This window comes from Pinus tabuliformis, chromosome J, assembly GCF_031772625.1.
Source record: "Pinus tabuliformis cultivar Carrire ecotype Pingquan chromosome J, CPIR1, whole genome shotgun sequence".
NCBI classification, from domain to species: Eukaryota; Viridiplantae; Streptophyta; class Pinopsida; order Pinales; family Pinaceae; genus Pinus; species Pinus tabuliformis.
The window spans coordinates 1,467,857,657-1,467,929,745 of record NC_142295.1 but is presented as its reverse complement, the minus strand read 5'-3'; the positions used below and the strand labels follow the sequence as shown (position 1 = coordinate 1,467,929,745).

The following is a 72,089-nucleotide window of genomic DNA, read 5'->3' as shown; positions in this document are numbered from 1 at the left end:
TACTACAAATTTTCTTATTTCAAAGAAAAATCTGCATAAAAACATCTTGACAATTTTCAATAAAAGCAATGCTTATGAAAGCAATAAAAAGTTCGGGGACTCCCCCATTCAGCTAATTTAATGATCAATCATTAATACTGCTCCAAAACTTAAAAGAAAACTAGGACAATGAGCTCAAAATTTGATTTGCTAGAGGTGTGAAAAACTTTATGAAAATATACAAAACAGAGTTTTATATCAGTAAAAAATAAAAACAATATTGAAACCAAAAGTAAAAATATAGAAATGAATGAAAGTGTGCATATGAAACTTATCATTGGAAAAGTTTTTTTGATCTTTTCTTGGAGATATCATTTTCTCCAACAATAGTATCCTCTTATTTTAATTATAATTAAAAGCATGAAGATGTTTATTTCAATGTAGTTTTCATTGGCTCAAAATCATAATTTATTCAATAAAAATTAAAGCAAGAAGTACTAGAAGAAAATAATGATTCATATTTAAGGAATCAGAAGTGGACCAAATCCATCAGAAATGAGAATGATGATGCATTTCTCCATGAATTACAGTAGTAATTTTTCTCTTCATTTTTTCAAATTTCATATCTGCTCCATGATTTTCATAAATTCTGAAAAATCAAGACCAAGTCCTAAACGGTGTAATGCATATGTGTAGATGGAGAGGTCTTGAAATTTTGCATGCTAAATATAGAGTGATATATTGGAACTCAAGTATAAGAGAAAACAAGCATGGTTTAACCATGACCCATTACCTTTATCTACTCCAAATTCCTTACCAATGGTTGCATTACCATAGTGGCTACTCAAGAGTTCCTTGAAAAGCAAATGAAGATGCACACTAAATGATGATTGAGATAATGAAATGGGCATCAAATAGTGGGATAAAGACAGAAACATAAACGAACCACAAGTGATAAAATTTCATTAGCCTAGAAGATTGCTGAGAAGAGTGAAAAGAGGCCCATGTGCACACACCTTGAAGAATGTATATTCGGAAACTCACGAAGTCATCTTAAGAAATAAAATCTTGGGGTTTGATAAAATTGTAATTATAAATATATTCAATCTCTCAAACATAATTCTAACCTGCTAAGTCGAACTATATAGTAATGGGTGAATTGATGAAAGGCCAACAAGATTATAAAATCCGATATCTTAGTAATCCAAAAAATTAAAAGTCTAAAAGAGAAATGGAATCTCAGAAGAATAAATAAGAGAGGATCAGAATTCCAAGATTTACCAGTTAGAGGCTCTCACTCGTTTTAGAGGAAAGGAACGTGACTAAAGTGGATGCAATATATACAAGTTTAGTGCGAAGGGTCAACTTGACTTGGAAAATATGAGATTCGGAAGGGTAAAAGGTAAAGTCGTGGATAAGATCGTTTGCTGAACGATTTTTTCAATTTCCTTTGCTGGAGAAGAAAGAGCCTAACATTCAATTTCAATTGCATTAATGATTATTGGCTCATCTTGTGTATTTTTGATAGAAAGGAAATAAGAAAAGAACAAACAATACATAATACAATATTTTGATAAAAAACAAATACTTCCCTTAACATGTCAATGATCTAGAACAGGTTCACTGCTTGCTTTACTATAAAGTTAAAAAATCAAGTCTCTAAATAAAGCCAATAAAGACCTGCAAAAGAAGCCGAAACATAAATAAGAAGTAAACCATGAAAAGAGAAAACTAACAAAAGATGAAGATGAACATATGGACGCATACCTGAAAGAATTTTGATTGTAATTTTACCTCATGAATCTTCAAGTTCTCCCATCCATTTCTCAAAATTTGCATATATTCAAACATCATCTATTTATTCAATCTAAAATGCTAAGTAATGAGCTATTAATTTTCATCCACTTCATATTGAGGAATAAAAGTGATGAAAGTAATCATATAGCAATGCTTATGAATTGGAAATTGAATTTTCAAGGACACTAGATTGTAAAGATTCTTTGGAACTTCACCCTTCCTGATTTCTTTGCAAATTTCAACAATGTGATGGAGTTTATTCCAAGAAGAATAAGTGGGCGCGCCATACGCATAATTTGTGCAATAATACTTTTTGAACACTTTTTTTTGGAGAATGGAGAAAATGCAAGGGAGTGTCATGGGCTCATTATATGTTTATTAAAAAAATCTGCAATAATGAAATAAATACAAACCTAAAAAGAATCTAATATAAATTAATCTATTCCTATTTCTAATTGAATGAAATGAAACATGAGTAGATATAGTCATACTTCCAATGTAACCATTAAAATACTTCATTTCCTACATGTATGTAGAATACAAACATCATTAACAAAACCAAAAATATAATTAGATTAACAGAACTAATTCTGAATGCACAATGTACATTTATTGCTAACATATTTACAAGAAACAGCTTATTTACAATCACCCTCTCTAAAAATGTCCTATCTAGCTAAATTTCAATTGGATCATAGAAATCTGGATAGATTTTTATTAATGATTGGAAGAGGTTGAAAAGAGAAGATAACAAGTAAAATTATGGAAATGCATTTTTAGATACAATGGCCTACATGACATTGTAAGTATTATGTGCATATGTTATATTATTAGCAATATTTTGTGTAGGAAAAATTCCCAAATGTATTTCAAATGGGTCGATGAAATATGGATGGAAGTCAGATACATTCAATATAGTATCATTAATTGAATTAGATCACTGGTAATATAGTGAAGATACACTCTCTTACTGGCACTGCTTTTGAGAGGGAAGAGACAAGTGATAAGAGATGAACATCAATTGGAATTGGAAGAGTAATAGCTCTTGACGTTCATAATTATGATTTGAAACTTCATTTTTCCATTCAAGAAACACATCAATTGAATATTCAATATTGAACTTCACAATATGCGACCATAAGATATCTGAAAATAAAAAAATGAAAATAGAAAACAAATATGAAATCAAGAAAAATAAGTGAAGGAAAAAATAAAAATTCAAATCATTATTTATAGTAGTATTGCAATTATTGTTTCAACAAAACTGGGACTAGTTTGAAGTAATTTCCTCCTCACAAGAATTCGCTAGAATAATGAAATTAGAATGGTTTCGAACACCAACTTGTGAACTAGAGATAGGATTTGGACTATGAATAGGAATAAGAGGTTGACCATCATAAGAATGATAGATTGGCCTGGGTTCTTGAATGCTGAAATCATGAGTATGATTAAATGTTTGAAAATGACAGTAAATTGGAAAAAATTTGTATTGAGATTCTCTTCATTTTCAAGTATAGTTTGATTTGGAACATGAGAATTTAATAGGGAAGGAAACAAATCAATGTCCTCAATGTTAAGGCAGTCATCATAAATGACTTCACAACACTCACTAGCATTCTCTTTATTCTCACCCAATGTATCAAAACAAAAAGGCATATGGAGCACATGTTCATCAATGTCAAAAGAATGACCAATAATTGCCTCTCTATCTTACTAAAAACTAATAGGAAATTAAATAATATCAACCTCTCTATTTTATGGAATAACAGTAATGGAAAGGGGAGATAAATTGCTATCAGCAAAAATATCAGGATAGAGGTAAAAATGAGAATTGAAAACAATGAATTTGAAAATATATCTATTCGTAGATGCTTGTAAATTTTCCCCATTGAAAATTTTAGATTTCATATCATTTACTTGGCTAATTGTGATTTCTTGAAGAACCTTCTCTTACTACCCTGAATTTAATATTTGATCAACATGAAATAATTCAGAAATTCCTGCAGCAGATTGCATATTATTGAAAACTTCAATTTCTGCCTATACTTGTTGATTTATAATCTAATTTTCTGAATTTAATTCATAGTGATTTTTAGATTTCGTGGCAGATGGTCCTTCAAGTTTGTTACTATTTTCTTCTTGTAATTGTTTATCAAATTCTTGAAAGATTTGTGGTAATGATTCATTAGCATGATCATCATTAATATTGTAAAAGGTGTGTACCATATTTAAGAATTTAGCATACATGGTTGAGGCCACTTCATCATGTTTAATATACACCTCTATATCATAATTTTTTATAATGTTACTAGAAGTTGAAGGAGAGTCATCAAAACTTGCAATTGTTAAATATAGATTTGAAATAGGAGGAAGAGAACAAACATATTGAAACCAATCCATCAATTCAAGGTCTGAAGGTTTATCTTCAACTTTGAATTTCAAGGAAATTAGTTGAAATCTAATAATAAAATCTAGGACAGATTCATTTTCAAATCTATGTAAATCTTCAAATTCATCACATACATGTTCATAATCATAACCGTCAAATTTATAAAGGAATTTTGTGATGAAATTATCCCAATTGTGAATAGAGACAACTGGAAGAGATTGAAACCAATTTCTCATTTTTCTTGAAAATATAAGAGTAAGAATCTTGCATAAAATGCCTTCATCAGTTTCATGCAGAATCATTCATCTTACCGTTAAATTTTACCTTTGACAAGTGTCTTACTATTTCTAGTGGAGTATTAACAGATGCACATTCACAGATATAACTCCAAATTGGAAGTTTGTGAGGAGCCATTATGATTAGAATAAAACTTTGAAATATAAAATCTCCAAAAGAAAACAAGTTTTGAGGCCCTCCTTCTAGTGCCAAAATTGTTGTTGGCTCAAAATGTCTGCCTGGAAGGCCACCCAATCAGGATGTTAGAGCAGCTCATTTTCCATTTGAAATGGTTGTTCCAACTAGTTAAACTAGGTCCAGTTACCTTCTCTCTATCTCTACTGGCTTAAAGTATGTCTTTTTCTTACCAATAGAGAAAAGTCATTAGATCATCTCTCTTACTGAGTTCATGCAAGAAAATGATCCTTAAGCTGATCTAGGGCTCAACCAAGCCATAACTAAAGTTTGTCTCTTTGATAAGAGGACTTCTAGAAATGTAATGATTAATTTAAATGAAAATGTATCCTAAAATGTAAGAAAAAATAAATAAATCCTAAGCGTTTCTTGTTTAGGGTTCTAACCCAGCCGCGAGCAAGATATTTACATAATTGGGATTTTAGCATGTCTGCCTTAAGATGAATATATGGCTAATGAAATAGTTCAGTTAACTAATATTATAATCACCAAATATGTTGTTAGGATATATATTAAAAATGAATGATGAAACAATACAATCAGGAAGTAGTTCACATAATGCCAATGGAAATTAAATCAGAATTAGATGAAAAAATTATGAGTAAATAGTTACTTAGAAATCTTGTTTTAATATATCAGAGCAAAGGATACAATTGACATCGGTTTGACAGTAATGCACAATATAAATTTAATTAACATAATTTTCACTATCAAGAATGAAATTTACATTGAAAATAATAATGTTTTTAAAATAAAATTATTTGAACATGTTCTCCAACTATGTTCTTTAAATACGATCTCCTACATTCTCCTCCAAAGCATAAACTCTGTTGCTAAAAGAAATAGCTTCAATAGTGTAAGCTCTGTCTCTCATACACAATGTAGAATGAAAAGAGAGAAATCCAAATAATTCATAGATCTGAGACTGATCCTCTATACCTACAACATGAAACTTCTATTACAATAGTGCTTTAATAATTCCAGAATTGCAGAGAAGGAAGCCCCTTCTCCATACCACAAACCTCTATTTATAATTACAAAAATGAATTCCAAATACGAGAGTTGTTGAAAAACAAATCTTCTCCAACAATTTTCATTGGTCAAAATTATTTTTCTTCTCTTACTGGACCATTTTCATTGATTAAAATATTCTCTTCCTCATCTCCTCAACTTTTATCCTACCAAAAACCTATCAAAGTTAAATTAAAATGCAAAATTAAAATAAAAAATATCAAATCTCCAAAAGAAAACATCTCCAATAAAAAATTAGTTACATAAATAAATAAATAAAAGAAAATGTGTGCTTTCCATTGATGCTTCTAAAGATCTTATTGGTCAAAAAGAACATAGTTGAATAGATCTGCACTCAACAGAAGCTATGAGCAAATGAAAATGTAAAAATTTAGACTCAAAAAATTAGTTTTAATTACAAATTCAGAGATTAATTTTCTGAAAAGTTTTAGACTCATTTCGTGACCAAATCTAATCATGCAACCACTTCCGAAATATTTTCCACGAATTTGTCTATTTAACCAGCCATCTTGTGCCTAATTTGACCAAGTAAAATTCAACTTATGAGCTTCCAAAGTTGAAGTGTCAAAATCGCGAGAATTCTGGAAAAATTGATAAGTGAAACAAAACAAATTTTTTAAATTAAATATAATATTAAATTAAATTAACAAGTATTACTTAATTAATATTAATTTAATTACAATTACAAAATTAAATTAATTTATATACAATTAAAAACCATTTTAATTAAAATTTTAAATAAATTAAAAATTAAATAAAATATATTAAAATTACAATTTAAAATATATTATATAAATTAAAAACCACTTAAAAAAGCATTTATAGCATCTTTGGATTCATAAATAGATCAAAAATTAAATGGAGGATACAGAGGCTTTTAAATAGAGACCACCATTAAAATAAAACGACCTGTCGTGGATCCGTCGTATGATATAGGATATCGTAGATTGACCGATATCGATGTTTTTAAATTTGAACATTTCGACACCAAAAGAAAATTGTGATGTCCAACATTCATATTGAGATTTTTGTTATCGAAATTTTTTTATATATTGGAATTTTTAAAATATCAGGATTTTATTTTATCAGGATTATTTTATTAGAAAGTTTTTATCAATATTTTTGTATCTGGATTTTTTATCGAGATTTTTATATTGGAGGTTTTTTATCGCTTCTTTGGTAAACGAGTAAGAGAGGAGGTGATGTGAAGTGGAGCTCACTTGGACTGGGATTCGTCCATTATAAACTACAACCACTTGGTAATAAAAAAAATCTGAAAAAATGAACTACAACCGCTTTACAATTTCGAGATTTTTGGTCTTGTATCTTTTTTTTTAAAATTGGGCATTGGAATAAATTATTGTGTCCTTAAAACATGTAATTTTAATTTTTTTACAATTTGGATGTGGTAAATTTGTAGGGTCGGTAGTGAAAACGAATTAATTAGTAAAAACTTAACTATGAAATAATATTTACAATTAATTACTAATTTATTTGCAAAAATTAAAATAATATACATTTTGTATCTTTTTAACTCAAGCGATAAAAATTATCAAACTTTGGATGAGCACCATTTACAAACCAGGTAACCAAATGAGATGAAACAAGTACCAATGGAAATTTAGCAAAAAATCAAATTCAATGAAGTAATTAAAATAGAAACTTGATGAAAAAGAAAATTGAGAAAAATTGTAGGACACTTAACTAAAAGAAAATATTAAGAAAGTGATTTACCCAAAAATTTAGGGAAATGATTCCCATTATTTGAATTAACTAAATAAAAAATGGGGGGTTGAATTTTCACTACAAGGTTTACAATATCAATCCCTTGTGTTTATTAATTTAAGGGTTCATATTCCTAGGGTTTAATACTATTCCCTTAGGTTTATAATCACTTGGGTATTTAGTGTTAATCCCTAGGGTTTATAATTCTCTTGGGTTTATAAATGAATTAAAAACTAATTTTCTTCCTTTATCTAGTATAGAAAACATAGAAGACTTCTATCATAATTTCGCTACAACCCTCTCATATTCTATTAACAAGTTCTCAATTGAAGTTTTAAGTAATAAAAGGAATAGAAAAATCAATCCATGGTATGACAAAGATTGTAAAAGTGCAAGGAGAGAAATTAAGGAAGCTTTTGATGAATCTCTTAATATTGGCAAGATAAAAATATACAAAGCCCTAACTAAAAGGGAAAAAAGGAAGTATATTCGTAAAAGACAAGAGAATCTCTTACACCTCTCTAAGGTAGCTCCTAAGAAATTGTGGAGGTAGATTATAACTAGGAAAACTAAAGATAATAATAAAATTGCTTTACACAATTGGAGTTCCTATCTTAAAAAGTTTTATGAATCTCCAAATGTCATGGATAACTTTTAAACCCTGGTCAAAACAAAATAAGTTTTCTCATTAGAGGACATTAACTTTGGGGTTAAACACCTGACAAATGGAAAAGCTAAGGACATTGAAGGTTACAAGGTGGAAATATTAAAAATCAGAGGTGCTATCCTCATCCCCACATCCACAATCTTTTCAATCAAACGGTCAAGGAAGGGTTCCCTAAACCATGGCATCAGAGCCTCATTATCCCTATTTTTAAAAGTGGGGATACAAATAACCCCTCTAATTATCGGACAATTATGATAAGCCCTCTCTTAGCCAAGTTATATGGTATTATTTTGGAAAGGAAGTTGATTATATGGCTTGAAAGTGAAGGTAAGTGGGCTAAAGGTTAAACAAATTTTAGAGGGAAACACTCAACAATAGACAACCTCGTTATGCTTAGGATCATTGTGGAGGAATGCCGCAATGATAAATCCAATCTCTTTTGTTGCTTCGTGGACTTTAGAAAGGCTTTTGACAAGGTTCCAAGAAACAACTTACGAAATAGATTAGAAGAGCTAAAGGTTCCTTTCAAGTTGGGAGTTGCTGCTATAAGGTTATACGAGAATGTAATTGCCAAGTTAAAGAGAAATGAGGGGTGTTCGAAAGATATTAAATGTAATATCGGAGTTAAAGAAGGTTGCCCCCTCTCCCCTACCCTATCTGGCACTTACATCGACGAGCTAGAAGTTTCTTTAGAGGAAGCAAGCTGTGTTGGCACAATCTTAGCCGGGATAGTCTTCATCCTTCTTCTCTATTTTGACGATATTGTTCTTCTCGCAAGGCGCCCATCTGATCTTAATAAGCAACTTAGACTTCTTAAAGATTTATGCTCTACCATGGGTATGACTATAAACACTGAGAAAAAAACAGTTATGATTATCAAATCCAAGAAGGACACTTACGCTAATTTTATGTATGACAATAGTAACTTGGAGGAAGTGTCTTCTTACAAGTACCTAAGAATTGACATTCGTCACAAGCTCAACTGGAACTATAGCATTGAGAAAATGATTAATGGGAGGGTGGAAAGTTTATTTTTGTCTTGAGAATAATTGTAAAACGAAAAAACTCGTAATGTGGGATAGAAAGAAGTTCCTCTTTGAAACTTTAGTCACTCCTATTCTCTTATATGGATGTCAGGTTTGGCATTGCAGCATCTCTAGAGAATCCTGGAGAAAAATTGAGCAAATACAAAAGTGTTTTATAAGTTTATAACCTCAAAATTAAAAGCAATACACGCTATCCTATTCTCCTTATAGAAGTGGGTCTTTCCCTTATCGAGAGCCTAGCTATGACTAGGCTTCTATTGTACAAGCACAAACTCAATAACATAGGAAACCATAGACTTCCTAAGATAGCTTTAAATTCTAGCCAAAACCACCTAAAGCTCAGATGAGGTTGGTATAAAGACACCAGGGCTTGGTTAAAGCATTGGGAGATCGACGAGAATGTTGCATTGCAAAACATTAATATCATTAAAAATATTGTTACTTCTAAGTTCAAAGAAAAAATGTGGCATGAGAAAGATTTAGCATCTAAAACAAAATTAAGATATTATAAGGAGGTCATCAACCCCACCCTCAAAGATGAAAAGTATCTCTCTATTTTAACTAGCTCAAAGAAGAAAATTAATATAGCCAAGTTTAGAATTAACTCTCATGACCTCCATAATGAAACAGGTTGTTGGGTAGTTCCTAAAACACCATGGATGGAAAGGATTTGCCATATTTGTGAGAATATGAACATTGAGGATAAAAATCACTTCCTTTTAGAGTGCCCCACTTACAACCACATTAGATCTCAGTTACATAATCTTTGTTGCAATATTGACCTTCCTAGCCTTTTACGATGTCAAAATTATAGTGAGCTTGGGAGGCCTCTCTCCAAGCTTTTTGAGCATTGGAATAAAATCTTAAATCAAACTAAATAATTTGTTTCTTTAAGTTCGATAGACCAAAGTTTGGTCTCAATGGACGTTAACCATCATCATCATCATCAATCATGGTCAACCATGTTCAAATGTCGCATTGTGATGAATATTGTCTTAATATGAGAATCAACCATGGTGAACCATGGTTCAATGTCACATTGTGTCAAAATTTCTCTCGATTTGAAAATCAATCACGGTCAAGCATGTTCAACCATGGTCCAACGTCACATTGTGACAAGGATTGTTTGAATATGAAAATCAATCAGGGTCAACCATGTTTATTTTATTGTTTACAATATTTATCTTAGGATTTATATACCTTGGGTTTACAATATTAGTCCCTTGGGTTTAATATTATTCAACCATGTTTTATGAAATCAATTGTGTCCAACAATGGTTAATCATGGTCAACCATGGTACAACGTTGCATTAAATATTGTCTCAATATGAAAATCAGTCATTTTCTTAACTATGGTCCAACATCGGATTATGACAAAAGTTGTCTCAATATGATAATCATGGTCTACAATGGTCAATCATGATCAACATTGGTAAACTATATTTTAATATTTAATTAACAATATTATCGATAATTATATTTAATTAACAATATTTATTAGTTAGTAATTAATACTTAATAATTAATAAACAATTTCTAATTTATAATTTAGAAATTAAGAAATAATTAACATTTGCTTAATTAATAATTAACAACTATTATTTAATAACAATAATTAATTAATAATAAATTCTTAATTAATTAATTAATAATTAATGATTACTAAGTTATTTAAAGATTAATAAATAAATTATTATATATATTTATTAATTAATAATGTTATTAAACTTAATTAATAAGAAATAATTTATTATATTAAGTGTCAACCCATGAGAAGAAAGAGCGAAGATTTATCCAGCGGTGAAAAGGAAGGTGGTCCGTAACAAGTGGCAAAGCCAAAGATATTTAGGAAACTTCGTTTTTCTGCATGGCTTACTCCTGCGTTTTCCTCCATTATTTTTAGTTCTCGTTATCCCACATCATTTCCTTGTTGGATTGTGTGAGTACGAGTGGGAAAACATGAACAAAGTAATTGTTTATAGTCGAGGACTTTTATATTTTAAATACGATAGTTTTCTTTTTGTTATTTTAACGGTTTTCCCCCTGGTTTTCCTTTTGTGATTATGACGGTTTTCCCACCAGTTTTCTTTGTCTTCCATTCCAGACAATTTTGAATAAAAAATTTGTTCTGTCTCTTTCTGCCTTCCTCGTTTACCTAATTTAACATTTGGAAATCTTAATAAATAATAATTACGATAAATATGTTTGTTCATTTTATTATCGTATTTGCGCATGCGTCTGGAATCAAGCCCGAATCCCGAGGCAAAACAATGCAACGTTGAGTTTCGACCAAGCTCGCCTCTTTCCTTTCTCTTCTGTATATCACCCTTACCTGGTTATCTATCATGGTTGGCCAGAACTGCCCAATACCTCGTTATTATTATTAAATAATAATAATAAATTATTATAATTATTATTTAATAAAATAATATTAATAAACCATAAATATTATTAGTATTATGATTTATTAATTAATTAATTAGTTAATTGATTAGGAATGAAATGAAAATGAATTATTAAAATAATTAAGATTATTTATATTTAATTAACCGTTTATATTTATAAATTTTTAACATTATTTTTAAGTATTGAAAATGGACATGGTTTATGATGATGATGATGATGGTGGTGGTTAACCTCCGCTCAGACCAAATAATGGTCTCTCGGACCTAAAGAAACAAATTATCTATTTTGATTTAAGATTTTATTCCTATGCTCAAAAAGCTTGGAGAGAAGCCTCGCGAGCTCACTATAATTTTGACATTGTAAAAGGCTAGGAAGGTCAGTATTGTAACAAAGATTGTGAAACTGAGATCTAATGTGGTTATACGCAGGGCACTCTAAGAGGAAGTGGTTTTCATCCTCGATGTTCCTATTCTCACATATATGGCAGATCCTTTCCGTCCATGGCATTTTAGGAACTGCCCAACGACCTGTTTCAATATCAACATAAATGATTTCAAAACATCACCATATAATAATAACAAACGAACACATAACAATTATAAGGATTCTTCCCATAGCATGCATAAATTTGATGTTAGGCTATGGATAGTTATTATTATTATACTAGTCATACATATAAATTAATCATATTGCCAAAATTAAAAAATCATAAAAATTAGCTAAAACATAATTTTATTTGTAACTATGGAGATTCACCCCATTTTATTATGGAGATTTTTAAGTTGTTAATGAGCTTTGCTACAATATTATGACTTGTGAATATTATAAAACCTAAAAACCATAACTCATTTTATAGTAATTTAATTTTATAACATTTGTCTAATTAAATTAAAAAACAAAATAGCTCTAACTATCTTTGAAATCAATTCTAACCCTATTTCTCTAAGTATAAAATTCTACCATCTTCTTATTAATTATTAATAACTAAATTAAAATTATGATCCTCCTATTAATTATTAATAATTAAATTTATTTATTTATTTTTCAAAATAAATACATCTATTACTTATCAATTAGCTTATTACACCCTTAAAAAAAACCTTACATATTCTTATAATTTTACATTGTTATGATTTATTTAAAATTTTATATCATCAAATATTATATGTGTTATGATTTATTTAAAATTTTATATCCCCAAATATTATATATGTTATGATTTATTTAAAATCGTAATTGATTACTTTGTTTTTATCCTTAGTGTATAAACATGCTTTAAAAAAAATTATTTCCTAATATGATCAAGTCATATTCCAGCTTAACCTAAATCATGATTTAACAAAAGTTACGAGAACTACATCATGATATAACAAAATCCTCACTTAAAAAATATATACATTTCAAGATTTTATGTATAATAAGGATTCCTTATCTTTTGGTGTCAATAGATGTTGAACAGTTGAAGTGATTCCGACCCTTACCGACAGCATTGACTTGGATGATGCCCATTGAATGGTGACTCAAAATATATAATTGGGATTTTCCTCTATTGATTAATAATATTTACATAAATAAATGTTAATTTATTTAATTATGGTTTATTATTATAAATAAATATAAATAAAATAATATTAATTAATTTTATGAGAGACTTTTTCGCTTAAACCAAATGATATTTCATTTGATGAAATGAAGTATCATGTGATTTATACCGAAAAACCTCTCATAAATTTATTATGGATCACAGAAGCCTCGATTCAACAATATAAATTAATAATAATAATAATAAGTAGTTTGTTATTATAATTATTTAGAAAAACAATATTTTTAAATAATAATAATTAGTTAATTAATATTATTATTTAATTAGTTATTTAATGAATTAATTATTAATGAATTAAATAAAAAAATTAACTAATTATTATTAATATTTATTAAAAAATAATATTATTAAATTTATTAACAATGCAAATAAATAATTTCAAGTTTTACTAGCACATATCACTTGAGGATGAGCTTCGTCACCAAGGGGATTTATGATCAAACCTCAAATGAGGTGGTTGTGCTATGTGGAAGGAGACATGCTAAAAAATCTCGTTAGTTTAGGTGCTCAGGGCGGGTGTTTGAGTGACTTGCGAACTAAATGCCCCTATGTCGAGGCGCCTCAAGCCCCTCAATTCCATGTGACCCCAAGTGGCTTATGAACTAAATGGCTCTAAATCAAAGCTTTTCTAGCCATGGGTCAAACTTAGAAAATCACACACAATTTAACAAATAAAAACACAATAATATGAAATAATAATAATATTAATTAATATTATAATCATCATAATCAGTCACATTTTCTAATAATAATAATCATAATAATTACTATATCTTATAATGTGATTGTTCATATAAATAATATACTTTCAAACCTAAATAAATGTAATATTAATTAATAATAATAATCCTAATAATTAACCATATATATATTTTTAAGGTAATTGCACATATAATTAGTATACTTTTAAACCTATATAAACTACATTAATGTGTAGACCTTAAACTACATTTATTAATGTGTAGACCTTTACCTTTTCTTTATGTAATTTGTTCGGTAATATGGAATGCAATATGAAAGAAAATGAAATGGAAATTTCAATATATATGATTTTGTGGCCAGGACGAGTTATAAAAAGGTTAAACCGATACAACCTCAAATAAGTTATTATACCCTTCGTTCTGAAGCTCAGAAGAGATGTCTGCCCATGTTCTCAACAGATGGGAGAGTAGTTTTTCTTTTGGCCGTCAGCCTTACCTTGGTTATCTAGCCTTGTTTGCCAACCGGATTCTTCTAATACTAGTTTGGTATATAATAAACCTTTAGAAAGATTCTACCTAATCCGACCTAATCCTAGAAACGAGCGCGTGTCGTATCTATGAGACAGAGCTGAGCCACCTGGCCAGCTTTCTGAGTATAACGGTATGTAAATAGGAAACTTTAACCTAATTCAGACTGGAACTTCTTGTGTTGCACATCACACTGACATCTTAAACACCAAATAATAAGAAACTGTGACTGTATGGAAGTATTGCAAATCCACGACTCCGTGGATTATTAAAGGTCCATAAAATAACTGAAAATATATAGATTTTTTTTCCTTGGAAAAGATGGTAATTTTCATTATAAAGGAAAATTTACATGCTGTATATGCAGATTTCTGTAGAAGAGACAGAATGTCTGTCAACACTTGAGAAAGGTCTGTAATAGCAAAATAAGATGCCTTGATCCACACAGGGAGGCACATAAAAACTAGTTCAACAAAAAATTTAATCAAAATTACTTTGGTCAAAAAAATATCTGTCAAATATATTTAATAATTTTAAAACATATATAAATATTTACAAATATGTCCAATAATTTAAAAACATATATGAATATTTACAAATGGTAACTTGTGATAAAAAAACATACTGCAGGCTCCCGTGAAGCCCTTTAGACTAGTGCATCTATATACGGCTGATGAACTGAAAATATTATTAAATACAAACCTATTATATATAAAGAAAAACCTTTTAACCTAATTCAGACTGGAACCCGTTGTACAACCCATCATATTGGCATCTTAAACATAAAAAATTGAGAAACTAGGAATGTATGAAAGTATTGCAAATCAACGAGTCCATGCTTTATTCAAAGTCTATAAAATAACAAGAAAAAGAATACTATTAAATGCCAACATAAATCCCGAAAAATGAAATACTGCTGGCATGGCAAACAAATGAATGTGGTACTCGCTAGTCAACTATTCCTTATAACGAAAAGGAAATTAGTGTAGCATGGACTTTTACAACAGTTTCTTCCTAATTATATACCGTATTTATAATGAACTAATTAAATCATGTAGATGAGCTGCCAAAATTTAATGCAATTTTTAAGGTATATTTTTCTTAATTTGCCCTTGTATAGTATTTTTGACCAAATAGTGTCATGTATTTTTCGAGCAAATTGTGTCAGTATGATATATTCAACATTTTTATTGGATACTTCACTTTATTCTAAGTAATTAGAAAAGTAAAGAATAAGTAGATACTATTTTTTTCAAGTGAGTGAGTGTAGGTTTTGTTGTGAAGATGGTTTATCGTCTTCTGCCCCGTAGGTTTAAAATTTCATGTTATGATAGGTTTGTTTATGTGAAGTTATTATGTATTTTGATTTTTCGAAAGAGCAAGTCGAACAAGATGTTGTTCATGGATACCGCTAGTATTTGGTACAATAAACCACATAAAAAGAAAGTAGACAATGTTCACTGCAAATTATTAAATAACATGGAAAAATTATCTTATTAATTTATTTTTTAAAAACCATTATCAATAGCAGGTAGATGTTGTTCATGAAAGCCCTGTGTCAGGCTCTGCGTTGTCTCTTCTGTCTTTGGAACTTCTGCGTTAACCTCTCCCTGCTGTTCTGGCAGTTCCCCGAAAATTCCGGCTTTCTGAGTGGAGGGTAGCTTCTGCTCTATACTGGCCCTTTTGGCTGTGCGTTATGCCTGCGTGGGCTCAGATTAGCCCAAAGTCAATCCACTCTAAATTATTAAATAACATGGGAAAATAACTTATTAATTTATTTCATTTTATTTTAATTCCGTTAATATTGAGGTTCAAATCTCATACTATAACATGTTTTTCTATATAAAATTATTATTTAACTTGATTCCTTAGAATAGCACATAGATATGGTTCATAAATCTAACCACTACAACATTGAAAAAATATACAATATCTACTCTAAATTATAAAATAACAAAAAAAAATTATTAATTTATTATTTTTTAAAATTTCCATTAATAAAATAAAAATGCTTCGAACCAATCACTGATTTACTACCTATTACTTAATATTTTTTCTAATAAACTCTCCATTTATTATTTTTAATTTAAACTGCTTGTATCTATTTTGTAGAACTCGAATGATAAAAAAAACAGGTCTTCTATGTAAACTTAGATATTATTTGAATATACGGTTAGTTACGGTACTAGACCACAAGAATCAGGACATCAATATATTAGGGCGAGAAAATTTCAATTAGCTTCCCATATATGAACTCAATGAATTCTGATTTGCAGCAACATGGTTGGTCGGTTGCTTCTAGTAAAGCATGCAATCATGGGAACAAATTTTCTTCAGTGTGGGATCTATTCCATTAGAAGAGACGTGGTGTATGAGCAAAATACATACAACTTCGCAAAGAAATTCATAATTCTCCACGTTGCTGCAACGTATAAATTAGCAATCACCTTTCGCTCTTCGTTGCAGTGGCCCAGTAGGTATATCAACCCATCCTTCTACCTAATGGCTTTCATGTCTGGTTTCTCAATTTCTTGCAGCAGTGACCTAGAGAACAATAATATTAAAGTGTCATTGAGAAACTAATTCAAGCTTCCGTGTAATGAATGAAAAAGCAATTGACTGCTGTCATGTTTTCTCATGACATTATGTGAAGCTGATCTTAGAATGGATGATATATCACCAACGAAATTATAGATGTGGGGCATTTAAATAATTTCATAGATTGTTGAAGGTTGAGAGAAATATGGAGAATATAACTGATATCATAGAGCCCTTTGCCTTGCAAATTTGGCGTATTGTTTATGTTCGACATATTCATACAATCATGCCACCCAATAAGCAATGACTAAATATTCGAGATATTCTTACACGCCACAGAGAGAACGATTAATAAATCTGGCTTGGAAGAGGAGGAGCTTAGCAATGTTTAACGGTAGTCAGTGTAAATTGAAGTATTTTGCACGTGTGCCTCTCAAGTTACGTTTTGTTGAATGTTTAAGTTGCAAGCATATTAATTAGCACAATCACATTGATTAATGTAGTTGATGAACACTATAAAACCACATTTTCCAATGTAGTTGATAGGGGTCAATAAAGTTATATCAACCACATTAATAATTATTATGGGTTTTTTTTAAACACCAACTAGATAGAATTAGCAATAATTATATAAATATTAACAAATATATTATTTATATATATTATTATATGAAAAGGATCTGCCATATATATGAGAATAGGAACATCAAGGATGAAAACCAATTTCTCTTGGAGTGCCCTGTGTACAACCACATTAGATCTCAGTTTCACAATCTTTGTTACAATAATGACCTTCCTAGCCTTCTACAATGTGAAAATTATAGTGAGCTCTGGAGGGTTCTCTCCAAGCTTTTTGAGTATACGAATAAAATCTTAAATCAAAATAAATAATTTGTTTCTTTAGGTCGGATAGACCAATGTTTGGTCTCAGTAAACGTTAACCATCATCATCATTATCATCATCATTATATTAATATTATTATAATAATATAAACTCCTAATAATATTAGTAATATTAATTAATAATAAAAATATATCATAATAATATTAGATTATCATTGTATTATTAAAAAAATATAATAATATAATTATTATCTTCTTATAATAATAATAATATAAAATTGTAAAAATAATAATAACAATTATATTGTATTATTAATATAATAATAAAATATATTTATATTGAATTATTTTTATAATAATAATATTAGCTCTACCAACCATGATCCAATAATAATTAGAATTGTGATAAGTGAATTATTATGTGTAATTTTTTAAAGACCAACTATTAATGATAATTAATATCTATATAAATAATAACAATGATATTCTTATATATTTATGATTATTATATTAATATTATTATCATAATATAAGTCTATAATAATATTAGTAATATTAATTAATAATAATAACTACTATTATTATTATTATTAGGCTTTATTAATTCAACCATGTTTATTTTAGTATTTTTAATATTTATCTTAGGGTTTGTATACATTGGGTTTATTACCAAAGGGATTAATACAAAAACCCAAAGGGATTATAAACCAACGGGAATAATATTAAACAAAATGGACTAATATTATAAACCCAAGCATCTAATAAACCCAACCGTTTAATATTATAAACCCAAGGAATTAGTGAACCCAACAGATAAATATTAAAAACATAAGGGATCAAGAACCGCAATGAATCGATATTACAAACACAATAGATTAATAAAGATGACCATGACTGATATTATAAACCCAATTTAATAATAAACCCAAAGGATTAATACTAAAACCCCAAGGGATTATGTTCCCAAGGGACTAATATTAAACCCAAGGGACTAATATTATAAACCCAACATTGGTAAATCCTAATATAAATATTAGCAAGACTAAAATAAACATGGTTTATTTTCATGGTGAGACTATTTTTGTCAGAATGTGATATTCTACCACGGTTGACCATGGTTGGTTATAATTGACAATGGTTGACGATCGTTGATATTATAAACCTAAGGGAATAATAAACCCAAGGGTTTGATATTATAAACCTAAAGGAATAATAAAACTAAGGGATTAATACTAAAACCCCAAGGGATTATGACCTCAAGGGAATAATATTAAACACATGGGACTAATATTATAAACCAAACATTGTTAAACCCAAATATAAACAGTAAAATAAACATGGTTTATTTTGATGTTGAGACAATTGTTGTCACAATGCGACATTCAAACATGGTTGACGATGGTTTGCTATGATTGACAATGGTTGAAAATGATTGATATTCTAAACGCAAAGGAATAATAAAACAACGGGATGAATAATAAAACCCAAGGGATTATGAACCGAAGGGAATAATATTAAACCAATGGGACTAATATTATAAACCCAACATTGGTAAATCCAGATATAAATATTACAAACACTAAAATAAACATAGTTTATTTTGATGATGAGACAATCCTTGCCACAATGTGACATTCAAACAAGGTTGACCATGTTTGGCTACGATTTATATTATAAACCTAAGGGAATAAAAACCCAAGGGAATATGAACCCAAGGGAATAATATTAATCCCAAGGGACTAATATTATAAAACCAACATTCATAAATACAAATATAATTATTACAAACACTAAAATAAATATGGTTTATTTTCACGGTGAGACAATCTTTGTCAAAATACGACATTCAACCATGGGACTAATATTATAAACCCAATATAGGTAAATCCAAATATAAATACTACAAACACTAAAATAAACATGGCTTATTTTGATGGTAAGACAACTCTTGTCACAATGCAACATTCAACCACGATTGACCATGTTTGGCTATGATTGACAATGTTTTACCATGATTGGTATCATAAATCAAAGTGAATAATAAACCCAAGGGATTTATATTATAAACCAAAGGGAATAAAAACCCAAGGGAATAATCTTAAACCCAAGGGACTAATATTTTAAACCCAACATTCCTAAAACCAAATTTAAATATTACAAGGTCTAAAATAAAAATGATTTATTTTCATGGTGAGACAATCCTTGTCACAATGTGACATTTAACCACAGTTGACCATGGTTGACCATGATTTATATTACAAACATAAGGGAATAATAAACCCAAGGGATTGATATGAAAACCCAAATGAATAATAAATCCAAGGGATTAATACTAAAACTCCAACGGATTATGAACCCAAGTGAATAATATTAAACCGAGGGGACTAATATTATAGACCCAACATTCATAAATCCAAATGCAAATACTGCAAAGACCAAAATAAACATGATTTATTTTCATGGTGAGACAATATTTGTCAAAATCAGACATTCAACCATGGGACTAATATCGTAAACCCAAATATAAATATTAAAAACACTAAAATAAACATGGTTTATTTTCATCGTGAAATAATCTTTCCCAAAATGTGACATTCAACCATGGGACTAATATTATAAACCCAATATTGGTAAACCAAAATATGAATATTACAAACACTAAAATAAACATGATTCATTTTGATGGTGAGACAATCCTTGTCACAATGCAACATTCAACCATGGTTGACCATGATTAACCATGATTGATATTATAAACAGAAGGAAATAATAAACCCAAGGGATTGATATTATAAACCCAAATGAATAATAAACCCATCGGATTAATACTAAAACCCAAAGGGATTGTGAACCAAAGGGAATAATATTAAACTCAAGGGAATAATATTAGACCCAAGGGAATATCCTTGTCATAATGTGACTTTCAACCATCGTTGACCATGGTTGCCTATGATTGACAATGGTTGACCGTGATTGATATTATAAACCCAAAGGAATAATAAAACTAAGGGATTAATACTAAAACCCCAAGGGATTATGAATTGAAGGGAATAATATTAAACCCATGGGACTAATATTATAAACCCAACATTGATAAACCCAAATATAAATACTACAAACACTAAAATAAGCATGGTTGATGGTGAGACAATCCTTGTCACAATGCAACATTCAAACATGGTTGACCATAGTTCTCTATGATTGACAATGGTTGACCATGACTGATATTATAAACCTAAGAGATTAATAAACCCAATTTATTTACATTATAAACCCAAATGAATAATAAACCCAAGGGATTAATCCTAAAACCTTAAGGGAAGAATATTAAGCCCAAGGGACTAATATTATAAACCCAACATGTGTAAACCCAAGTATAAATATTACAAAGACTAAAATAAACATGGTTTATTCATGATGATACAATCCTTGTGACAATGTGACATTCAACCATGGTTGACCATGATTGTTATTATAAACTTGAGGGAATAATAAACCCAAGGGATTGATATTATAAAGCCAAATGAATAATAAGCCATGGTTGAATGTCACATTGTCATTAAAATTTAAAATTTTGTTGTATCTCTTTCTGCCTTCCTCGTTTACCTAATTTAACATTTGGAAATGTTAATAAATAATAATTATTAAAATTTTGTTGTATCTCTTTCTGCCTTCCTCATTTACCTAATTTAACATTTGGAAATGTTAATAAATAATAATTACGACAAATATGTTTGTTCATTTTATTATAGTATTTGCGCATACGTTTGGAATCAAGCCCGAATCCCGAGGCAAAACAATCAAAGGTTGAGTTTTTCTTGTTGACCAAGCTTGCCTCTTTCCTTTTTCTTTTGTATATCAGCTTTACCTTGTTATATATCATGGTTGGCAAGAACTGCACACTACCTTGTTATTATTAAATAATAATAATAATTTAATAAAATAATATCAATAAACCATAAATATTATCACCATTTATCAATTATTAATTAATTATTAATAATGAATAATTTAATGAATTAATTAATTATTTAATAAAGTATTGAATGAATTAATTAATTAGTTAATTGATCATGAATGAAATGAAAATGAATTATTAAAAAAATAATTAAAACTATTTATATTTAATTAACGGTTTATATTTATAAATTTTTAACAATATTTTTATGTATCGAAGATGGACCTCGTTTATAGTTTACTAACGTGACTCAAAATATATAATTGGGATTTTCCTCTATTAATTAATAATATTTACATAAATAAATATTAATTTATTTAATCACTAATATAAGTATAACAATATTAATTAATAATAATAATAAACAATATTAACTAATAATAATAATAAAATAATGGTTTGTTATTGTAATTATTTAGTAAAGCAATATTTTTAAATAATAATAATAATTAGTTAATTATTATTATTATTTAATTAGTTATTTAATGAATTAATTATTAATGAATTAAATAAAAAGAATTAATTAATTATTATTAATATTTATTAAAAATAGTTTTTTCAACTATAAGCTCTGCGATCAGCTCTGAGCACTGCTGTCTCAAGTCGGCCCTGCGGCCATCCAGATCCCAGTGGATGAGCAGATAGAGCTACAGATCTGTTGATTAGATCAGACCGCTGCTCCTCGACCCAGACCTCTAACCCCTGCGTGCTCCATCTGCGGGTGAGATCGTTTATCCGAGGATCTCTCCAAGCGAGGCCCCTGGTCATGGAGACTTGATCTTCGCCTGTCAAGTCAAATCTAGGGCCCATGGAGGTGTTGGGCATCCCCAGGCCCCTTCCTCCTCTCCTCCATCGGCAAGCACCCTAGTTGAGGCATTCAGTCGTCTTCTGGAAGGGCTACCCAAGAAGAAAAATGAAGAAGCAGCGAAATTCGTCAAGAAGCTCGACGATATCCCCGATATTTCTTTACCCCCATAAACCTCGATCCAGGTTGCTCTGTTCCTGTCTCAGCGAGCTCTCATAGGCCAGTTTACCAGTCTATGGCCATCTCCTAAGATGACAGAGAGTTGGGTTAAAAGAAATTGGTCGCTGCTGATCAACGAAATTGTGACCTCATATTTCCTGGGCCGAGGATTCTTCCTCTTTGAATTCACTTCCAAAGATGACAAAGAGATGATCTTTCGAAATGGCCCTTACTTTATGGGCCCCCAGGGTCTATATCAGAATAAATGGACCCCTGACTTTGACCCAGCAGTAGACGTACCCAAAGCTGTTCCGGTATGGGTTAGGCTTCCCAACCTCCCGGTTCATTGCTGGAACTGGGATTCTCTTATGCATAATGGAAATGCCCTGGCGAAATTCATAGACCGAGTGAACAGTAAGGACCAATACGACTGTGCAAGGATATGCGTTGAGGTGGATCTGGAGGAGGGGCTTCCGGAGGCCATCAAACTCAAAGTAGGAAACTGGACGCATGTGCAGAAGCTAGATTATGAACAGTTGCCTTTCAAATGCCGGAAATGCCAGGTCTATGGGCACTTCGCCAGAAACTACCCAACGACCAATGAAGTAGCTCAAGGGAAGGAGGCCGGTTGGAATCAAGTAAAATGATCCAAAATGGTATCCAAGACCCAGAAGCCGGGAGGAATTACCAGCAAAGGCCTCCAGCAGGATCCAGCTCAGTAGATCCAGCAACCCCAGCCCAAGATCAATCAGAGAATAGGTTCGGTCCTCTTAGCTCCCAACCAGAGGAATCTCATGAAGTGGTAGTTTAAAAGCCAATGTCCCCAGACAAATGTTCCCAATCACCCAGCATTAAAGACATGCGAGCTGCTGAAAGTTCAAAGGGAGCCCCTGAAGCAGTAGAGGAGGAGGATCAAGAGTCAGAAGAATCAGAGGAGGAAGGAGAAATAGGAGAATCCCAATCCTCGGTAAGGAGATCTACAAGAGGACGCAAAACGGATCGAGAGAAAAGAGAGCATGAAACATACAAAGATAAACTCCAGGGCAGCCAACCAACATTGGAGAAGGTGTTAGCAAAAAAGCCGAAGATGGTAAGAAACCAGCATCAATGCTCCAAGGGAGCCCAGCCAAGCAAAAGTAAATAATGAAGATAATCTCCTGGAACTGTAGGGGTATGGGCATCAAAATAAAAGAAGAAGCTATATGAAATCTAATAAGAATAGAGGCCCCTGACATACTCTTTCTCCAGGAGACTAAGATGGAGGAATCATATTTTCTCCAGGTAAGCAAAAAACTTTGGAAAAGAAGTAATGCACCAGCTGTCTCAGCCCGAGGAGCCTCTGGAGGGTTGGGTACTCTTTGGAACGAAAGCAGATTTTCGCTGGTGGCAGAGGCATCAAATACCCACTGGGCGATGTTAAAGATGCAACATTTAATTACAAAATAAATCCTTTGCCTTTTCAATGTTTATGTTCCAGTAAATGCTGGAGAAAAAAAGAGCTGCTGGGACTCCTTAACGCAGCAAGCAAATCTGGTCAATTTAGAAAATGTCATCATAGCAGGCGACTTGAACATCACTTTGCATTCATTTGAAAAGAAAGGAGGCTCCATTGTACTAGACCCACCTAGGGAATGGGTTGAGGATCTCCTCCAGGACTGGGATATGCTAGATATCAAGCTCGTCTCAGGTATGTTCACTTGGTCCAATAAAAGAATAGGTCCTGGCCATATTGCAGCAAGGCCGGATAGATTCTTGGTACATAGCTCTTTTCTTATGCTTGGCCTAGACGCTAGCATGCATATTCTTCCTTGTAGCACCTCTGATCATAAGCTAATCAAGCTCACCCTACGAGCTCATGTTGACCTAGGACCCATTCCCTTCAAGTTTAGCCCATTGTGGATCAAGGAACCAAAATTCTTACAGATTGTGAAAGAAAGCTGGACTTAGCTAGTCACTGGATCTCCATTTTATATTTGGGAAGAAAAACTCAGGAGATTGAAATTAGCCCTAAAGAGCTGGGCCAAATCTATTGCAAATCCAGCAGCTCAAAGGAAAAATATCCAAAGCCAGCTTGAAGCATTTCAATTGAACGCAGAAGAGGCTCACATATCCAGAGAGATTTTAGACAAAGAGGCTCACCTCCAACAATGTTATCATAAAGCTTGCCTGACCGAAGAGGAAACGTGGAGGATCAAATCGCGATGTCTCTGGCTAAAGGCAGGTGACAGAAATACATCATTCTTTTACAAGCTTGCTGAAGCCAGAAAAGGTTTCAACTCCATCACTGAAATTAAAGAAGCAGATATCACTCATAAAGACTTTGCAAGTATTAAACAGGCAATTCATCACCATTTTAAAGGGTTGTATAGTGAAGATAAGAATATGAATCATAAATTTGGTTTGTTGGACGAGATTCCCTCCTCAATATCTGCTGATATGAACCAGCATCTAGAAAGTAAAGTCACAATGGAAGAAGTCAAAAGGGCCCTCTATGCCATGAACCCTGACAAATCCCCTGGCCCTGATGGCTTTTCCGCCTCTTTTCTCCAAACCTGCTGGCACATAGTGGGGAAAGACCTATATAAAATGGTTCAAGAATCGCAGGCTTGCCAAAAATTAGGTGGAAGTACTAACTCCTCTTTCCTAGCTCTCATACCCAAGGAAAAGGGAGCCAATTCCTTCAATAGGTTTCGCCCTATATCCCTATGCAACATTGGCTACAAATTGATCACAAAAGTTATTGCTAACAAGTTGAGGCATATTCTTCCTAAAGTCATCCCAGAGAACCAAGGAGGCTTCATACACGGAAGGCATTTAGTGGACAATTTCACAGTTGTCCAAGAGGCAATCCTATCAAGCTAGCAGCGCAAGGAACAAGGTATGGCTATCAATCTGGACCTAGAAAATGCCTTTGATCGAGTTAATCATAGTTTTCTTTTGAATGTGTTGAAAAAATTTGGTTTTGGGGTGAGATTCATCAACTGGATCCGGGCCTGCATCTCGGAACCATGGATCGCTCCTTTAGTCAATGGTAGATCTGCAGGTTTCTTCAAAGCTACAAGAGGGTTAAGACAGGGTTGCCCCATGTCTCCCCTGCTGTTTGTAATTCAAGCTTCAGTTCTCAGTTTCCAACTAAACAAACAAATGCAAGAGCAGGAGATTTCAGCGATATCCATAGCGAGGGGGGTCCAAAATATAAATCATGCATTATTTGCAGACGACACTTTGCTCCTTGGGACAGCTTCGATCCACTCGGCCATAAGATTTAAAGAGACGCTCGATGAGTACTTCATGGAGTCTGGTAGCAGCCTCAACAAGGGTAGGTGCCATACTTACTGCTGGAATACCTCGCCCCCTTTGATCAATTCCATCTCCAGATGCATAGGATTCGCAGCTTCCTCAAAATGGACATCGTTCAAGTATCTGGGGCTGCCCATCTTCCTCAAACGCGCCTACAGTAGGGACTGGATGCCGCAGGTAGAAAAATTTTAAAATTAAACTACAGGCATGGGGACTTGATTGGTTAAATACAGCAAGCAAGATAGTCCTCATTAAAGTTGTCCTTAGCAGCCTCCCGTTATACCAGTTTTCTGTGCTTCTGGCGGCCAAGGGTATACTCCAAAAAATGGATCAATATATCAGAAACTTCTTTTGGAAAGTGGGTAAACACAATGAGAGAAGATTCCAGCTTGTCAAATGGGAGAATGTTCTCAAGCCTAAGATGGAGGGAGGGCTCAATTTCAAAAAACTCCTTCAACAAAACATAGCAATGGATGCTAAACTTCTATGGAGGCTAATTGCGCCTAAACCAGGCTGGGCACAGACAGCTCTCTAGAGAAAATATCTCAAAGGCACAAGACTGAGATGTTTAGACAGATCCCTGCCTCAAGGAACCACGCCATTCATCAACCTCTGCTCCGAAGCCGCCCCCTTGATTCAATCCAAATCCTATTGGATTCCAGGAAATGGGAAAAAAATAAATATATTGAAGGACCGTATTATGGATCGTGATCCTATCGGAGAATGCCCAAAGGTGAAATCGCTGAAGGATTGGTTGATGGCAGCAGGGAAGACCAAGCTGTGGGACATCTCCACTTGGAATGGCATGCAGTGGGCGGGCTGGAGTTTGCCGGATCCGCCCTCAGACCTCCACCAAGAGGTCATCCACCGCTATGAACTATTGAATGGAATCGCACCCACGCGCATTAATAAGAAGGATAGGCAAGGTTGGGGCGATTAGTCGATAGGTTATACAGTCGCCCAGGGATACACGTGCCTAGATGCAACACCAAATGCGCCCACAGATCTGGCCCCGTGGAAGACAGTATGGGGCATCTCCACGCTGCCAAAAATAGATTCCTTTTGCTGGATTTTATGTCACAGGAAAATATTAACCGATGATAAACTCCAGAGGCGCGGCTTCTACGGACCGTCTAGGTGCTCGCTGTGCCATGACTCTGAAGAAAGCACCACGCATCTGGTTCTTAATTGCAAGTTCTCCATTCCGGTTTGGAGAGAACTGATGGAGTATTGGAACCACAGATTCGAGCTTCCAGTGACCATAATAGATCTGTTTGCCACCTGGAAAACCTGCTATCCCGGACCGCCACCCAAAACTAAAGGGATCAAAGTGGCCTGGGCATCACTGCTTAAAATTTGCTGCTGGCAGTTATGGCTAGAGCGCAACAGCAGAATCTTCAGGAATCTCCATCACAATGCCAAGACTGTGGCAGCCAAGGTAAATATCCAATTAAAAGAATGTTTGGGAGATCATAAAGATGACTCCAACCTCACCCAGCTAGACAGAGATTGGGGGCCTCCTTGAACCTGCACTTTCAACAAAATATCAGAAACATGGCTCCTCCAGAGAAATGGCAAATAAGGGGAAAAGGCATAGAGGACTTCCAAAACTAGATTCTTAAATAGAATGTGCACTCCCCTTCTTCGACGGTGCAGAAAAAGGTAACCCGGGCAACGCTGGAGCAGGGGGAGTAACTAAAAGCATAGATGGTGCAAAAATCCTCCATTTTGCCTGGGGATTAGGAATCAACTCCAACATCCAAGCCGAAGCATTTTCCCTCTACCAAGGACTCAAACAGCTTCTGAACCTGGAAATCAAGGAGGCCAATATCCTGGGGGATTCCGAGGTGATCATCAAACTTATGGTGACTAGCTCTACTCCACGGGATTTAAGATTAGCAAGGCTAATCCAAAGAATAAGAGGAAGGGCAAAGATGTTCCAAAATCTGAAATTCTTTCACGTGCTGAGAGACAACAACAAAGAGGCAGATCTCGAAGCCAATAAAGATGCACAACTATCTGCCGGGACATTGAAAAGAGACAGGGAAGAAGCATGGGTTCCAATTCCTTAAAGCATTTCAGAAGATGTTTTTTTGCTTAATACTAAAGCTGTTTGTATGTATATTTAAACTGGGGCAAATAGTAAATATAAGCACAATTGCTGATTCCAAATGGAAGTGGACAGCAAGGCTAAAAGAGTCTCAGAAGGAAGAATCCAATTGGATAGTGCCCACTCCTACTGTAATCAGAAGACTGGTATTTAGACCAACTCATTAATACAATCCATAACCGTTCTTGTTAAATAAAAAAAAAATATTTATTAAAAAATAATATTATTACATTTATTAACAATACAAATTAATAATTTCAAGTTTTACTACCACATATCAGTTGAGAATGAGCTTCGTCACTAAGGGGATTTATGATCAAACCTCAAATGGGGTGGTTGTGCCATGTGGAAGGAGACATGCTAAAAAACCTAGTTAGTTTAGGTGCTCAGGTCGGGTGCCCGAGTGACTTTCCAATCAAATGCCCCTAAGTTGGGGCTCCTCAAGCCACTCAAATCGATGCGATCCCCAAATGAATTATCAATTAAATGGCTCTAAATTGAGGCTCTTCTAACCATGGGTCAAACTTAGAAAATCACACACAACTTAACAAACAAAAAAACTATAATATGAAATAATAACAATATTTTTTTTTTAATGAAGTCGGGTACTTATCTATTATAAAAACCTGAGTTACAGAGATCTATTACATTGTAGAAGAGAAATTTTGATCTGAGGAGCAAAAGCGGGTTCGCAGACCCATATTCCTCAATACTTCTCTTGTTTAATCTGAAAGCAAAATGAAGACGGCTGTACTGCCTTACAAAGGAACCTCCTAACCAGCTAAATTTACATTGCATCTATTAAGGGAAGTGTTGGGTGACAGAATCCTCCTGGTTCCTTGCGCTTGCCTTTGTTGATGCTTCAGCCTGGTAACTCTGGGTAAGGGAGCGGATGTGGTCCATGGCTGCCTCCAGATGGCTGCAGCGTTCTTTCAACCCTTCAATCTCATTCTTCCTCTTGTCCATTTTTTTACGCTCGGAGTTCCTATCTGCATGGTAATCATCTTGCAGCTCTTTAAGCTGCCTGGTTAGCCGATTGATCATAAAAGTGTGGGCCTTGCACATGGTGCAGTCCCTGTTGTTGAAGATGTTGTCCAGTGGTTTGGCTGGTTGGGCTTGGTCAGCTGGTTGGTTTTGTTGTTCGGCCATATTAGCCAACAGAGGACTGAGATTCGAAGGAGGAGAAGTTCCTAGATGAGCGAGGAGCTGGAGAGTAAAGAGAGGGGGCGAGGTGTCACAGTGATGCTGTCTCAGGCGAGGGGAGAGCGAAGGGATTAAATCCCGTGGAGAAGTGCTGCCTTCAACAAGGTATTTTCGACTTGAGAGAATGTAAGGGAGATGCAGATCATTGCCCGAGACTGTGCGAATACAAGAACCCTGTGTTCGATATATAATACCATGAGAGGTCCTCCCGATGTCAAGTAGAGTCTGAGCAGATCTAATCTCAGGAGAGGGAAGATCTATAGATTTGATATGGTTGCTGTTGAGGGGCGTGCTGAGAAGATGGGCGCAGCCCCCGTTTCTGAGAATGTCTGCGCTGCTTTGTCTGAAATTCTTGGGAGGGGCAGCGGGAGAGACCCGCTTATGGAATGTCTTTCTCATAAACCATATCATTTTCCTTGACTTGACCCGCTTGCCTTTCGGTAGCCTTGTTTGCCTGAGCATCTGCTTCCACATTGTTTGTTCGTAGGATGTGTTTAAAGGTGGCTCCTCCAATAGCTTTGATGTTGCCCATTATCCTTCCTTTGATATTGTTTAAGGCTGCTTGATTGAACTCTTTCCCTATTATCATTGAAGCGATGATGATGGCAGAATCACCAACGATCAGTAGGTTTCTTATACCCAGGTTCCTGGCAATGGATGTCCCCAGAAGGAGGCTGTATGCTTCTGCCCTATTGTTAGTCATAATGCCCAGACCCCATTCATACGTGACTACATTTCTTCCTTGCTCATCTTTGATAACTCCACCTGCTCCCGCTTGGCCTGGGTTGTTCTTTGATGCACCATCAAAGAAGAGGGTTGGTCTATTTTGCTTCTGAATCCAATTTTTAACTTCTTCCTTCGTCCCTCTCAATTTCCATTCCATATGCCTGCTTCCTTTGTTTGCTAATTTGTGAGCGCTTCTGTCACAGTTGAATTTGTTAGACCACTCTTTTATTTTTGCATCTGTCAGTTCCAATTCCTCATGTGCTATACCATTTGCCTCTAGGGACTCAGAGATGAGGGCCATCGTTTTGGCTAGAACATTGGAGGTACTAGGCTTTTTGTTCTTGAAAATGCATTTATTCCTGGCAATCCAAATCTGCCAGCAGAGGTTGGCAAGGATGTTGTTCCAGATCCTTTTTGCTAGGCCCTTGCACTTGCCAGATTGAGGGAAGCTGTTTCCCCATTGTTTCTGGAAGAGAGTGATCTGGTTGGGAAGGTCCCTGATGATGAGAGGGCTGGTGATGAGTTTCCAGCACACTTTTGCGAAGGGGCAATCCATGAAGAGATGGTTACTGCTTTCCTCTTCCTTCCTGCACATGCAGCAGATTGAAGGACCTTGGATGCCCTTCTTCCTGAGGTTTTCAGCGGTCAGGATTTTGCCATGTAGAAGGGTCCAGTTGAAACACTTAACCTTTGGCAGACATTCGGTTTTCCAAGTTGCTTTGTGAAATGGCCAATTGTTTAGAGCTGAGGCATTTTGCAAAACTTTATATCCCTCTTTTACTGTATATCTGCCTCCATTAGGGTCCCAAACGAATTTGTCTTCCACCGTTCGATTTGTTGGGGCTGAGCCTGTCAGCGAAGTCTTGAGCTCGGCCCAGAGGTTCTTGAGGATCTCAGGGAGAGGTAATGGTCTCCAACCTGTCCAGCAGTTCTGATCCCAGAGAGAGATATCGAACAAGGTTTTTAGCTTTGCCTCGTCCATCCACCTTTGAAGGGGCTTATATTTGATGATCGTTGCCCTTGCCTCCGTGCCCATTATCCTGTCATCCCATATATTAGTCTCTTTGCCATTACCCGGGGCTCTTGAAATGTAAGATTTGAAGTGAGGAAGAGTCTTTTTAATCAGCTTCCATACGGGAGTACACGGTCTTTCGATGATGTTTTCTGATAGGATGTTGCTATTGATCCCATTTAAGTACTTCCTCTTGATGACCTCTGTCCACCAGGTCCCTCTCTCATTAAGAATTCTCCAAACCAGTTTGTAGCCCATTGCCATGTTTGCTAGCTTTGGAATTCTGATGCCGAGCCCTCCTTTTTCTAGGGGGAGAATGACTTTGTCCCACTTAACGAGGCTGAACTTTTTTGTGTCCTGCTTTCCACCTTTCCATAGGAAACCTCTGATAATCAGCTCCATGTGCTTGTGAATGCCTGCCGGGGCCAGAGTAGTAGCGAATTGATAGATTGGGAGGGCTGAGAGTATGGCCTTTATGAGGATGATTCTGCCTGCCAGGTTAAGCCAGTACACTCCCCAGCTCTGAAGTTTCCCTCTCAATTTCTCAATTAATTTTGTCCAGATCTCGGCTTTAATTGATTCTTTAGCCAAAGGTAATCCTAGATAAGTGAAGTGGGACCAGTTCCCTTGGGCAGGGATTTCCATGATTATAGAAATTCTCTGGGTGATATTTCTTTGGACATTCCAAGTGTAGATCATACACTTGTTGTTTAGTTTGCCGCCAGAGGCTTGGAGGAAGAGATCCAAAGCTTTCTTGAACCTTCTAGCCATTATGCTGGAGGCACCCCCTATTAGGAGAGTGTCATCTGCGAAGAGGGAGTGATTAATTCCCTTAGATCCTCGGACTATCTCAACCCCTGTTATTTCTTTGACTTTGCGCTTGTTTTCCAAATGTAAGCTGAGGGTTTCAGCCATTATAATGTAGAGAAAAGGTGACAATGGACACCCTTGCCTTAGGCCTCTGGAACTCTTGAAGGCGTTGCATGGCCTTCCATTGATGAGGGGTGCTATCCAGTTATGGGAAATGCATTCCATGATCCTGCTAGTAAAGTGCTCTGAGATGCCAAATTTCATAAGGACTGCCTGGAGGAATGCATGGTTAACCCGATCAAAGGCGTTTGCCATATCCAATTTGATGATCATGCCCTTCTCCTTCCTGGATATGCTGCTGTGTATTGCCTCCTGAATGAGGATGACATTATCCGTTATATGTCTCCCAGGGACAAAGCCACCCTGATTTTCGGAAATGAGGGAGGGGAGGACCTTTTTAAGCCTGTTCGCCAGGATCTTAGTGATTATTTTGTACGAGACGTTACACAGGGAAATAGGGCGGAATCTGTCAAAGGATTGGGGGCAAGGATCTTTGGGGATAAGGGCTAGATGAGAGGACTTAATACTGCTACCCAGCTTACATTTTGCAAAAAAAAAATTTGCCATTCTGACGTAATCCTTCTTGATAGTTTCCCAATGGGTTCTATAAAAGGCCATTGTAAAGCCATCAGGGCCAGGAGCCTTTTCCAATGGCATGCTGTAGATGGATTTTTCAATCTCCTCCATTGTGATTTCCTTATCTAGATCTTTGTTTTGAGCCTCTGTGATTTTGCTCTCAATTATGTTTAGGAATTTCGGATTCTCCATGTAATGAGGGTCAGCAGTTAGAAGGGTTTGGAAATGCCGGGACGCTGCCTCCTTAATCTCACCTTGCTCTGATAACACTCTACCCTCAACTGATATTTTCCCAATGTTATTCCCCGCTCTCCTCATTTTGATGCTATTATGAAAAAAGGATGTGTTTTTATCCCCTGATTTGAGCCAGAGGCACCTCGATTTTTGCCTTTGCTCTTCTTCTTCCACTCGATTCTGCTTGTACAGCTCCATGTACAGGTCATTTTCTTTCCTTATGTCATCTTCTGTGTCTTGGCTTTTCTCTCTTTCTTGATTCCACTCTGCTAATTTACTTTGGAGATCGATTTTCCTTTTCTCTGCCTCTGTTGCATAGTTCCTCGCCCATTGTTTGATGGCTATCCGGATGAGTTTTATCTTTGTTTCCCATACATAGTGTAGGGATCCTTTGATTTCAGTTGCCCAGGTGTCCCTTACCAAGTTCCTGAAGACCTCGCTGCTGTCCCATGCTCTGTTGTATTTGAAGGGTAACGGTCCCAGGTTTTCCCTTTTAATCAGGTTCAGAGCTACAGGTTTATGGTCTGAGATAAAACCTTGTATTATTGAGCTTTGGATCCTTGCGAAATTGACCACGATTCTTTGCTGAACTAGTATGCGATCCAGCCTCTCTTTGATGTTGTTTTTACCGGTTCTTTTGTTTGACCAAGTGAATCGCCCGTTCTGAGGTGGTATGTCAACAAGATTGTGCTCTTGAATGATTTTTTCTAAAGCATCCCTTGAGGGGTCTGCAAAGAAATTTCCTCCCATTTTTTCCTCCGCATTCCTTATTAAATTCAAGTCTCCTCCTAGGAAGATGTTTCTGCCCTGAGCACTCATTAAATCAGCTGTAATTGACTCCCAACAAGCGGCTTTTTCTCTGAAGTGGGGTGGGGCATAAACATTGTATATGGTGTATTCCTCAGTCTTGGAGACATCTTGCACATCTGTTCTTAGCCACCACCTATTCTGTCTGCTGTCCTTGAGATTCCATTTGTTTTTGTCCCATATTGTTCCTATTCCTCCTGAGGCCCCTGATGCGCTCAGTGCCATTCCTTCATAGCTTCTGCTTCTTTTCACACTGTTCTGGAATTCTTGTTCATTTATTTTGGTCTCCTGAAGTAGTAGAAAGTCTGGGTGTTCCAGTTTGAGAAGGTCGCGGACTGCATTAGTTTTTAGGGAGGAGCCCATCCCCCTACAGTTCCAAGAAACCAGATTCATCATTTACTATATTTGTTGTGTGTTCCTCCTTTCTCCTTCATCTTCTCCCCGCTTCCTTTGGCCTTGTCTAAGTATGTATCCATTGGCTGTTGGGTCCCTGTTGCCATTTCTTTTGCTGCATTCTCATCCCTGATCTCTTTATTTGATTTCCTTCCAACTTTCCTGGGTGAGTCTACACATTAACTTTATTTTTTAAAGTGATTGTACATATAATTAATATACTTTTAAACCTAAATAAACTACATTAATGTGTAGACCTTTACCTTTCTTTATGTAATTTGTTCGGTAATATGGAATGCAATATGTAAAAAAAAGAAATTGAAATTTCAATATATATGACTTTGTGGCCAGGACGAGTTATAAAAAGGTTAAACCGATACAACCTCAAATAAGTTATTATACCCTTCGTTCTGATGTTCTCAACAGATGGGAGAGTATAAGGTTTTTCTTTTGGCCGTCACCCTTACCTTGGTTATCTAGCCTTGTTTGACAACTGGATTCTTCTAATACTAGTTTGGTATATAATAAACCTTTGGAAAGATTCTACCTAATCCAAGGAACGAGCGCGTGTCGTATCTATGAGACAGAATTGAGCCACCTGGCCAGCTTTTTGAGTATAACGGTATGTAAATAGGAAACTTTAACATAATTCAGACTGGAACTTCTTGCGTTGCACATCACACTGACATCTTAAACACCAAATAATAAGAAACTATGACTGTATGGAAGTATTGCAAATCCACGACTCCGTGGATTATTAAAGGTCCATAAAGTAACCATGGAAAAAATGGTAATTCTCATTATAAAGGAAAAATTACATGCTGTATACGGAGATTGCTGTAGAAGAGACAGAATGTCTGTCAACACTTGAGAAAGGTTTGTAATAGCAAAATAAGATGTTTGATCCACACAGGGAGGCACATAAAAACTAGTTCAGCAAAAAATTTAATCAAAATTACTCTTGTCAAAAAAATATCTGTCAAATATGTCTAATAATTTAAACACATATATGAATATTCACGGATGGTAACTTGTGATAAAAAACATACTGCAGGCTCCCGTGATGCCTTTTAGACTAGTGTATCTCTATACGGCCGATGAACTGAAAATATTATTAAATACAAACCTATTATATATATAAGAAACTTTTAACCTAATTCAGACTGGAACCCGTTGTACAACACATCATATTGGCATCTTAAACATAAAAAATTGAGAAACTAGGAATGTATGAAAGTATTTCAAATCAACGAGTCCATGCTTTATTCAATGTCTATAAAATAACAACAAAAATAATACTATTAAATGCAAACATAAATCCCGAAAAATGAAATACTGCTGGCATGGCAAACAAATGAATGTGGTACTCGCTAGTCAACTATTCCTTATAACGAAAAGGAAATTAGTGTAGCATGGACTTTTACAACAGTTTCTTCCTAATTATATACCGTATTTATAATGATCTAATTAAATCATGTAGATTGAGCTGACCTTGTATAGTATTTTTGAGCAAATAGGGTCATGTATTTTTCGAGCAAATTGTGTCAGTATGATATATTCAACATTTTTATTGGATACTTCACTTTATTCTAAGTAATTAGAAAAGTAAAGAATAAGTAGATACTATTATTTTCAAGTGAGTGAGTGTAGGTCTTGTTGTGAAGATGGTTTATCGTCGTCTGCCCCGTAGGTTTAAAATTTCATGTTATGATAGGTTTGTTTATGTGAAGTTATTATGTATTTTGATTTTTCGAAATAGCAAGTAGAACAAGATGTTGTTCATGGATACAGCTAGTATTTGGTACAATAAACCACATTAAAAAAAGGAAAAATTAACTTATTAATTTTTTTTTTTAATTTTCATTAATATTGTTAATAATACCATTATCAATAGCAGCTAGATGTTATTCATGAAAGCCCTGTGTCAGCTTCTGCGTTGTCTCTTCTGTCTTTGGAACTTCTGCGTTAACCTCTCCCGGCTGTTCGGGCAGTTCCCGGAAAATTCCGGCTTTCTGAGTGGAGGGTAGCTTCTGCTCTACACTGGCCCTTTTGGCTGTGCGTTAGGCCTGGGTGGGCTCAGATTAGCCCAAAGTCAGTACATTCTAAATTATTAAATAACATGCCAAAATAATTTATTAATTTATTTTATTTTATTTTAATTTCGTTAATATTGGGGTTTAAATTTCATACTATAACATGTTTTTCTATATAAAATTATTATCTAACTTGATTCCTTAGAATAGCACATAGATATTGTTCATAAATCTAACCAGTACAAGATTGAAAAAATATACAATATCTACTCTAAATTATAAAATAACAATAACAAAAACAAATATTAATTTATTATTTTTTAAAATTTCCATTAAAAAAATAAAAATGGTTCAAACCCATCACTGATGTACTACCTATTACTTAATATTTTTTCTAATAAACTCTCCATTTATTATTTTTAATTTATACTGGTTGTATCTATTTTGTAAAACTTGAATGATAAAAAAAACAGGTCTTCTATGTAAACTTAGATATTATTTGAATATACGGTTAGTTACGGTATTAGACCACAAGCATCAGGACATCAATATATTAGGGCGAGAAAATTTCAATTAGCTTCCCATATATGAACTCAATGAATTCTGATTTGCAGCAACATGGTTGGTCGGTTGCTTCTAATAAAGAATGCAATCATGGGAACAAATTTTCTTCAGTGTAGGATCTATTCCATTAAGAGACGTGGTGTATGAGCAAAATAGATACAACTTCGCAAAGAAAATCATAATTCTCCACGTTGCTGCAACGTATAAATTAGCAATCACCTTTCGCTCTTCGTTGCAGTGGCCCAGTAGGTATATCAACCCATCCTTCTACCTAATGGCTTTCATGTCTGGTTTCTCACTTTCTTGTTGCAGTGACCTAGAGAACAATAATATTAAAGTGTTATTGTGAAACTAATTCAAGCTTCCGTGTAATGAATGGAAAAGCAATTGACTGCTGTCATGACTTCTCATGACATTATGTGAAGCTGATCTTAGAATGGATGATATATCACCAACGAAATTATAGATGTGGGGCATTTAAATAATTTCATAGATTGTCGAAGGTTGAGAGAAATATGGAGAATATAACTGATATCATAGAGCCCTTTGCCTTGCAAATTTGGCGTATTGTTTATGTTCGAGATATTCATACAATCATGCCACCCAATAAGCAATGACTAAATATCCGAGACTTTCTTACAAGCCACAGAGAGAACGACTAATAAATCTGGCTTGGAAGAGGAGGAGCTTAGCAATGTTTAACGGTAGTCAGTATAAATGGAAGTATTTTGCACGTGTGCTTGCAAAGCTATGTTTTGTTCAATGTTTAAGTTGCAAGTATATTAATTAGCATAACCACATTGATTAATGTAGTTGATAAACACTATATAACCACATTTTCCAATGTAGTTGATATAGGCCAATAAAGTTATATCAACAACATTCATAATTATTATGGGTTTTTCTTAAACACCAACTAATTAGAATTAGCAGTGACTATATAAATATTAACAAATAGATTATTTATATATATTATTATATGAAAAGGATCTGCCATATATATGAGAATAGGAACATCAAGGATGAAAACCAATTCCTCTTAGAATGCCCAGCTTACAACCACATTAGATCTCAGTTTCACAATCTTTGTTACAATATTGACCTTCCTAGCCTTTTACAATGCCAAAATTATAGTGAGCTCGGGAGGCTTCTCTCCAAACTTTTTGAGCATAGGAATAAAATCTTAAATCAAAATAAATAATTTGTTTCTTTAAGTCCGATAGACTAATGTTTGGTCTTAGCAGAGGTTAACCACCACCACCATCATCATTATCATATTAATATTATTATAATAATATAAACTCCTCATAATATTAGTAATATTAATTAATAATAAAAATATATCATAATAATATTAGATTCTCATTATATTATTAAAAAATATAGTAATATAATTATTATCATATTATAATAATAATAATATAAAATTGTAAAAATAATAATATCAATTATATTTATTATTAATATAATAGTAAAATATATTTATTATTATATTATTATAATAATATTGTATTATCATTATGTTATTATTCTAACAATAATATAAAATAATAATAATAATCACAATTATATTGAATTATTATTATAATAATAATATTAGCTCTAACAACCACGATCCAATAATAATTAGAATTGTGATAAGTGAATTATTATGTGTAATTTTTTAAAGACCAACTATTTATGATAATTAATATCTATATAAATAATAACAATGATATTCTTATACATTTATGATTATTATATTAATATTATTATAATAATATAACCCTATAATAATATTAGTAATATTAATTGATAATAATAACAAAAATTATTATTATTATTATTATTATGCTTTATTAATTCAACCATGTTTATTTTGGTATTTTTAATATTTATCTTAGGGTTTGTATACATTGGGTTTATTACCAAAGGGATTAATACTAAAACCCCAAGGGATTATGAACCAGCGAGAATAATATTAAACAAAATGGACTAATATTATAAACCCAAGCATCTAATAAACCCAACCTTTTAATATTATAAACCCAAGGAATTAGTGAACCTAACAGATAAATATTAAAAACCTAAGGGATCAAGGCGTGCAATGAATTGATATTACAAACACAAGAGATTAATAAAGATGGCCATGACTGATATTATAAACCCAATCTAATAATAAACCCAAATGATTAATACTAAAACCCCAGGGGATTATGTTCCCAAGGGACTAATATTAAACCCAAGGGACTAATATTATAAACCCAACATTGGTAAATCCTAATATAAATATTAGCAAGACTAAAATAAACATGGTTTATTTTCATGGTGAGACTATTTTTGTCACAATGTGATATTCTACCATGGTTGACCATGGTTGGTTATGATTGACAATGGTTGACAATGATTGATGTTATAAACCTAAGGGAATAATAAAGACAAGGGATTAATATTATAAACCTAAAGGAATAATAAAACTAAGGGATTAATACTAAAACCCCAAGGGATTATGACCTCAAGGGAATAATATTAAATACATGGGACTAATATTATAAACCCAAATATAAACACTACAAACAGTAAAATAAACATGGTTTATTTTTACGGTGAGACAATTGTTGTCACAATGCGCCATTCAAACATGGCTGACGATGGTTTGCTATGATTGACAATGGCTGATATTCTAAATGCAAAGGAATAATAAAACAAAGGGATGAATACTAAACCCCAAGGGATTATGAACCGAAGGGAATAATATTAAACCAATGGGACTAATATTATAAACCCAACATTGGTAAATCCAAATATAAATACTACAAACACTAAAATAAACATAGTTTATTTTGATGATGAGACCATCATTGTCACAATGCGACATTCAAACATGGTTGACCATGTTTCACTACGATTTATATTATAAACCTAAGGGAATAAAAACCCAAGGGAATATGAACCCAAGGGAATAATATTAATCCCAAGGGACTAATATTATAAAACCAACATTCATAAATACAAATACAAATATTACAAACACTAAATAAACATGGTTTATTTTCACGGTGAGACAATCTTTGTCAAAATGCGACCTTCAACCATGGGACTAATATTATAAACCCAATATAGGTAAACCCAAATATAAATGCTACAAACACTAAAATAAACATGGTTTATTTAGATGGTGAGACAATTCTTGTTACAATGCAACATTCAACCATGATTGACAATGTTTTACCGTGATTGATATTATAAACCAAAGTGAATAATAAACCCAAGGGATTTATATTATAAACCTAAGGGAATAAAAACCCAAGGGATTATGAACCCAAGGGAGTAATATTAAACCCAAGGGACTAATATTTTAAACCCAACATTCGTAAAACCAAATATAAATATTACAAGGTCTAAAATAAAAATGATTTATTTTCATGGTGAGACAATCCTTGTCACAATGTGACATTTAACCACAGTTGACCATGGTTGACCATGATTTATATTACAAACCTAAGGGAATAATAAACCCAAGGGATTGATATGAAAACCCTAATGAATAATAAAGCCAAGGGATTAGTACTAAAACCGCAACGGATTATGAACCCAAGTGAATAATATTAAATGCAGGGGACTAATATTATAGACCCATCATTCGTAAATCCAAATGCAAATATTGCAAAGACCAAAATAAACATGATTTATTTTCATGGTGAGACAATATTTGTCAAAATCGGACATTCAACCATGGGACTAATATCGTAAGCCCAAATATAAATATTACAAACACTAAAATAAACATGGTTTATTTTTATCGTGAAACAATCTTTCTCAAAATGTGACATTCAACCATGGGACTAATATTATAAACCCAATATTGGTAAACTAAAATATGAATACTACAAACACTAAAATAAACATGATTTATTTTGATGGTGAGACAATCCTTGTCACAATGCAACATTCAACCATGGTTGACCATGATTAACCATGATTGATATTATAAACCTAAGGAAATAATAAACCCAAGGGATTGATATTATAAACCCAAATGAATAATAAACCCATGAGATTAATACTAAAACCCCAAGGGATTGTGAACCGAAGGGAATAATATTAGACCCAAGGGAATAATATTAGACCCAAGGGACTAATATTATAACCCAACATTTGTAAACCCAAATATAAATATTAATAAGAATAAAATAAACATGATTTATTTTCATGGTGACACTATCCTTGTCACAATGTCACTTTCAACCATCGTTGACCATGGTTGGCTATGATTGACAATGGTCGACCATGATTGATATTATAAACCCAAAGGAATAATAAAACTAAGTGATTAATACTAAAACCCCAAGGGATTATGAATTGAAGGGAATAATATTAAACCCATGGGACTATTATTATAAACCCAACATAGATAAACCCAAATATAAATACTACAAACACTAAAATAAACATGGTTTATTTTGATGGTGAGACAATCCTTGTCACAATGCAACATTCAAACATGGTTGACCATAGTTCGCTATGATTGAAAATTGTTTACCATGACTGATATTATAAACTTAGAAGAATAATAAACCCAATTTATTTACATTATAAACCCAAATGAATAATAAACCCAAGGGATTAATCCTAAAACCCTAAGGGAATAATATTAAGCCCAAGGGACTAATATTATAAACCCAACATTTGTAAACCGAAGTATAAATATTACAAAGACTAAAATAAACATGGTTTATTCATGGTGATACAATCCTTGTGACAATGTGACATTCAACTATGATTGACCATGATTGATATTATAAACTTGAGGGAATGATAAACCCAAGAGATTGATATTATAAAGCCAAATGAATAATATGCCATGGTTGAATGTCACATTGTCATTAAAATTTAAAATTTTGTTGTATCTCTTTTTACCTTCCTCATTTACATAATTTAACATTTGGAAATGTTAATAAATAATAATTACGACAAATATGTTTGTTCATTTTATTATAGTATTTGCGAATACGTGTGGAATCAAGCCCGAATCCCAAGGCAAAACAATCAAAGGTTGAGTTTTTCTGGTTGACCAAGTTGGCCTCTTTCCTTTTTCTTTTGTATATCACCCTTACCTTGTTATATATCATGGTTGGCAATAACTACACACTACCTTGTTATTATTAAATAATAATAATAATTTAATAAAATAATATTAATAAACCAGAAATATTATCATCATTTATCAATTATTAATTAATTATTCTAGGAATAATTTAATGAATTAATTATTTATTAAATAAAGTATTGAATGAATGAATTAATTAGGTAATTGATCATGAATGAAATGAAAATGAATTATTAAAATAATTAAAACTATTTATATTTAATTAACGGTTTATATTTATAAATTTTTAACAATATTTTTATGTATCGAAGATGGACCTCGTTTATAGTTTACTAACGTGACTCAATATATATAATTGGGATTTTCCTCTATTAATTAATAATATTTACATAAATAAATATTAATTTATTTAACCATTAATATACGTATAACAATATTAATTAAAAATAATAATAATAATAATAAATGGTCTGATATTATAATTATTTAATAAAGCAATATTTTTAAATAATAATAATTAGTTAATTATTATTATTATTTAATTAGTTATTTAATGAATTAATTATTAATGAATTAAATAAAAGGAATTAATAAATTATTATTAATATTTATTAAAAAATAACATTATTACTGTTGGAGTTAATGCTTACATTCCATATTTAAGAAGTTGGTTTGTGATGGTTGAGAAATTCTCTCAACCTCTCTATCCAATTTAGGAATAAGTTGGATCTCAGAAACTCTATTTAATACAGTAATCTGAATGTAAATCTGTGTGTGAGTGTCCTTGCACATACACCATTTGTGCATAATATATGATTGAGTTTCAGTAATTGTGTTGTTTTAGCTATTTTTATCTTGGTATCAGAGCTAGATCTGAACCTGTGTTGTGAGGAGGTCCATCTGGATGTTAACCGAGCTATTGCAACCTGAGTATTTTGGACGGAATCGAAGACGACCCCGTGGATCGGTGTACCGACGAAATCTTGCGGCGGATCGAAAGTCAGCGTGGAACCTTGCACTACGTTCTTGAAAAGCGGTGCGAGGGTTTTTCTCAGCTATGCTCTATTCCAGAAACCAGTGAACAAAATTCACTGGAACCCTATGCTGTTGTTCAGCAGTGGTGTCGTGACGTAGGAAACCTAAAGGGAATTAATGATAATAACCGTGGGATGGCATCTTTTCTTGTCCAATACTAGGATTTATCTCTGGGATTTATAGGGTTTATCTTGACTGGCCATAGTTAGAAATTAAATGCAAATCGATATATAATGCCAACAGAATTTTGGGTTTTATATGTTGGTGGCTGTAAAGACCTGAGCAGTGAACTGTTGCGGTGTCATGGTGCTCACAAAAACCCTAACCTTCACAGCAGTCTTCTTGAACTTCAGGGATCCAATGTCGTGGCTTCATAAAAATGGGGCTTAACAATCGCGTTGCATACCAGTTCGTGGCTCTCTTTTGGAGCTCATCGATAGGGTCAGGTATCTAGTCTGGTGTCTCTGATCGCGGCAGCAATTTAAAAAAAATGGAGAATACGTTGGTCAGGTATCTGGTCTGGTGTCTCTGAATGTTGGTTGAACGCTTTGTCAAATAAGCCCTATTTCATTAACTGTCAATGCACAGATTTTATCTTTTTTCTTTTATCAGTAGAACAGAGCTTCGATAGGTTTGGGATTATACAGCTTGGGGCCGAGATTAGTATTGGCTTGGTAATGAGCGCTAGAGAATTTCCATCCACACGATAGGGAATGGGTCGATATTCCAAGGAAGTTTTTAAATAAAAGGAGTTCAACTCCGGAAGATAGATGCCGCTTCTAATGGGAGATGATGATGAATTCAATGAAGAGAGTGAACCTATTAAACTCTTTTAAAAATAACCAATAGTTCAACTATGTGTCTGATGCCAGTACTTAAAGATCAAGTAGCAGTAAGGATCAATATGGATGGTTGTCCAGATAGTATGGCAGTTGCGGATCTAGGGAAGGATCCCTCATTAGTGGTAGACATGGAAGTGGTTTCCTAATGAGGTTATGCGACAGATTGGGATGTTGTCCAGTGATTGACTTGGGGGGGTCCTTGATTCGGGAGTTGAGGAAGGGAACTCGGGAATCCAACTTGCCAACTACACCTTTCCGAGGGTTATGAGGCAACTTGATGGAGCATCTACTGATAAGCTTGATTATTTTGTTATTTTCATGTAATGTAATCATTAAGGGGGAATGTTGGAGTTAATGCTTACATTCCATATTTAAGAAGTTGGTTTGTGATGGTTGAGAAATTCTCTCAACCTCTCTATCTAATTTAGGAATAAGTTGGATCTCAAAAACTCTATTTAATAGAGTAATCTGAATGTAAATCTGTGTGTGAGTGTCTTTGCACATACACCATTTGTGCATAATATATGATTGAGTTTCAGTAATTGTGTTGTTTTAGCTATTTTTGTCAATTACATTTATTAACAATACAAATTAATAATTTCAAGTTTTACTACCACATATCAGTTGAGCATGAGCTTCGTCACTAAGGGGATTTATGATCAAACCTCAAATGGGGTGGTTGTGCCATGTGGAAGGAGACATGCTAAAAATCTAGTTAGTTTAGGTGCTCAGGTCGGGCGCCCGAGTGACTTTCCAATTAAATACCCCTAAGTCGGGGCTCCTCAAGCCACTCAAGTCGATGCGATCCCCAAATGACTTATGAATTAAATAGCTCTAAATCGGGGCTCTTCTAACCATGGGTCAAACTTAAAAAATCACACACAACTTAACAAACAAAAAAACTATAATATGAAATAATGTGAAATAATAATAATATTAATAAATAATAATAATAATCATAATAATTAACTCTATTTTTTTAAAGTGATTGTACATATAATTAATATACTTTTAAACCTAAATAAACTACATTAATGTGTAGACCTTAAACTACATTTATTAATGTGTAGACCTTTACCTTTCTTTATGTAATTTGTTCGGTAATATGGAATGCAATATGAAAAAAAAGAAATGGAAATTTCAATATATATGACTTTGTGGCCAGGAGGAGTTATAAAAAGGTTAAACCGATACAACCTCAAATAAGTTATTATACCCTTCGTTCTGAAACTCAAAAGAGATGTCCGCCCATGTTCTCAACAGATGGGAGAGTATAAGGTTTTTCGTTTGGCCGTCACCCTTACCTTGGTTATCTAGACTTGTTTGACAACTGGATTCTTCTAATACTAGTTTGGTATATAATAAACCTTTGGAAAGATTCTACCTAATCCGAACTAATCCTAGAAACGAGCGCATGTCGTATCTATGAGACAGAATTGAGCCACCTGGCCAGCTTTTTGAGTATAACGGTATGTAAATAGGAAACTTTAACATAATTCAGACTGGAACTTCTTGTGTTGCACATCACACTGACATCTTAAACACCAAATAATAAGAAACTATGACTGTATGGAAGTATTGCAAATCCACGACTCCGTGGATTATTGAAGGTCCATAAAATAACCATGGAGAAAATGGTAATTTTCATTATAAAGGAAAAATTACATGCTGTATACGGAGATTGCTGTAGAAGAGACAGAATGTCTGTCAACACTTGAGAAAGGTTTGTAATAGCAAAATAAGATGCTTGATCCACACAGGGAGGCACATAAAAACTAGTTCAGCAAAAAATTTAATCAAAATTACTCTTGTCAAAAAAATATCTGTCAAATATGTCTAATAATTTAAACACATATATGAATATTCACGGATGGTAACTTGTGATAAAAAACATACTGCAGGCTCCCGTGATGCCTTTTAGACTAGTGTATCTCTATACGGCCGATGAACTGAAAATATTATTAAATACAAACCTATTATATATATAAGAAACTTTTAACCTAATTCAGACTGGAACCCGTTGTACAACACATCATATTGGCATCTTAAACATAAAAAATTGAGAAACTAGGAATGTATGAAAGTATTTCAAATCAACGAGTCCATGCTTTATTCAATGTCTATAAAATAACAACAAAAATAATACTATTAAATGCAAACATAAATCCCGAAAAATGAAATACTGCTGGCATGGCAAACAAATGAATGTGGTACTCGCTAGTCAACTATTCCTTATAACGAAAAGGAAATTAGTGTAGCATGGACTTTTACAACAGTTTCTTCCTAATTATATACCGTATTTATAATGATCTAATTAAATCATGTAGATTGAGCTGCCAAAATTTAATGCAATTTTTAAGGTATATTTTTCTTAATTTGACCTTGTATAGTATTTTTGAGCAAATAGTGTCATGTATTTTTCGAGCAAATTGTGTCAGTATGATATATTCAACATTTTTATTGGATACTTCACTTTATTCTAAGTAATTAGAAAAGTAAAGAATAAGTAGATACTATTCTTTTCAAGTGAGTGAGTGTAGGTTTTGTTGTGAAGATGGTTTATCGTCTTCTGCCCCGTAGGTTTAAAATTTCATGTTAGGATAGGTTTGTTTATCTGAAGTTATTATGTATTTTGATTTTTCGAAATAGCAAGTAGCACAAGCAGTTGTTCATGGATACAGCTAGTATTTGGTACAATAAACCACATAAAAAGAAAATAGACAATGTTCATGGTAAATTGTTAAATATTATGGAAAAATTATCTTATTAATTTATTTTTTTAAATTTTCATTAATATTGTTATTATAATAACATTCTCAATAATAGGTAGATGTTGTTCATGAAAGTAGCTAGTACAAGATTTCTCTTTTGTCTTTGGAACTTCTGCGTTAACCTCTCCCTGCGGTTCTGGCTTTCTGAGTGGAGGGTAGCTTCTGCTCTACACTGGCCCTTCTGGCTATACAAGGCTTGCGTGGGCTCAGATTGGCCCAAAGTCAATCCACTCTAAATTATTAAATAAAATGGAGAAAATAACTTATTAAATTATTTTATAATATTGGGGTTCAAATCTCATACTATAACATGTTTTTCTATATAAAATTATTATCTAACTTGATTCCTTAGAATAGCACATAGATATTTTTCATAAATCTAACTACCACAAGATTGAAAAAATACACAATATCTACTTAATTTATTAATTTTTAAAATTTCCATTAATAAAATAAAAATACTTCAAACCAATTTACTACCTATTACGTAATATTTTTTATAATAAACTCTCCAATTATTATTTTTAATTTAAACTGGTTGTATCTATTTTGTAAAACTTGAATGATAAAAAAACAGGTCTTCTATGTGAACTTAGATATTATTTGTAAAACTTGAATGATAAAAAAACAGGTCTTCTATGTGAACTTAGATATTATTTGAATATACGGTTAGTTACGGTATTAGAGCACAAGCATCAGGACATCAATATACTAGGGCGAGAAAATTTCAATTAGCTTCCCATATATGAACTCAATGAATTCTGATTTGCAGCAACATGGTTAGTCGGTTGTTTCTAATAAAGCATGCAATCATGGGAACAAATTTTCTTCATTGTAGGATCTATTCCATTAGAAGAGACGTGGTGTATGAGCAGAATACATACAACTTCATAAAGAAATTCATAATTCTCCAGGTTGCTGCTGTTGGAGATCAGATGCACAGCAGACTATAAAACAAATACACAGCAGAAATTCAAGCACATAAAGACACAGAGAATTAACGTGGTTCACCCAACCAATCTGGGCTACGTCCACACAACTAAGGCATCGGCAATATTTTATTAATCAAACAGGAGATTACATAAACTCTCTCACACCACACCCAGCTATCCGTATGACCACCTATTTTATAGCAAGGAGAATCTAACTGCTTCTCACATCAAATTTAGGATGCATTAAATCTCTCCCAACAACCTGGAGATAATCCAGCAACAGATTTTCTATTGTTGTCACACACTGGGATTTTTGCCTATTTTGTCCAAAACAGAAAAATCTCAACAATCTCCACCTTGACAACAATTAACCTGATGCCCTGTTTGTTTATTATTTTCATCTTTTCTGCAAGCCAGGAGAAGCCAAACACCAACGTAGCTTCTCTAACAAAACTGGTTTCGTGAACATGTCTGCACAGTTTTCCTTTGTATGCACCTTTTCAAGAGAAACTCCCCTTTCAGTGATAACCTGTCTTACAAAATGATACTTGATTGGAATATGCTTTGATTTACTATGATAGGCTGGATTCTTAGCCAAATGTATTACACTTTGACTGTCACAAAGTAACCTGATGTTGTCCTGTAACCTACCAAACTCACCAAGCAATCCTTTCAACCAAACCGCCTCTTTGCAAGCATGCGAAGCAGCAATATATTCTTCTTCAGTAGTGGACAAAGCAACAATGTTTTGTAGCTTTGACATCCAGCTAATAGCTCCACCTGCAAGAGTAAAGACATACCCTGAAGTTGACCTTCTCTTATCCAAGTCACCTGCAAATTCAGAATCAACATATCCGCAAACAGATTCACTACTTTTATTGTAAGTAATACAATAACTACTTGTGCCTCTCATATACTGAAGCACCCATTTTACTGCTGACCAGTGCTCTTTACCAGGATTTGCCATGTACCTGCTGACAACCCCAACTGCATGTGAAATATCTGGTCGCGTACACACCATCGCATACATCAAACATCCTACTACATTGGCATATGGAATTCGAGACATATAATCCTTTTCTTCATCTGTATTAGGACATAAACTGGAAGAAAGCTTGAAATGGGAAGCTAAAGGGACTGACATAGGCTTCACATTATTCATACCAAACCTCAAAAGTATTTTCTCAACATACTTCTGTTGTGATAGCCACAGCTTACCATTACTCCTGTCTCTGAAAATCTCCATGTCCAAAATCTGTCTTGCTGCTCCTAGATCTTTCATATCAAACGTCCTTGCCATCTGAGTCTTCAACCTATTGATTTCTTCAATGCTTTTGCTTGCTAAAAGCATATCATCAACATACAACACTAAGATAATGAACATGCCATTATTTAACTGCTTAAAGTAAACACAATGATCATATTCACTTCTTACATATTTCTGACTCAACATGAAAGAATCAAACTTCTTATACCACTGCCGAGGCGACTACTTCAGGCCATATAATGACTTCTTGAGCCTGCAGACAAATTTCTTATTGCGATGCTGAACAAACCCTTCCGGTTGTTCCATATATATTTCCTCATCTAAGTCTCCATGTAGAAATGCAGTCTTAACATCTAATTGCTGCAACTCTAAATCAAACAAAGCCACTAATGCTAACACAATTCTAATTGAAACAATTTTAACCACTGGTGAAAAAATCTCATGAAAGTCAATACCGGCTTTCTGAGAAAACCCTTTTGCAACCAGTCGCGCTTTGTACCTGTCTTCCGTATCATTCACACCCCGTTTCAGCTTGAAAACCCATTTACACCCCACAGTTTTCCTGCCTTTCGGAAGCTCAACCAGATCCCATGTACCATTCTTACTTAAGGCCATCATTTCGTCCTTCATGGCTGCTTTCCACTTGTCACTATTTGAACCTTCTACAGCTTCCTGATAACACAAAGGTTCATCATCATTAGCGGTCAAAACAACTGAAGTAACATGATCATCATACCTTCTCGGAGGGCATTTGATCCTTGTAGACCTCCTTAAGAATGTTTCTGGTGCTTCCACAATTGGCTGTCTATCATCTGTAGGAACTTCTTCATGATCGCCATCTGAGACCTGTTCATGACCTCCATCTGAACCCTGTTCATAATCTGATTCTGAAACCTGTTCATGACTAGAATCTGAACTATGGTCGTTATGACTATCATTAGAAATGTTGTCAAACTGAATATGCTGGAAATCAGATACATCATCATGTTTCAATCTACTATTTACATCTAACTGTACAAGAGAGGATTCATCAAACTTTACATCTCTGTTGATGATGATTTTGCGGGTAGTAGGATCCCACAATCTAAATCCCTTTGTTCCATCACCATACCCAACAAAGATATACCTTTTAGACTTTGGATCTAATTTAGTTCGCTGATGTTTAGGCACTAGAGCATATGCATCACAACCAAACACTCTGAGTTTAGAATAGTCACAAGGGTGTCCTTTCCATACCTCTTGCGGAACCTTGCAGCCTATCGCCGTTGATGGAGATCGGTTTATCACATAACAAGTTGTTGCCACTGCTTCTGTCCACAACTCCTTTTGCAGCCCAGTGTTACTCAGCATACACCTTGCTCTCTCTAGAAGAGTCCTGTTCATGCGTTCAACGACTCCATTCTGCTGAGGAGTATAAACCGTGGTCTTATGTCTCTCGATCCCTGCATCCTTGCAATAGCTGTCAAACTCCTTGGAGGAAAACTCACCACCATTGTCAGTTCTTAAACATTTTATAGTTCTACCAGTGTTGTTTTCTACCAATGCTCTAAATTGCTTGAAAACTGTAAAAACATCAGACTTCTTTTTCAACATGTAGACCCATACTTTCCGAGAAAAGTCATCAATAAACAACACAAAATACGACGAGCCACCATACGACGTTGTAGGGGCTGGACCCCAAACATCTGAATGAATATAATCAAGTATCCCTTTACTAGTATGTTTGCTTCTTTTAAACTTTTGTTTACTTTGTTTTCCAAACAAGCAATGTTTACAGAAATCTAACTTTCCAGATCTTAGATTAGGAAGTAACTTGCGGTCAGCCAAAATTTTCAACCCTCGTTCGCTCATATGGCCCAACCTTTGATGCCATAGGCGAATGGAACTACTGTCCTGCTCAGACACCGACACATGATCTGACCCAGTTCTACCTTCTAACTGAAAAAGATTTCCTACCTTCTTAGCCTTCATCACTAGTAAGATACCTTTATAAATTTTCATAACTCCACCTTGAATTACAGTTTTATATCCATTCGTATCCAGTGTTCCTAATGAAATTAGATTTTTTCTTAGATCTGGTACATGTCTCACATCAGTTAACATTTTGGTTGTGCCATCAAACATTTGTAGTTGTACACTTCCTATTCCAATAATACTGCAAGTGACATCATTACCCATGTACACGACTCCATCATCAACTGATCTATATGTTTTAAACCAATCTTTATGAATACACATGTGGTTAGATGCCCCGGAATCTAACAACCAATGTTGATCATGTTTTGACATATTAACTGACAATACCTCATCACTCATACCTGAACCAGATACTGAACCTGTATCTGTGGTGTTGGCTTCCTTCTTTTCTGTCGAAGAGCCTTCTTTAGCAGCCTGCTTTCGCTTCCAGCAATCCTTTTTCAGATGTCCAGCCTTGCCACAATGCCAGCACTTCACCTTTGTCTTCTTTCCTTTGGACTTTGAATGAGAGTCGCTATGCTTTCCCCCGGAGTGTCTCTCTCTTGAGCGACCTCTGGCCATCATTACCTCTGATGTAGAGGTGTCTGCATTCGACCTCTTCTTTGTCTCCTCAGCCAACAAGGCTCCAACAACATCGTCAAACTCAAGGATGTCTGTAGTACTAAAGCTTATGGAAGTAACAAAGTGATCCCAGGATTCAGGCAATGAACACAATAGAGTTATTGCCTTATCCTCTGAATAAAATTTCACATCTAGACTGTCTAATTGCACTAGTAAGGTATTAAAAACATTCAGGTGATCAGTAATTGAGGTACCTTCTTTCATCCGCAAACCATAAAGCTGCCGTTTCAGGAGAATCCGATTTGTCAAAGATTTCGTCATATAGAGCTTCTCAAGCTTCGACCACAGGCCTGCGGCGATTTTCTCTGACACAATGTTGAACAGAACATCGTCCGCCAGACATAACCGAATTGTGCTCAGGGCTCTATCGTCCATCTCATCCCATTCATCCTCTGTCATGGAAGGAGGCCTTTTGTTTTTCCCCAACAGTGCTTTCGCCACACCTTGTTGAACCAGCAGATCGTGCATCTTTACCTTCCAGATCTCGAAATTATTTTTCCCATTAAATTTCTCTATTTCAAAACGGGCACTCTGAGTTTTAGCCATCACGTAAAACAAAGAATCTCCAATCTCAATTTAATAATAAAAAAAAAATTGAATGAAAAATAAATGCCTATGCCTCAGATTATCTTCGCCTTTAAAAAAAAACAAACCTCTGTGCTTTGCTGTATAAAACTCAGATTTCCATGTAAAAAACAAATGGCGCTTGCTAATAATTACAAGAACCACGCCAATTAAAAAATGCTTTAAGTGGTGACAAATTGGCACGTTTATACCTTTAAAATTCGTGCTAACCAGAGAATTGGCGCATTGGCACCCTTAAATAAATTATTTTCCGCGCTATTTCAATTTATTGGCGCGACTTTTTTTGAAGTACCCGCGCCAATCCCAAAACAAAAAAATAAAAAATAATATAACTGGCGCGTCTGAGCATTACACACTGTTGACGGTTGATAAAAAACAAAAAACGCATTAAACATTAAATCAAAACACTGCACCACGCTGTACACTCAAAAATGGAATATCCACGCCGTTTGGAAATATATGTAACATATATCTACGCAGGTTATATATTGCTCTCCCCGGCACGCTGTGTGTATGGGTGAAATCCACGCGGGTCAACACCCACGCTGGTTCGTGTGTATGGTTGAAATCCACCGATGGAAACGCTGTCACAAACAGCGCGCAACAGCAGTCACCCTCAAGCCAGTTGATATAGCTCACGTGTGTAGATCATCTCAGCACTATGGTTCAAACAGCGTTGGCACAATCCTCTTTTAAACCTCCACGCGGATTGTAAAACACGTCCTCCAACGCAGGGTTATACCAAATCCACACAGTTTTAAATCCAGTTTATTTACCGCCGATTCACCTCCACGCACCCGCATGTAAACTCAGGTATAGCAACACTATTATAGATTACAAAATATTGTTGAAACGTACCAGGCACCAGGCACGTAATACACAGCTCCACCTTCAGTACGCTCCACCTCCAACTGCTCTGATACCAATTGTTGGAGATCAGATGCATAGCAGACTATAAAACAAATACACAGCAGAAATTCAAGCACATAAAGACACAGAGAATTAACGTGGTTCACCCAACCAATCTGGGCTATGTCCACACAACTAAGGCATCGGCAATATTTTATTAATCAAACAGGAGATTACATAAACTCTCTCACACCACACCCAGCTATCCGTATGACCATTTATTTTATAGTAAGGAGAATCTAACTGCTTCTCACATCAAATTTAGGATGCATTAAATCTCTCCCAACAACCTGGAGATAATCCAGCAACAGATTTTCTATTGTTGTCACACACTGGGATTTTTGCCTATTTTGTCAAAAACAGAAAAAATCTCAACAGCTGCAACGTATAAATTAACAATCACCTTTCGCTCTTCGTTGTAGTGGCCCATTAGGTATATCAACCCATCCTTCTACCTAATGGCTTTCATGTCTGGTTTCTCAATTTCGTGTTGCAGTGACCTAGAGAACAATAATATTAAAGTGTTATTGAGAAACTAATTCAAGCTTCTGTGTAATGAATGAAAAAGCAATTGACTGCTGTCATGTTTTCTCATGACATTATGTGAAGCTGATCTTACAACGGATGATATATCACCAACCAAAAAATAATAAAATTTTACCCATCATTAAGAAATTATAGATGTGGGGCATTTAAATAATTTCAAAGATGGTTGAAGGTTGAGAGAAATATGGAGAATATAACTGATATCATAGAGCCCTTTGCCTTGCAAATTTGGCGTATTGCTTATGTTCGAGATATTCATACAAGCCACCCAATAAGCAATAACTAAATATTCGAGATATTCTTACACGCCACAGAGATAACGATTAATAAATCTGGCTTGGAAGAGGAGCTTAGCAATGTTTAACGGTAGTCAGTATAAATGGAAGTATTTTGCATGTGTCCCTGTCAAGTTATGTTTTGTTGAACGTTTAAGTTGCAAGCATATTAATTAACACAACCACATTGATTAATGTAGTTGATAAACACTATACAACCACATTTGCCAATGTAATTGATATACGCGAATAAAGTTATATCAACCAAATTAATAATTATTATGGGTCTCTTTTTAAACACCAACTAATTAGAATTAGCAATAACTATATAAATATTAACAACTAGATTATTTATATATATTATTATATGAAATGTATCTACCATATATATGAGAATAGGAACATCGAGGATGAAAACCACTTGACCTTCCTAGCCTTTTACAATGTGAAAATTATAGTGAGTTCTAGAGGCTTCTCTCCAAGATTTTTGAGCATAGAAATAAAACTTTAAATCAAAATCAATAATTTGTTTCTTTAGGTCCGATGGACCAATGTTTGGTCTAAGTAGACGTTAACCACCACCACCATCATCATCATATTAATATTATAATAATAATATAGGCTTCTAATAATATTAGTAATATTAATTAATAGTAAACATATATCATAATAATATTAGATTATCATTATATTATTAAAATATTATAATAATATAATTATTATTATATTATTATAATAATAATATAAAATTGTAAAAATAATAATAACAATTATATTGTATTATTAATATAATAATAAAATATACTTATAATTATAATAATAATAATAATAATATTAACTCAGCCATGTTTATTTTAGTATTTTTAATATTTATCTTAGGGTTTGTATACATTGGGTTTATTACCCAAGGGATTAATACTAAAACCCCAAGTGATTATGAACCAGCAGGAATAATATTAAACAAAATGGACTAATATTATAAACCCAAGCAGCTAATAAACCCAACCGTTTAATATTATAAACCCAAGGAATTAGTGAACCCAACAGATAAGTATTGAAAACCTAAGGGATCAAGAAGCGCAATGAATTGATATTACAAACACAAGAGATTAATAAAGATGACCATGATTGATATTATAAACCCAATTTAATAATAAACCCAAAGGATTAATACTAAAACCCCAAGGGATTATGTATCCAAGGAAATAATATTAAACCCAAGGGACTAATATTATAAACCCAACATTGGTAAATCATAATATAAATATTAGCAAGACTAAAATAAACATGGTTTATTTTCATGGTGAGACTATTTTTGGCACAATGTGATATTCTACCATGGTTGACCAAGGTTGGTTATGATTGACAATGGTTGACCATGATTGATATTATAAACCTAAGGGAATAATAAACCCAAGGGATTGATATTATAAACCTAAAGGAATAATAAAATTAAAGGATTAATACTAAAACCCCAAGGGATTATGACCTCAAGGGAATAATATTAAACACATGGGACTAATATTATAAACCCAACATTGTTAAACCCAAATATAAATACTACAAACACTAAAATAAGCATGGTTTATTTTGATGGTGAGACAATTGTTGTCACAATGCGACGTTCAAACATGGTTGGCCATGGTTTGCTATGATTGACAATGGTTGAACATGATTGATATTCTAAACCCAAAGGAATCATAAAACAAAAGGATTAATACTAAAACCCCAAGGGATTATGAATAGAAGGGAATAATATTAAACCAATGGGACTAATATTATAAACCCAACATTGGTAAATCCAAATATCAATACTAAAAACATTAAAATAAACATAGTTTATTTTGATGGTGAGACAATCCTTGTCACAATGCGACATTCAAACATGGTTGACCATGTTTGGCTACGATTTATATTATAAACCTAAGGGAATAAAAGCCAAAGGGATTGATATTATAAATCCAAATGAATAGTAAATCCAAGGGATTAAAACTAAAACCCCAAGGGATTATGAACCCAAGGGAATAATATTAATCCCAAGGGACTAATATTACAAAACCAACATTCATAAATCCAAATATAAATATTACAAACAGTAAAATAAACATGGTTTATTTTCATGGTGAGACAATCTTTGTCAAAATGCAACATTCAACCATGGGACTAATATTATAAACCCAAAATAGGTAAACCCAAATATAAATACTATAAACACTATAATAAACATGGTTTATTTTGATGGTGAGACAATTCTTGTCAAAATGCGACATTCAACCATGGTTGACCATGTTTGGCTATGATTGACAATATTTTACCATGATTGATATTATAAACTAAAGTGAATAATAAACCCAAGGGATTTATATTATAAATGAAAATGAATAATAAACCCAAGGGAATATGAACCCAAGGGAAGAATCTTAAACCCAAGGGACTAATATTATAAACCCAACATTCGTAAAACCAAATATAAATATTACAAAAATAAAATTTATTTATTTTCATGGTGAGAGAATCCTTGTCACAATGTGACATTTAACCATGGTTGACCATGGATGACCATGATTTATATTACAAACCTAAGGGAATAATAAACCCAAGGGATTGATATGAAAACCCAAATGAATAATAAAGCCAAGGGATTAATACTAAAACCCCAAAGGATTATGAACTCTAGTGAATAATATTAAATCCACGGGACTAATATTATAGACCCAACATTCATAAATCCAAATGCAAATATTGTAAATACCAAAATAAACATGATTTATTTTCATGGTGAGACAACATTTTTCGAAATCGGACATTCAACCATGGAACTAATATCGTAGACCCAAATACAAATATTACAAACACTAAAATAAACATGGTTTATTTTCAATGTGAAACAATATTTCTCAAAACGTGACATTCAACCATGGGATTAATATTATAAACTCAATATTGGTAAAATGAAATATGAATAATACAAACACTAAAATAAACATGATTTATTTTTGATGGTGAGACAATCCTTGTCACAATGCAACATTAAACCATGGTTGACCATGATTGACCATGATTGATATTATAAACCTAAGGAAATAATAAACCCAAGGGATTGATATTATAAACCCAAATGAATAATAAACCCGTGGGATTAATACTAAAACCCCAAGGGATTGTGAATTGAAGGGAATAATATTAAACCCAAGGGAATAACATTAGACCCAAGGGACTAATATTATAAACCCAACATTCGTAAACCCAAATATAAATATTACAAAGAATAAAATAAACATGATTTATTTTCATGGTGAGACAATCCTTGTCACAATGTGACATTCAACCATGGTTGACCATGGTTGGCTATGATTGACAATGGTTGACCGTGATTGATATTATAAACCTAAGGGAATAATAAACCCAAGGGATTGATATTATAAACCCAACGGAATAATAAAACTAAGGGATTAATACTAAAACCCCAAGGGATTATGGACTGAAGGGAATAATATTAAACCCATGGGACTAATATTATAAACCCAACATTGATAAACCCAAATATAAATACTACAAACACTTAAATAAACATGGTTTATTTTGATGGTGAGACAATCCTTGTCACAATGCAACATTCAAACATGGTTGACCATAGTTCGCTATGATTGACAATGGTTGACCATGATTGATATTATAAACCTAAGAGAATAATAAACCCAAGTTATTTACATTATAAACCCAAATGAATAATAAACCCAAGGGATTAATCCTATAACCCTAAGGGAATAATATTAATCCCAAGGGACTAATATTATAAACCCAGCATTTGTAAACCCAAGTATAAATATTACAAAGACTAGAATAAACATGGTTTATTCATGGTGATACAATCCTTGTGACAATGTGACATTCAATCATGGTTGACCATGATTGATATTTTAAACTTGAGGGAATAATAAACCCAAGGGATTGATATTATAAACCCAAATGAATAATAAACCCAAGGGATTAATACTAAAACCCCAAGGGATTATGAACCCAAGGGAATAATATTAATACTAAGGGACTAATATTAGAAACCCAACATGCGTAAACCCAAATATAAATATTACAAACACTAAAAATAAACATGATTTATTTTCACGGTGAGACAATCCTTGTCACAATGTGACATTCAAGCATGGTTGACTAGGATTGACAATGGTTTACCATGATCGATATTATAAACCTAAGGGAATAATAAACCCAAGGGATTAATATGAGAAACCCAAAGGAATAATAAAATGAATGGATTAATACTAAAACCCCAAGAGATTATGAATCCAAGGGAATAATATTAAACCCAAGGGACTAATATTATAAACCCAACGTATATAAACCCTAAGCCAAATATTATAAGCATTAAAATAAACATGATCAACCATCACTGATTTTTATATTGATACAATCCTTATCACAATTCCATGTTGGACCATGGTTAACATCATAATAAACTATGTTTGACTTGAGAATAATAAACTCAAGTGATTGATATTATAAACCCAAGGGATTAATACTAAAACCCAAGGGATTATGAACCAAATGAAATACTATTAAACAAAAGGGACTAATAATATAAACCCAAGGGAATAATAAACCCAAGGGATGATATAATAAACCCAAAGTAATATTAAACCCAAGGGATTAATATTTATTTTCATGGTGAGACAATCCTTGTTAGAATATGACATTCAAGCATGGTTTACCATGGTTGGCTATGATTGATAATGGTTTACCATGATCGATATTATAAATGTAAGGGAATAATAAACCTAAGGGATGAATATGAGAAACCCAAAGGAATAATAAAACGAACAGATTAATACTAAAACCCAAAGGGATTATGAACCCAAGGGAATAATATTAAATCCAAGGGACTAATATTATAAAACCAACGTATATAAACCCTAAGACAAATATTATAAACATTAAAATAAACATGATTGACCATCATTGATTTTCATATTGAGATAATCCTTATCACAATTCCATGTTGGACCATGGTCAACATTATAATAAACCATGTTTGACTTGGGAATAATAAACCCAAGCCATTGATATTATAAACCCAAGGGATTAATACTAAAACCCTAAGGGATTATGAACCTAAGGGAATATTATTAAACAAAAGGGACTAATAATATAAACCCAAGGGAATAATAAACCTAAGGGATTCATATAATAAACCCAAAGGAATAATAAATCCAAGGGATTAACACTAAAACCTCAAGGGATTATGAACCCAAGGAATTATTAATATTAAAATTTTGAAGAACGAAGAAACCCAAGAATTTGATATTATAAACCTAAGGAATTAATAAACCCAAGGGAAAAATATTAGAAACCAAAGGGATAAAAATTGCAAGGGATCAATATTAAAAATAGAAGGGATTAATAGGAATTAATTTTTTAAACCCAATGGATTGATCAACCCACGTGACTATGAATATTATAAACCTAAGGGATCAATAAACCCTAGGGATTGTTAATATTATGAAAGAAACAAGTTAATAAATTGAAGGGATAAACATTGTAAATGTAAGGGATTAATATTAAACCTTAGGACTATTATTTAAACCTTAATATTGGGGATTAATAAACCAAAGGGAATAAATGATAAACCAAAGGAATTATTAATATTAAAAACTTAAAAAACAAATAAACCTAATCATTTAATATTATAAACCCAAGGAAATAGTAAACCGAACCTAAGCCCTAAATCCATGGCATCAATATTATAAACATAAATAATGCTATAACACAAAACAATAATAAAAAACATAAACCGAAACTAGAACCACATTGCAAACTATAAAGCATTAAAACATGATAAATCATCATTACATGAATAATAACACATTTATATCTTTTTTTTGCTGAAGCAAGCACCGATCCTTCTATTTAATTAATACAAAAGAAAAGTCACAAAATGTATAGCAAAGGCCCCCCACCCTACAACAGAAATCACCAAACTTATGAGAAACAAACCCAGAAAGGCAACAGGAACCTGACCCATTAGGGAACTTCTAGAAAAAACACACTTCTCGGAGTCAATAGAAGACAACAGTCACCCCCGACCACGCATAACACACAAGCCACGGAAGAGGGAAAATATGGGCCAAACAGGATGAATGGAAATAACCCGCCTGGCCCCACCAAACAACATGAACAATCCTAACTGTTGATCTGGATTGCTGGATCCAACGGCTAGGAAACATATCACGCTACCTAACATGACCGAATGATAGTATACGATAGAGGGCGGTTTACAGATCTACCACCCTGCCACATGTTGTAATCCCTATGGGATCGCTTCCAAAACTACAAAACCACGAACCGCGCAAGAGTCATGCGATCATTGGAAAACTGACTAGGGTGTGGTTTTCTAGCCCAAAAGTGGGAAGGGGCACAATTCTGGCTGCCGGAAAGCACCAACCTCACATTCTTCTTATTCCTACTACGAAACCTGAACCCGATATTGTGCTTGATAATAACACATTTATTTCATTACATTATAAACAACAAATAAATTTTAAACCATAAATACATTGATATCAATACATGAATGTATTAATAGTATAAATCTCAAGAATATTGATAAAAACACCTAGAACATGAAATCCCAACAATAATATTATAAATGTAAAGAATATTTTCATTTATGAAAGACGTGAACAAAGTGAAGGTATCCACACAAAAGACCACAACAATAAAAAATGCAAGATAAAGTTATAAAACAGTAACACTGCCATTGGAGCAAAGCAACGTAAATGAAAAAACACATATAAATTGCACACATTGGATTTAAAGAAGAACAACATAATAGGACATTTTAGGACCAGAGATATACAATTTTGTACATAAAAACAACATTAGTGTTTAAAAAAAATTCAATTTAGCCCACATTGGAACCACAGAAAAAACATTGAGTCTTAACATATATTTTTTGTTTTCTTTACATCAAATAATTCCATTAAAAAATTGATCTTCAAACAATGTTTCAAAAGTCATCTATGGAGCGACCTCTTCCAAAACACAACCAGACTGATGACAAAAGCAACACCAATTCAAATCAGCAAGATAATGATCACGATACTTAACACTTTCTAACCAATTCCTTCTTGTTCTCCTCCCAGACTCCCTCTAGTGCACATGTTTCAAGTATTTTACATGTGTTTTTGCTTGATCTAGCTCATGAATATGATCGTCAATAAATGTAGGATGGAACCCATTTTTTCTATCAAAGTTGTTCTGAAGATAGGAAATAAAGCTTATAGCTCCAGCAATATTGTGTATTGTTCTGGAATAATAGATGACATCATTATTGTCCATATCTGCATTTGAAAGACACAAAAACAAACACAAAATCAACAAATACAATCAAAAATAAATAATCATACACACACACAAATAAATAATCATACACACACACACACAATTCCTCGTCTAGGGTTTATTGGTTCCTTTGGCTCTTTAACAGTTTGTGGGCTTATACTTGGACTTTGTTATGTATGTACAGACATTTCAATTTGATAAATGAAAGAATTATAGTGGAATTCATTTTCTTTAGTTACCTCTGTCCTGATGTGGTCATGCGGCATTTGTTCTCTCATTCTGGTTTGAACTTCTTCGAACCATGCCTCGTTATCTCAGTTATAGACTCTGTCTCTTGTTTGCAACCCTTCGTGCTGTGAGTTCTTGTGCGATTTCCTTCTTTTCTTTCAATTATTTAAAAGTGGAAAACAAAAGAAATATGCATGCACTGTGTTTGTTTACTATGGGTATTTCAACAACTAGAAAGTGTAGATAGACATATCAATGATTGTTACAGAAGGGTGGATTCAAAATGAAATAAAATTATTCTTTGTCTTTTATTACTGTGTGCGTACTCCGAACCTTCAAAATAATTTACAATTTCCCATTTTTACTTTTTGTCCACAGTTATATGAACTCTGCCTAGTTACTTTTTCAATTTCTATTCTATTAGTTACACAATTGTTTATGCATTTGGTTCTACTTACACTGCAAGATTTTACATTCGACATATTTGTCCTTTTTTTTTCGAAAATGAAAGAAACAGTTATAAAACTATTGTTTATTAAGACAAACAAAACAATGACCCTAACTGACTAGAATGTTCCTTAACCGATACTAACATTACAAAAAACAAAGTCCCACGTTCTACTTTGACTAATTGAACATAAAGAAAACAATCACTGATAAAACTTTCCACCTTGGCGGAGACCAACACTTGATCATTGTGCCCTTAGCTAGATGCTCCTACATCAGGCTCCTGGGGTAAAAATAAATCACTCTAGTCATTGAGCTTCTCAACTGAATAACCCACCTACTCCATCTGCCTGGCATCAAGCCATGAACTGTCCTCGATAGGATGGTTCTTCCACTTGACCAGATATTGCAGATACTCCTTTTGCCGAGTTCCTTTGGCCACCTGAGTGTCAAGGATTCTCTCGATCTCGGGAGGCTGAACGTAAGGCATTTGTCTAGTCCGAGTTTCACTTCCATCTTAGGTGTCCCGTGTAAGCCATGTGGTACTATCTTCCTCTGAACCAACAATGTATAGAAACAGATCTGCTACATTAAAGATGGGTGAAATACCTATTCTTGGTGGCAGCTGTATTTCGTAGGCATTCGCTAAAAATTTCTAGAGGACTTTGCAGGGACCTATCTTATTGTACTTCAACTTGTTGTATGCACCTCTAGGGAAGTGTTCCTTGTGCAAATGTGTGAGGACTTCATCCCCCAAATTAAACTACACTTCTCTTCATTTCAAATCTGCTTGCTGCTTATCTTTTTGACTGTTGTCCTGCAATTTAATTTTCACCTACTCATGCAAATCTTTCATCACATTAGTAAAGTCTTCCCCGACAACACTCTGTCTTTCCTGTTGTCCCAGATCTTGCAATTTGTGCACTTCGTGACGATGTATGCCATACAAGATATGAAAGGGACTGCAACCCGTGTTGCGATTGGGCAAGTCGTTATAAGCAAACTCTGCTTGGGCAAGTACTCGATCCCACATCTGCGAATTTTCACCAATCAAGCTTCGTAGCAGGTTCCCCAGACTTTTGTTTACCACCTTTGTTTTCTCGTTGGTCTGCGGGTGATAAGCAGAGTTGTAACTCAATTGCATGTCCATCTTCTTCCACAAGGTGCACCAAAAGTGCCCTGTAAACTTCACGTCCCTCTCAGAAAGAATAGACTTACGCAAACCATGTAGCCTGACAATATCTGTAAAGAACAAGTGGGCCACGTGAGTGGCATTGCTAGTTTTTCTGCAAGGGATGAAATGCACCATATCTGAAAACTGTTCCACTACTACCATCACCGAGTCATAACCTCGTTGCGTCCTTGCTAGACCTAAGACGAAGCCCAAGCTGACTGAGTCCCATGGTCTACTCGGAATGGGCAATGGCATATAAAGTCTCGTATTTTGACTGTGTCCTTTTTCCAGCTGACACACTTTACATCTGTTCATAAATCTCTACACATTCCTTTGCATTCTTGGCCAATAATAAAAATGACTGAGCTTCTCTAATGTCTTGTCTATGCCGAAATGTCTGGCTTGATCTCCACTATGTTCCTCCCTCATCGAGCAGTCAAGAATGCATAACTATCCTCCCCTAAACAATAGCTTCTCCTGCAAATTATAGTCCAACCATGTACTATTGTCTCTCACCAAAGGATTTTGACTTGCTTTCTAAGTCTTCTTAAAATCTTCATCAGTCTGATACAAATCTTTCAAGTTCCCAAAACCCAACACTTGTATAGTATTCTCCTGCAAGAGTAGGGCTCTTCTGCTCAATGCGTCTGGCACCTTATTAGCCTGCCCGCTGATGTGTTTCAACACAAAGGTGAAACTCCACAAATATTCAACCCACTTAGCATGTTTGTGATTCTGCTTGTGCTGTTGCATCACATACTGTAGTGCAGAATTATCTGAGAACAAAAAAAATTCATTCCCCAGAAAATAGTGTCTCTAATGCTTTAGTGCTTGGATGAAAGCATAGAATTCCTTGTCGTAGGATCAATACCTCTGCCTACTTTCATTCAACTTCTCACTGAAAAATGCAACAGGGTTATCATCCTGGCTAAGTACAGATCCAATAGCCATATCGCTTGCATCACAGTGAACCTGAAAAAGATTTTTAAAATCTGGCAATCTCAGGAGCGACCTCTCTTTGATCTTCTTCTTTAGTAGCTGAAAATTCCTCTCTGCTGCCTCAATCCAACGAAAAGGCTAGCTTTCCTTTTTGATAGTGTCCAACATAGGTGCACAGATTTCACTAAATTTTCTTATAAATTTTCAGTAAAAACTCGCCAGCCCATGAAAACTACATACCTCAAACAAGCTTTTCAGGGATGGCCAATTGACTATCGCTGAAATCTTCTCTGGATCCATCTTCAACTCATTTTATGCTATTACGAAGCACAAATAAACTAATTATTTTTGCATAAAAGTGCACTTTTTTCAGATTTATCAGCAACTTATTCTACTGCAATTTTTCCAGCACCTTTTGAACATGTCGAAAGTGTTCCTCCCTCGTCTTGCTGAAGATTAATATGTCGTCTAGGTACACTATCACAAACTTCTCGATGTATTCTTTTAGCATTTCACTCATTAACCTCATAAAGGTACTGGGTGCATTGCTCAGTCCGAATGGCATTACCAGCCACTCATATAATCCCTCTCTAGTCTTGAAGGCTATCTTCCACTCATCCCCCTCTCAAATTCGAATCTGATGATACTCGCTCTTTAAATCAATCTTAGAAAAATATGCTGCCTTTCTCAGGCAATCCATCATGTCGCCCATCCATGGCAGTGGAAATATGTACCATATGGTGATCTTGTTGATGGCCCTCCAGTCTGTGCACATTCGCCATTCTCCTCCTTTCTTGGGAGCGAGAACTGTTGGAACTGCGCAAGGGCTCAAACTCTCCCTTATCAACCCTTTGTCTAACCATTCCTGCACCTGTTTTCTAATCTCCTCATTGTCTTTAGGGCTCATTCGATATGCTGTCTTATTTGACAAACTTGCTCCAGGTATAAAGTCAATATGATGACTTATGCTTCTTTTAGGGGGTAGTTTATCTAGTAAGTCATCCACCACTATATCATTAAACTCCTACAACATCTGTTGGATTTCTGTGGGAAAATCTGACACCTCTGTGTGTAGCAGCACCATCTTTTCTCTTCTAACAATAGCATAACTCACCTCACTATCTTCAACTTGTTTCAAAAACTGCTTTTCGCTCATTAACAACACTCTCGTCTCACTTGTTTTTGATGTCTCTTCCTCTTTGATGGGCACAAGCATATGCTTGATCCCATCTTTGACAAACTTATAGCAGTTTGTCTTCCTGTCATGTACCACCTTCCTGTCATACTACCATGGCCTGCCTAGTAGTATGTGACATACATCCATTGGCATTATGTCACAAATGACTTTATCCTTATATCTACCGATATGAAACTCCACTTCGCATTTCTCATCTACCAGCAACTGATTGCCTTTTTGCAGCCATGATACCTTGTAAGGAGTGGGGTGTTTCAATCACTTCAACCCCAATTTTTCTACCATCTCCGTGGCTACCAGGTTATTTCTACTCCCGCTATCAATAATCAGTTTACAACACTTACCGTGTGACTTACAAACGGTCTGAAACAAAGCTTTCTGCTGAGTTTTTTCAGCTGATTATTTGGCTAGTTTCAGCAACACCTTGTTCAAAACTAAGGCTTCCCCTATTTCTGGCACATTTTCTGCTTCTTGGGGAGGTGCCTCTGCTTCTTATGGCTGGGCGACGTACACACCCCTCTATCCAGCCTATTCTACCTCAAGACACTCAAACGATTTGTGTCCCCACTTATGACACCTGTAACATTGACAACTAGCTCCTCTACCTCGACCATTTCCCCTGCCTCGCTGATATGGCCTACCATCTCTCATGCTGTCACCTTTTTCTGCCATTCCAGAAGCTTTGGAACTGCTACCTTCTTCATTACTGCTAGCAGTTCACCCTCTGCCATAAGTCTATCCTCTTCCTCTACTGCTTCCCCATCCTCTCCTAGCATTTAGTTTTCTGGCAATATTCTCCTCTGCTTTCATAGAACTCTGATATGCTTCTTCGATGTTTTTCGGGGAAAGAACACTGATTTCATCTAATATTTCTAACCTTAAACCATTTACATACCTGGTTGTTTTCTCTCGGTGTCCTCTATATAGCCAGCCCTTAAATTTACTCTGTAAAATTCCTTAGTGTACTCCCTTACTGTCATCCCTTTCTGCTTCAGATTTTTCACTTGCCAGTGTAGTGGAATCTGGTAATCCTTAGACAAAAATCTACCCTTTAGCTTGGCCACCATCCGCGACCATTTTTTGATTGGAAACTTGTTCAATCTCCTCCTCTCTGTTTGGAAACTTTCCTACCACAGGGCTACGTGTCCCTTCAACTTTGTCGCAATGAACTTGACTCTACGGTCTTCACTGAACTCTTCACACTCAAAATACTTATCCAGCTCGCTAATCCAGTCCAACAGAACCTCTGTGGACAAGCTACCATCATAATTTGGGAGTTCTGGTTTGGGCTTGCTGCTCGCCAATAGGACCGACCTCAACAGTCTCATCTCTGACCCTTCTTCATCCGATCCATCTATTGTCACTACAACTTCTTCTTCGCTATCATCTCCTACCTCTGGATCCCTTATTCTCCCTGCTTCAACTACCTCCAAACGAGCAGTAAGGATCCTGATCTCCTCTCTCAATCCTTCCTCTGTTATCCTCCGAGCACCTCTTCCACGACCTCGTCTTCCTACCTCCATTTCTCAAGCCAAATCTAAATCCTACTCTGATACCACTATGATGGGACCAGCCCGCACTTTGGTGTATAGCCCTTAATTAATTTATGTCTGGTGATTGATCAACAATATGTGTTTGGTAGGATTGCTTAATTATTTGCTTTATGATTAATCACTAATCACACACGTAATTAACTAATATTTTCCGACGGTGACTGGAACATTTATCGTAACACTTTAATGAGGTAGCCGAGCTGTACTTACCTTGTTCCTCGTTTCTCGCTTGTTGAACTTGGAAAAACACTGGGCATTTCGCATTCAGTCATTTTGGTTTTTCGCTCTGCATAGCGAATACAGAGAGGGTTTTGGTCTGTAAGTAGTTTTGTCTTCTTTCTGACTGTGGTTGCTTGGAAACGAGCCACAAGCTCTATATGCACTGGCTATGGGCTCCATTACTTGTTGGGTGGCTCTGTTGTCTATCTTGTTGACTAGTTTACTCAGCTCCTTGACACAGAATGATGGTTTTGTTCGCTTGCATGAATATATGGTTACGATACTTATGTGGTTGTTTCACTTATCTTTACTCCACGGTTATTATTTGTTCTAAGGTCGTTCTGCTAGTTAAACTTACTGGTAATGTGCATGCATTCATGTTGCAAATGCGGTGGCTTCCTTCTGTTCACAATGTCTCTTTAGGTAATCTATTTGTCTATGATTTGTTTTAATCCCTGTATTTTCCTGTCTTTAACAAAACTTGTTCCTTGGTCTTAGTTGGTCACCGAGGTTTGTGGCTCAATGGACTACGCTTTGTCTATGCTGTAAACCCTCCAAGTAAAGAAAAAGAAACTCTTTGCGTGTGCAGTTATTTGTTGTGCTTCCCTTTCACTATTGACAGTTACGCTAACAATCCTGGCCTGGTTCAACTTGCAGGTTGGGGGTTTGCTAGTGGGCGAGCTTGGTATGAACGCCTCAGCTCTTACCCAGTAGGCTCTGCCACTGTCCTCAATTTGTGTGTAGGACTAGGGTCTGTAGATTGTTTGTGAGTCCGAGTTTTCAACACTTGTCCATCTATGTCCTGTTTCCATCGTTATGCGACCTGGGCTGATTCGATACAGTCCTTCCTTTTTATTTCGTTCCTTTGTAATTGTAAAACTGTATTTAAGGGAGGTCGACCCTAAACCCTCGTCTAGGGTTTATTGGTTCATTTGGCTCTTTAACAGTTTGTAGGCTTATACTTGGACTCTGTTATGTATGTACAGACATTTCGTTTTTATAAATGAAAGAATTACAATGGAATTCGTTTGCTTTAGTTACCTCTGTCCTGATGTGGTCACGTGGCATTTGTTCTCTCGTTTTGGTTTGAACTTCTTCGAACCGTGCCTGGTTATCTCGGTTATAGACTCTATCTCTTGTTTGCAAGCCTTCGTGTTGTGAGTTCTTGTGTGATTTCCTTGTCTTCTTTCAATTATTTAAAAGAGGAAAACGAAAGAAATATGCATGCACTATGTTCATTTACTATGGGTATTTCAACAACTAGAAAGTGTAGATAGACATATCAATGATTGTTACAGATGGATGGATTCGAAAATGAAATAAAATTATTCTCTGTCTTTTATTACTATGTGCGTATGCTGAACCTTCAGAATAATTTACAATTTCCCATTTGTACTTTTTGTCTATAGTTATCTGAACTGTGCCTAGTTACTTTTTCAGTTTCTATTCTATTAGTTACACAACTGTTTATGCATTCGGTTTTGCTTGCACTACAAGATTTTACATTCGACATATTTGTCTTTCTTTTCTTTCGAAAATGAAGCAAACAGCTATAAAACTATTATTTATTAAGACAAACAAAACAGTGACCCTAATTGACTAGACTGTTCCTTAACTGATACTGATGTTAAAAAAAACAAAGTCCTATGTTCTACTTTTACTAGTTGAACATAAAGAAAACAATCACTAATAAAACATTCCACCTCCGCAGAGACCAACACCTGGTCATGGTACCCTTAGTTGGATGCTCCACATCATGATGTAATATGAATCCACAATATTAATATCAATATGAACGAGTTATAAAAATGATTTTGAATAATCGGTTCATATAACTCATTGTTTATGTTTGAATGGTCTGTTGCAAAGAAAAGAGAAATAGGCACTTAAAAAAAATAAGTAAATTGAAAAACATGAAATACAATGTAAACAACTTTCTCAAATATTACTATGGATATGATGAATTTATTAATGTAATAAATATATGAAAATGATTATTATATTATAGTAAATCAAGAGGACAATAAAAGAAATTCAAGAAACATACAATAAAGAAGGTCACAATGTTATTAGTTGTATGTCATAGTGATATGGACTTCAATCACTCCTCTTCCTTCTTCCTAATTATAACATATGCACTATCTTTCATCTTGGTTTAAGGTTGAAAAGAAAAAGGTGGTGCAATGTGTAAACCATCTATTCATTTCACTCTTGATATGGTTGTAAGGTAAGGCCTTGCTGCTCTTTATTCCCAATATCAACTAATGCTCATTCTAAAGTCAATACCTGTGACTTGTGCATTGTAAGAGCCCATGCCATCTTCAAAGGAATTTGTTTTTTATTTCCTCTTATCACTGGTGTGATAGGTATAATGTTTGGATTTCTTGCATCAAATGGAACACCAACATACTCATAAAAAACAATAGTTGTAAACATTGGAAGTTGAGGTGGCTTAGAGGTAGGGGGATAAAATATATCCTTAACATAACCAGGTGAAACATTCACCAAGCCAGCTTCAACCCATAAATTACATGTCAACATAACACGCTGATCATGACACAACAAAACTTCACCATCCAATTGATCATCATCAACACCACTGATTTCTAAACGGCTTGAATGCTCAACGACACATCATGCAATTGGAGAATTTAATGATTTTAACATATGCTTATTATGGAAGGAGATGAATTATTTGTTGGAAACATGTGAACTGCTGCATTAAATAAATATTTTTCTGTAGGATGCAACCTCATATCAACCCGTGACATAAGAAACTCCCAATCTTCAAGAATAGGTTCTACACTTCTTATGCTATTGAGGACTCTACGAAAACAAGATTGTTTCTCATTATTCCCTTGTTGGCGAAAGATTATGTCAAGAGTGACAACAATATTGAATTTGTTCCACAAGACTTTCCCTGCTGTATTACCTGCATACAAAGGCTTATCTCTCACAGGAGGCAGTTGGCTAAGGTCACCCACAAGGATGATGGATCTGCCACCAAAAGGACAATTCTTTTTCTTTGGAAATGCTTCTCATAATCAAGCATCTATTTCATAAACAACCTTGATCCTAGAAAGATCAATTCATCAATCAATATATATCTAACACATGTCACATTTCTTCTTGGAATACTGCAAGTGTCTGCTCATGTAGTGGCTACATATATTTAATTGGAATTTTTAGAGCTGAGTGTATTGTTTTTGCACGTATATTAAAAGCTGCTATTCATGTTGGGGCAAGAAAAAGCAAAGGGATTCTTCATTACCTGACGAATTAGAAAGAGCTTCAAAAATAAAATGGATAAGGAAAGACTTCCCAGTGCCCGTAGTGCCCTAAATAATCATAAGAAGAGCTTCACAAATCTCATATTCAGTAAAGTGCCTTAAGACAATTTCAAAAGCAAGTCGTTGTTTTTCTGATAAAGAATATGGAGATGCAAATGTTCTATTTGAAAGGTACACACTATCACCCCTTGATTTTTCATTCCTTATAAAATTAATAGCTTCTTCTGCAACATCATCATATATAGTTGTACTTTCCCAATCAAAGGATATATCAAATTCCCTTTCACCGAGGGTGTGAAGATTAGAAACATTCACATCATTTGGTGGAACCAAGCGAGAGAAAATATGCCATTCTTGAAAATCATCTTCGAGATTCATTTTGTAGTTAGAAAAATCACCATCTTCTTCATCTTCAATATTGTCTATAATTGATGGATTTCGGTCAACATGCCATGCTCGATATCAAAAATTGCTCCAGTTGTCAATAATAATTTCAGCTGAAAGGCCAATTTCTGTAGGAATGTCACGAAATGGTTTGTACAAGAGAAATTATGTCTAGCAAAATGTTTCAAATTCCTTTGAAGCCTCACCAGCAATAGAATAAAATTGTGGCCAGACCCGACCAATAGCATGAACATCTCTAGGCTTCCATGGATCTTGTTTACGCTTGCTATCAAATGTCCAAGATCTTGTTGTTTCTATCATAGATAAATGTTCAAGGAAAAAAGGTCTCTTCTGATAATGCTGAACAAAAGTATTCTTAGATGAACATTGCAAGCCATCCTTTGAGATTTTCATAAAAACCTTTCTTCCAACATTTAAGGAAGCAAATTTCCAACTACAAACAACAATAGGTAGCTTAAGCAACATATGGGATGTTTCTTGTGCTCCAATGTCATGGCCAACAATCGTTTCTGCAAGAAATTTTCTATATGCACATAAAGCATGATCCTCAATGCTAATAGAATTTGAAATTCTAATTAACATATGATGATAACTTTCAGACCTTTTTTCTACTTTTTATGCATACTTAGCAATGTATTTCAACACAATATAGCGAGAAAGCACTGGTTGGAAATCAACATTTGCACGCCACATTGTTAGAAGGTCAATGTTATGTACATTAAGCTTGTCATCATTTCTCTTTGGCTCATATCTTTTTCTTCCTTGATCATCTATGAACAATCTTGATTCATCACAAATATACCATGGAGCATTGTATCGACATGCTAGAATAGTGCCATTTTTGTGCAAACAAGAATCTATAGTACACTTTGTGTGCCTTTGGACATAGTTTAACAATTCTTCGTAATCATTACGAGGATTAAAAGAGAAAATTTGACCAGTATTCAATAGACAAGGTTCATCATTGAGGATTCATGGAACCATTATGTTGCGACGATGTATGTCACGTGGAATCCATGCAGTTACATATTTGTCGAAGAATACCTTTGCAAGTTGTACATCGAAACTATTTGAACATTCAAGTATTTCCATGTCAGGAGCACCTTGTAACCATAGGAAACCATGGATATGTGCTGAACCTCTATGTTGTCACTCATATCTGAAAAAAATGAAGATATAGTTACTACAAACAATATAAACAGAATCATAATAAAAGTTGGAAAAGTATAGAAAAAAATTGAACACAAACCTTGACCAAAAGTCTTTGGCTTCAAGATATTTTTGGATAACTTCCTCTCGAAAGATATTGAATCTGTGGTGCATAAATGTCGCAACAATAAGAGGGTACTGGATAACATTCTCAATTTTCGTATGATGCTCATTTGAAGAATGAGAATGTGAATGTATGGGCATGAGGTTATGCAACTCTCGCCACTTTGTGTCAGCTCCACTCAAAGTAAAAAATAAAAATGGACATCCTAACTGAGTAATCATGTCCATCAATTCAGATCAACACTTAGACCAGTATGCCCTTGTAACTCTCATAGAAGAACCAAACCGCATAGGATGCTCAACCAACTTATTATCTAGTAAATTAGATAGTTGGTGACGCAACTCTTCAATTGTTGTAGGTGAGTTATCATGTAAATGTTTCTTTGCAAAAATTGCAGCATTTGCTTGGCTTCGATGTTGCATTATCATGTTTAATAGGTAATATCGAAAGCAAGGATGGCTTCCAAACTTTTGATCATAATACCTAAGAATATGCAAGGCATACTCATGAAGTTCAACACTACAAATACGTGGTTGCAACCAATCAGCATCACCAGTGGGGAACAATGTTGGGAATGACATATTTAATAACCCCTATGTATTATATTCATTCATTGGAGAGGTTCCAATACTCGGCCAATCCATGTCTTGAACATGTGAGGAATCAAAATTATCAAGAAATGCTCT

The 72,089-nt window shown here is 34.2% G+C and overlaps 2 protein-coding genes across 2 annotated transcripts; one reads left to right on the top strand and one right to left on the bottom strand.

The window, feature by feature from the left end:
- The first annotated feature begins 22,739 nt into the window (after positions 1–22,739).
- On the top strand, positions 22,740–23,294 carry LOC149232900 (uncharacterized). The gene has a single exon (XM_089382036.1). The coding sequence runs from the start codon at positions 22,740–22,742 to the stop codon at positions 23,292–23,294; it is 555 nt and encodes a 184-aa protein (XP_089238162.1).
- A 5,564-nt stretch (positions 23,295–28,858) lies between these two features.
- LOC149232899 (uncharacterized) lies at positions 28,859–33,710 on the bottom strand. Its single transcript, XM_089382034.1, has 2 exons — positions 29,695–33,710; positions 28,859–29,603 (listed from the first exon to the last, which is right to left on the bottom strand). Exons 1-2 carry the CDS (start codon positions 33,708–33,710, stop codon positions 28,859–28,861), a joined length of 4,761 nt encoding a protein of 1,586 aa, XP_089238160.1.
- Between the last annotated feature and the right edge of the window lie 38,379 nt (positions 33,711–72,089).

What these genes read in the sequence shown, in the direction of transcription:
- LOC149232900 (XM_089382036.1), top strand. Translation starts at nt 22,740, where the DNA reads ATGACAGAGAGTTGGGTTAAAAGAAATTGGTCGCTGCTGATCAACGAA.
- LOC149232899 (XM_089382034.1), bottom strand. Translation starts at nt 33,710, where the DNA reads ATGGCACTGAGCGCATCAGGGGCCTCAGGAGGAATAGGAACAATATGG. An exon ending in GCAAACAAGGCTACCGAAAG is followed by an intron (nt 29,604 to 29,694) that starts GCAAGCGGGTCA and finishes CAAGAATTTCAG; the next exon opens with ACAAAGCAGCGCAGACATTC.